The sequence below is a fragment of the Papio anubis genome, chromosome X (genome assembly GCF_008728515.1).
Source record: "Papio anubis isolate 15944 chromosome X, Panubis1.0, whole genome shotgun sequence".
NCBI classification, from domain to species: Eukaryota; Metazoa; Chordata; class Mammalia; order Primates; family Cercopithecidae; genus Papio; species Papio anubis.
The window spans coordinates 44530723-44602811 of NC_044996.1; the positions used below are offsets into that span (position 1 = coordinate 44530723).

A 72089-nucleotide genomic window follows, 5' to 3' on the forward strand; every position below is an offset into this window, starting at 1 on the left:
AAATTAAAAATAGGATTTGTATGTGTAGAGATGTGGATTAAAGGTGAGGGAATATCATGAGCAGCACAAAATATTTGAAGAAAGAACAAGAGGTCTGTATTAGCTAAGGTTCAGGATGTACAAAAACGAAGTTGAAGATGTACATTAAGATCATATTGTGGAGGATCTTGAATGCCAAGCTGAGGGGGTCTGAATTGCATCCCATAGGCAAAAGAAAGCCATTGAAGGAACTGATATCTGAAGTGACACAATGAAAGTTGTGTTTTAGAATGATGAATATGACATCTGTGAAGAGAGTGGTCTCAGGATTCAGAAGCTAAGAGATCATATAGCAAAGTATTGCAGTGGTCGAGGTGAGAGATGAGTAGTGGATAGGTTATGAAGAGGAAGAAATGGATCTCAGAACTACTATGGAGTGGAACTTATTAGATGTGGGCTGCAAAGGAGGAGACAAAAGGCAACAGTCAGGTTTTCAGCCGGGATGAATGAGAAGACTGAAGACTGTTATTCGCCTTTAAACTTAGATAACTTCATCCAGCACTTTAAACTGTTAGGCCACACTACTGCCCATGAGCCAGATAACGTCTAAGAGAAAAAATATTTTGTGATTGTTATGTAGACAAAGATTTGAAACAATTATCTAGATAATTTTAATGAAAAAACCCTGCCATTTAGGGAAAAGAGTTCCATCATCTAAACCACTTAACACTCCTTATTATGATTATGTAGACAGAGGTGTGTAAACTTATGACAAATATGGAACAGCAAAATATGTTATTTGCTGATAGATGTCAAGATTCATCATTCCTCATTAATTAGTAATATATTAAATATTATTAAAATAAAGTGTTTAAGCTTTATGAGGTCATGAACTTATCCTGTGTTGTTCATTGCCATAACGCATGCACCTAGAACTGGGCTTACCACACAGTAAGCAACCAATAATATATGTTGAATATATGTATAACCAAACTAGGAAAATTTTACTCTAATCTCATTTCTAATGCCATTTATAGTCACATTGCTCTAATGGGCAGGCTCTGTGAATCCAATAGAGAACCTACATAACAATGAAATTATAAAATTAGACATCAACAGGAAAGAAGATAAATCATTGTTTCTGTTCTGCTATTTTGCTTTTATTTTTATGGGTACATAGTAGGTGTATATATTTATGGGGTACATGGATATTTTGACACAGGTATTTATTTATTTATTTTTTGGAGTTTGTTTGCCATCCATTTATCTTCTTTTTTTTTATTATTATGCTTTAAGTTCTAGAGTACATGTGCACAACGTGCAGGTTTGTTACATATGTATACATGTTGGTGTGCTGCACCCATTAACCCATCATTTACATTAGGTATATCTCCTAATGCTATCCCTCACCCCCCCACCCCACAAAACACAGATATTTAATATGTAATAATTATATCATGGAAAATGGGATATCCATTCCCTCAAACATTTATTGTTTGTGTTAAAAACACTCTATACTATTTTAGTTTTTTAAATGTAAAATTAAATTATTTTGATTATAGTTACCCTTTTGTGCTATAAAATACTGGGTACTATTCATTCTTTCAAACTATTTTTTGTGCCCATTAATTATCCCCACCTCTCCCCAACCCCCACTATCCTTCCCAGTCTCTGGTAACCATCCTTCTATTCTCTATGTGTTCAATTGTTTTGAGTTTTAGATCCCACAGATAAGTGCGAACATGTAAAATTTGACTTTTTGTGCCTGGCTTATTTCACTTAACATAATGACCTTCAGTTCCATCCATGTTGTTGTAAATGACAGCACTGCATTTTTTATGGCTGAATAGTACTCAATTGTATATAAGTACCACATAGTCTTTATTCATTCATCTATTCACAGACACTTATGTTGCTTCCAAATCTTGGTTATTGTGAACAGCACTGCAACTATTTTTGAGCGTTGGAATCATTGACTAGCCCACTGCTGTTAGGTGAAAATGAGCACTCCATTCCCAAGGAAAAACCGAAACTAAAAGCAACAGAATTACTATCAGATCTGAATAGGACCAGCCACATAATTTGCAGGGGCCAGTGCAAAACAAATGTGTGGGGCTTCTTGTTTTTAAAAAAATGCCTTTAAAGGTACTAAAATATAAAGCTTTTTTCCCTTTCTTCTGCAGCCGATGATGCTCCTGTCTCAACATTTAATAGTATTTTTATGTGTTGTTTAATGCTATGTTAAATAATAAAATAATAAAATTTTGAGTCATTAGCATGAATTTTCACATTAATCTTTATATTGTGCAATGTCAGTTTCAGATGCAAATATAAGGGCATTGAAATCATGTGGAATCACTGAAATGATATAATTCATATTTTATAGCCCAAACATGCACATGCATTTTGTTCTTACTGGAACAGTAGAAACACTGCACAAAATTAACTCAACTGTTTTTCTTTCACTTATTGTTACACTCATATTCTACCAATACTATCTTCAGCTTACTGATGAATATGAAAGGATTGAGAGGGAAAGGAAAAATCGTCTCTTCTACCTTTCCATTTTCTTATTTGTATTGTTTTCATCTTAAGTAGTTGGTTGATATGGGGAAGTAACACAAATAAGAAATAATATCATAAGGTTCCCTGATAGTTCATACTTTTTAGAATGCTGTTGCCTTCTTTTCCTGTTAGAGCTAAGTTCTCATAGAAATGGAAACTGTGAGCTCTCTAACAGGAACTTTCTTACTCATTTTAAGTCTCACTTAACTACCACACTGAGTGGGTCAGCAGGAATTATGTGCTGTGGGGCATCCATGAACACTATATGCAAATAAGGTGGAATCGTGGTGGACATGCATATTGCATGTATTTCCTCTGCTCACATGCATCTTCCATTGTCCTATCTGACTACACTTACAAAACACAATTTTAACGATAAAATTGTTAAGAATGTCAAGATGGTGACAGCAGAACACTAAATCCAGCATGCAAGGTGCTCTTCTGAATGTGGAGTCCTATGTGACTCTACAGGTCATATGCCCATGAAGCTGTCCATGGGCCTTATCCTTTCCATCTCAAATCCTACATTGTTCTCCCAAACAGGAAAAAAAAAAAAAAAAAAGAAAGAAAAAAGACAAAGTATGTTAACAATGTGGGAGGTCACATCAGAGTGAGGAGGAAGCAAACTTTCCTGATCTGGCCATCAACAATGAAAACTCAAAAAAGAATCTTAAAGTCACTTGGTTAGAAAAAGAGAATGATTAAAAGTATTTTCTGGCTGGGCGCGGTGGCTCACACCTATAATCCCAGCACTTTGGGAGGCCAAGGCGAGTGGATCACCTGAAGTCAGGAGTTCAAGACTAGCCTGGCCAACATGGTGAAACCCCGTCTCTACTAAAAATACAAGAATTAGCTGGGCGTGGAGGCGGGTGCCTCTAATCCCAGCTACTTGGGTGGCAGAGGCGGGAGAATGATTTAAGCCCAGGAGGCAGAGGTTGCAGTGAGCTAGTGAGCTGAGGTCATGCCACAGCACTCCAGCCTGGGTGACTGAGACTCTGTCTCAAAACCAACCAACCAACCAAACAAACAAAATTCTTCTGCCTGTTGGAGCTTCTGTGAACGTCCTTATTCACATATATACAAACATCATCATTAGATGTTTACATCCTCCGGTATAGGTCCTCCACACTCATACAATCACAACGGTCACAATCTCTAACAACTCCTACATGTGCACATTTCTAGCCCCATACAGCAAGATGTCTACCATCACAGCTAGAAAATAAAGATAGAGAGAGTGTGAAAGAAAGGAAGTAAGGAAGGTAGAAAGAAGGAAAAGGATGAGAGAAATGAAGGAAGACAGGCTGGAAAGCAGTGGGTAAATAGACAAGCAGGTGAAAGAAGTATGAAGACTGAATGATAGATAAGAGAAAAGATAAGGACAGACAGGAGGGTGGGCAGAATGAGTTAGACCATGACAAATGGAAGCACTTGCGGCTGTTCTGTATTGACAGAAAATGAAGTTGAGTGATTACAAACTCCGACTTAATTACAGATAAAGACCAATTTTCTCAAAATATGGAACCCACTCTCTTTCTCATATATACATAGCTAGTTGAGAGATTATGAAAGATTTGACTCCAATAACAGAATCAAACAATAACCTACTTCACTCTGCTACAGAGTAGAGCACATCCAGCTCCTGTCTCTGATAGGGTTTATTGAACTTCTTAAAAGAAAATTTAGTTTCTGACCACATTAGTTATGTTTAGGTAATGCTAGTTTGCTGTTTCTTACTTTATTAAGGTTCCTGAAATGCCCATTCTTTTTAGCTGCATCTATGCAACTTTAACTTCGTTTCAACTAAGCATCTATGCAGTTTAAACTTCATTTTAACTAGGCATCTATGCATACAGGGTCACAGCAACAATATTTTAAGTTTCTCCTCTTACGAGGTGTATGAGGTCTCCAAGGAAACAACACAGGGCAATTGTACCAGCTGCTGTTTGGGTTCTTGAAAGCTACTGGAAGTGAATTTTCTTAAAATTGAGACCTTATTAAACTTTATGGTACATTTTCCTCCAAGGACATCAGCAGAAGCAGCATTTTAAAGCAAGACTGTTATTACTTGATAGTAGGTCAACAGCATTGCACATTTATTTGGTTCAATTTTAGTGCTCCCTCTCCACCTACCCACCTATTTTGTTTCCTTTCTGAAGTAGTTTTGTACTTCCTGTTTATGTACAGTGGGGCATGATTACTAAATTTTAAATAAGAACGTGTCCAGGAATTTATCCATTTCTTTTAGATTTTCTAGTTTATTTGCGTAGAGGTGTTTATAGTATTCTCTTACGGTAGTTTGTATTTCTGTGGGATCAATGGTGATATCCCCTTTATCATTTTCTATTGTGTCTGTTTGATTATTCTCTCTTTTCTTCTTTATTAGTCTGGCTAGTGGTCTATTTTGTTAATTTAAAAAAAAACACACAAAAAACAAAAAACAAAAAAACAGCTCCTGGATCCATTGATTTTTTTTGAAGGGCTTTATGTGTCTCTATCTCTTTCAGTTCTGCTCCAATCTTATTTTTTGTCTTCTGCTAGCTTCTGAATTTGTTTACTCTTGATTCTCTAGTTGTTTTAATTGTGATCTTAGGGTGTTGATTTTAGATGTTTCCTGTCTTCTGATGTGGGCATTTAGTGCTATAAATTTCCCTCTAAACACTGCATTAGCTGTGTCCCAGAAATTCTGGTATGTTGTCTCTTTGTCCTCATGGTTTTCAAAAAACTTCATTGTTTCTGCCTTAATTTTGTTATTACCCAGTAGTCATTCAGGAGCTGATTGTTCAGTTTCCATATAGTTGTGTGCTTTTGAGTGAGTTTTTTAATCCTGAGTTCTAATTTGACTGCACTGTGGTCTGAGAGGCTGTTTGTTATGATTTCCATTCTTTTGCATTTGCTGAGGAGTGTTTTACTTCTAATTTTGTGTTCAGTTTTAGAATAAGTACAATGTGGTGCTGAGAAGAATGTATATTTTGTTGATTTGGAGTGGAGAGTTCTGTAGATGTCTATTAGGTCTGCTTGGTCCAGGGCTGAGTTCAAGTCCTGAATATCCTTGTTAATTTTCTTTCTCATTGATCTAATATTGACAGTGGTGTGTTAAAAGTTCCCACTATCTATCTGTCAAAGGTCTAATATCCAGACTCTACAAGGAACTTAAACAAACTTAGAAGAAAAAAAAACCAAACAACTTCATGAAAAAGTGGGCGAAGGATATGAACAGACACTTCTCAAAAAAAGTCATTTATGAGGCCAAGAAAAATGAAAAAAAGCTTATCATCAGTGGTCATTATAGAAATGCAAATGAAAACCACAATGAGATACCATCTCACACCATCACAATAGCAATCATTAAAAACTCTGGAAACAACAGATGCTGGTGAGGATGCAAAGAAATAGGAAAGCTTTTACACTGTTGGTGGGAGTGTAAATTAGCTCAACCATTGTAGAAGACAGTGTGGTGATTCCTCAATGATCTAGAACCAGAAATACCATTTGACCCAGTGATCCCATTACTGGGTACATATCCAAAGGATTATAAATCATTCTTCTATAAAGACACATGTACACGTATGTTTATTGCAGCACTATTTACAAAAGGAATGACTTGGAACCAACCCAAATGCCCATAAATGATAGACTAGATAAAGAAAATGTGGCACATATACACAATGGAATACTATGCAGCCATAAAAAAGAATGAGTTCATGTCCTTTGCAGGGACATGGATGAAGCTGGAAACCCTCATCCTCAGCAGACTAATACAGGAACAGAAAACCAAACACCACATGTTCTCACTCATAAATGGGAGCTGAACCATGAGAATACAATGACACAGGGAGGGGAACATCACACCCCAGGGCCTGTCAGGGTTGGAGGGTTAGGGAAGGGAGAGCATTAGGAAAAATACCTAATGCATGTGGAGCTTAAAACCTAGATGATGGGTTCAAATAACCATGGCACAGGTATACCTATGTAACAAACCTGCATGCTCAGCACATGTATCCCATAACTTAAAGTAAAATAAAATAAATTAAATAAATTTTAAAAATAGAAAAAATAAGAATGAAAGTTTGTACTGCTGCAGAAACTTTCATGGAACAGTTCAAAATGTTTTTCAGAAAAAACTTGCTGATGTCCCAATATTCAAAAGAAATTGTGCAGATTGTTTTTCTTTTGCACACTTTACATTGCTTCTATAAGCAATAAGGAATACCAATATGAATAAATGGAAAATAATAAGAATAGTAGGAAAGAACTGTAGGCTGTATTTCTTATTTATTTATTTATTTATTTATTTATTTATTTATTTTTGAGATGGAGTTTCGCTCTTGTTGCCCAGGCTGGAGTGCAATGGAGCGATCTCGGCTCACTGCAACCTCCACCTCCCAGGTTCAAGAGATTCTCCTGCCTAAGCTGCCCTAGTAGCTGGGATTACAGGCATGTGCCACCACGCCTGGCTAATTTTGTATTTTTAGTAGAGATGGGGTTTCTTCATGTTGGTCAGGCTGGTCTCGAACTCCTGACCTCAGGTAATCCACTCGCCTCGGCCTCCCAAAGTGCTGGGATTACAGGCGTGAGCCACTGCGCCCAGTTTGTAGGCTGCATTTCTAATTCCAGTGGAGAAGGAAAAGACTGTGGCAAAAGAGATTGCCTCTTCTGAAAAAAATTTATACTTTTTCCCAGTTTCATTGAAGTATAAATGTATAAAGATTGTATGTATTTATGGTGTACAATGTGATGATTTGATGTACGTATGCAATATAAAATGATTACTTCAATCAACTTAATTAACACATCCATCACCTCAAATACTTTTTTTGTCATGAGAACACTTTAAATCTACTCTTTCAGAAAATTTCAAGTATATAATATAGTATTATCGACTATAATAAGAAACTGCCTCTTGAAACATCTTAATAATACTAATATTTTGCTCTATATAAGCTCCTTTCATTAACTGCCTTTGCAATTCATTAATTAACTAAACCTTATAAATTCCTATAAGGTAGAGTAAGTGTTAAAGAATTTTCATATGATAAACTAGACACAGACAGAGCAAACTATTTGCCTGCTAGCATATACCCAACCAATGCCAGAACCAACTAGGGAGCTCAGGGCCCTAATAAAAACATGGCACAAGAAGGGAGCCAGAGCAAAATGACTGCATAGAAACCTCCAGTAATTGTCTCCCAACAGAAACACCAAAATTGAACAACTATCAATGCAAGAAAGCACCTTCATAAGAACCAAAAATCAGGTGAGAAAACACAGTACCTGCTTTGAACATTATATCAAGGAAAGAGGCACTGAAGAGGGTAGGAAAGACGGTCTTCCATTGCCTACATTACCCTCCTCAATCCCCAGCACCACATAGTATGGAAAGAGAATCTGTGTGCTTGAGGGAGGGAATACGAAGTGATAGTATGATGTTGCATTGGAACTGAGTGCTTCCCTATCTATCACAGTGAAATGTAACACAGAATTCTGCCAGTACCCACGAAGAGAGCATTTAAACTAGCTCCAGCCATAGGGGAATTCTCCATCCCAGAAGCAGGAACCTGAGTTCCAGCTAGCTCCACTACCAGCTGATTAAAATGCCCGGAGGTCCTGAATAAATTTGAAAGGTAGTCAAGCCACAAGGACTGTCATTCTTGGGCAAGTCTGGGTGCTGTGCTAGGTTTAGAACTAGTGGAACTGGAGTGCATGCAACCCAGTGAAATATCAGTTGTGGCAGCTGAGGGAGTGCTTGTGTCACCCATCCCCCAGCTCCAGGCAGTAAAGCTTGGAGAGAGACTCCTTCTGATTGCAGAAAGGAGAGGGAAGAAAACTTTCTCTTGCAACTCAGCCACATTAAAATAAAGCACCAAGCAGATTTCTGAAGCCCCCAGTTTCAGACCCCAGCTCCTGGATGGCATTTCTAAATCCACCCTAGGCCAGTAGGAAAACAGCAGTGGTAAAGAGAAAGATCTCGTCCTGGCAGGATTCATCACCTGCTGACTAAAGAGCCCTTGAGCCTTGAATAAACATGAGCAGTAGCCAGGCAGTAGTAATCACAGGCCTTGGGTGAAACCAAGCACTGTGCTGGCTTCGGGTGTGACACAGTGCAGTGCCAGAGGTAGTGGCCATGGGATTATTTGCAACATTCTTCCCCCAACTTCAGGCAGTCCGGGATGGAATGAAGGACTTCTTCTGTTTGGGGAAAAGTGAGGAAAGAACAAGAGAACCAACCTGGTAATCTAGGGAATTCTCCTGGATCCTACCCAAGCCTACCAAAGTGATCCAAGAGTTGCAGTGTTACTGGGCTTTGGGCACTTCCTAGTGCAGACATGGCTGGATTGACCAAAGGTTTGGATCACAACACTCTTTTGTTTATCTTTGAATACCTGAAACCCTTTGAATACCTCAAAAGCCTTCTCAAGAAGGATGGGTATAAACAGGCACAGACTCTGAAGATGAGAATAAATAACATTTCCAGGCTTTGACAAACATCCAAAGCATCAAAGACACCGAGGAAAAACATAATCTCACCAAATGAACTAAATAAATCACCAGTAATCAATCCCAGAGTGACACAGATATGTGAATTTTCAGAGAGAGAATTCAAAATTCTCTGCTGTGATGAAAAAGCTCAACAAAACTTCAAGAAAACACACAGAAAATTCAGAATTCTATCAGATAAGTTTAACAAAAAGATGAAAATAATTTTTAAAATCAGCAGAAATTATTGAGCTGATTCAATTGACAAGCAGAAAAGTGCATCAGAGTCTGTCAACAGCAGAATTAATCAAGCAGAAGAAAGAATTGGAGTGCTTGAAGACTAGCTATATGAAATTATGCAGTCAGAGGAGAAAAAAAAAACAATAAAAAAGAATTAAACATGCCTATGAAATCTAGAAAACAGTCTCAAAAGGGCAAATCTAGTTGTTGGCCTTAAAGAGAAGATAGAGAAAGAGATGGCGTAGAAAGTTTATTCAAAGGAATAAGAACTGAGAATTTTCATACTTAGAAAAAGATATCAACATTCATGTACAAGAAGGTCATAGAGTACCAAGAAGATTTAACCCAAATAATCCCACCTCAAGACATTTAATAATCAAACTCTCAAAGATCAAGGATAAAGAAAAGGTCCTAAAAGCAGCAAGAGAAAAGAAACAAATTACGTATAAAGGAACTTCAATATGTCGGGCAGCAGATTTTTAAGTGGAAAGCTTACAGGTCAAAAGACAGTGACATAACATATTCAAGGTCCTGTAGTAAAAAAAACAAAAAAACAAAAACAACAACCTTCATCCTAGAATATAACATCCAGCAAAAATAGTCTCCAAATAAAGATTAAGACTTTCCTAGACAAAAGAAAAGCGGAGGGGTTTCATCAACATTAGACCTGTTCCACAAGAAATGCTAAAGGGAACTCTTCAATCTGAAAGAAAAGGACATTAATGAACAATAAGAAATCAACTGAAAGTACAGAATGCACTGGTAACAGTAAGTACAGACAAATACAGAATGTTTAACAATAATTGTGGTGTGTAAAGATAAAAGGTTTTTATAAAAATAACAAAAAGTTAAAAAGCAGGATGAGAGCTAAAACGTAGTTTTTATTAGTTAAAGTGTAGAGACTTTTTTAGCTTTCTTTATGCTTGTTTGTTGTTGTTTTTGTAACCAGAGTTTAATTCTTATCAGTTCAAAATACTTCATTATAAGAGGTTATTTGCAAGCCTCATGGTAACTTCAAATCAAAAATCCTAAAGCACAGAAACAAAAAAAATATAAAGGAAGAAAGTAAAGCATATTACTATAGTAAAGTATTTTTACACAAAGGAAGGAAGGAGGGAAGGAAGGAAGGAACGGAAGGAAGGAAGGAAGGAAGGAAGGAAGGAAGGAAGGAAGGAAGGACAATCCACCAGAAAACAAATTAAAAAATGGAAGTAGGAAGTCCTTACCTATCATAACAACAGTGAATATAAATGAACTAAACTTTCCCATCAAAAGACATAGAGTGGCTGAATAACCTTTTTAAAAGAATCCAACTATATGTTGCTACAAGAAACTCATTTCATCTATAAAAACACACATAATGAAAATAAAGGGATGGAAAAAGATAGTCCATGCAAATGGAAACCAAAAAAGAGCAGGAATAGTCATACTTAGATCAGATAAAACATATTTGAAGACAGAAACTGTAAAAAGAGACAATGAAAGTCATTATATAATGGTAAAGAGTCAATTCAGCAAGAAGAAATAACAATTGTAAATATATATGCACTCAACATTGGAGTACACAGATATATAAAGCAAATATGATTATACATAGAGAGAGAGATAGACTCCAATACAGTAATAGCCTGGACAGAAAATCAACAAAGAAACATCAGATTTAATCAATACTATAGAACAAATTGACCCAATAGGTATTTACAGAACATTTTATGTAACACCTGCATTTTTCTCTTCAGTACAAAAATCATTCTCAAAAATGGACCATGTTGTGAGATATCCATATTGTGATATATCCAATCTGAAAGAAAAGGACATTAATGAACAGTAAGAAATCGACTGAAAGTACAGAATGCACTGGTAACAGTAAGTACAGACAAATACAGAATGTCTAACAATAATTGTGGTGTGTGAAGATAAAAAGGTTTTTATAAAAATAACAAAAAGTTAAAAAGCAGGATATCTCACAGTATCCATATTGTGAGATAATTTCCCAGAAGAGTTGTCTGAATTCATACTCCCACTACCACTATCTGAGTTCCAATTGTTTCTGATATTTGCTGTCTTTCTCATTTTAGCAATTCTGGATCAATATGTGGTAGTATCTCATTGTGGTTTTAATTTACATTTCAATAATGACTAATGAGGTTGAGCATCTTTTGTATATTTATTGACTTTTAAAATACCTTCTTCTTCTTTTTAGAAATGCCTATTTAAATCTTTTATCCATTTTTCAATTGAGTATGCCATATTTTAAAAATTGATTTGTGGATGTTCTTCATATATTCTTGTATAAAATTTACATTCGCGGGGTACATGAGCAGGTTTGTTATGTGAGTATATTGCATAATCCTGGGAATTGAGCTTCTGTTGAATCCAATCACCTGAATACTTAACCTAGTACCCAATAGGTAGTTTTTCAATCCTATCCCCCTTTCCTCACCCACCATGTTTTGGATTCCCCTGTATCATTTCCATCTTAATGTTCATAGGTACTATTGTTAGCTCCCACTTATAAATGAGAACATGCAATATTTGATTTTCTGTTTCTGCATTAATTCACTTAGGATAATGGCCTTCAGCTGTATCCATGTTTCTGCAAAGGATATTATTGCATTTTTTATGACTGTGGTATTCTTTACTTACTTACCTATCCACTTTCAGATACATGAATTGCAAGTAACTCATATTCTATAGCTTGCCTTTACAATGACAGTAACTTATTAAATACAAATAGTGCCTATTTTAAAAGACACCACAAATAGCTCATGTATTCTTAGCCAGCCTCTTCAGATAGGTGGGGACAGGAAATTCTGCCCATTTTACAAATAGGGACATCAATGAATCTCGTTAAGACATTGAAGCCTAGAAAGGAATCTCATTACCTTGATTTTGTTAGTGTTCCATAAATACCAGATACTCTTTGGATTCCTCTCTCCTCAGACCTCTCCCACCATACAATTTGACTGCATATTAATACTTGGACTCCTCTCAGAGGAAGAGCAATCTTGATGTCAACTGTAAAGAAAATCAGTTTCTGGCTCTCTACTCCATTCGCTGTTTCCAGAGATATTATACAATTGTTAAACTGGTCACCAATTAAATCTATTTATAATAAGATTAAACTACAGTACTGGTGGAAAGATGCCACGCACATTATAAGTGCAGTAACTCCTATTTAATAACAGAAAATTTACACTGAAATTTTAAGGTTAGCTGAGGTTAGCTAAGGCAAAAGACTAAGGTACTCAAAAGACCTATTTCTGGGAAAAAAAATGCTTTCAGATGCTCACTCAATATTCATTTAAGGTAGAAATGAAGAAAGGTTTTCTTTGTCTCCAGGAGGACACATTTACCAACTTCATAATGAAGAATAAGATTTATAACTTCGATTGAATTTTTGTCAGAGTAGGAAAAAGTGTATACCATCACAAAAAAGTGAATCTGATATCCTGATGTCTGTGCCTTTAGCCTACAGTAAGCTAGTAAAAGTCACAATTGTGTTAGAAGACAATAGTTACAATGGAGTGATTTCACAGATCTAAATAAACTTTCTTCTCCCTCACCCAGTTGTTTCCTTGTCATCTGGTTGAAAACACACTCAAAACTTTATTTTGTACTTCAAGGTTTTGATATCCATTAAAATTAAATTTGAAGATGTGGAGCCATAGAATAAGAAATGCTCTCAAATTCTTTTAACTACTTTCCTGAGAAAAGATTTAGATGAAGGGAAATGTGTGTGTGTGTGTGTGTGTGTGTGTGTGTGTGTGTGTGTGTGTGTGTGAAAGAGAAAATAATATATTTATTCTGGAGGCTATAAGGATATTGCAGCTTAAACTGAAGGAAGGGATTTCATTAGATATTTTTTCCTACACATAATTTGTTCTAGGACTATCTCCCTGCTGGATGAGCTGTAGTCCAAATTCAATTCGACACTCTTTTCCCACCTTGAGTTTATTCCCCACTAAGTGTCATTACTCTCAAGAACGTTGGTTAACAAAAAACTATATGCTAAATGTAGTCCTTAATTTAATGTGCTTAGAAAATTGACAAGCCACATGTAGAATAAAGAAATAGATTCTCATTTCTCACTTTATACAAAAATCAGCTCAAGATGGATAAAAAACTTAAATCTAAGACCTGAAGCCATAAAAATTGTAGAAGATGACATCAAAAAAACTCTTCTAGACATTGGCTTAGGCAAAGAATTCATGACTAAGAACCCAAAAGCAAATACGACAAGAATAAAAATAAATAAATGGGACCTAAGCAAACTAGAAAGCTTCTGCACAGCAAAAGAAATAATTAGCAGAGTAAACAGACAACCCACAGAGTGGGAGAAACTATTCACAAACTGTGCATCCAACAATAGGCTAATATACCAAATCTACAAGGAACTCAAATTAGCAAGGAAGAAAAACCAAGTAATCCCATCAAAAAGCAGGCAAAACACATGAATAGACAATCCTTATACAAACAGCCAACACACATGAAAAATGCTCAACATCACTAACTATCAGGCAAATGCGAATTAAAATCACAATGAGATACCACCTTATTCCTCCAAGAAAGGTCATAATTAAAAACTCAAAAAACAATAGATGTTGGCATGGATGTGGTGAAAATGGAACACTTTTATACTGCTGGTGGGAATGTAAATTAGTACAACCACTATGGAAAACAGTATGGAGGTTCCTTCAATAATGAAAAGTAGAGCTCCAATTCAATCCAGCAATCTCACCACTGGATATCTACCCTAAGGAAAAGAAGTCATTATATGAAAAAGACACATGCACGTGCGTGTTTATAGAAGCACAATTAACAATTGAAAAAATATAGAAACAACCTAAGTGTCCATCAACCAATGAGTGGATAAAGCATATGTGGTATATATATATGCCATGGAATACTACTCAGCCATAAAAAGGAATGAAATAATGTCTTTTGCAGCAACTTGGATGGAGTTGTTAGCCATTATTCTAAGTGAAGTAACTCTGGAATGGAAAACCAAGTATTGTATGTTCTCACTTACAAGTGGGAACTAAATTATGTAAAGGCAAAGGCATAAGAAAGACATAATTGATTTGGGGGACTTTGTGGGGAAGGTTGGGAGTGGGGTAAGGAGTGAAAGACTACATATTGGATACAGTATACACTGCTTGGGTGATGGGTGCATTAAAATCTCAGAAATCACTACTAAAGAATTATTTATGTAACAAAAAACCACCTGTACCCCAAAAACTATTGAAATAAAAAATTTTTTAAAATGTGTTTGGGCTAAATGTGTTACCTTTGAGAGTAATAAAAATTTTGTTTTACTTTTTCTCCAGTTGAAGCTGTAGTGCTGATAATGACTTAGCTCAACAATGTCCTCACTGGTGGAGCTTCCCTTGACTTTCAGTATTTAACGTAATATTTTCTTTGTTTTCAAATAAAATGTTGCACGTATAAAAAAATTTTAAAACAAATAAGAATAGGCCAGATGCAGTGCCTCGGGAGGCTTTGGGAGGCTGAGGCAGGAGGATTGCTTGAGCCCAGGAGTTTGAGACCAGCCTGGGCAACATAATGAGACCCGGTCTCTACAAAAAAATTTAAAAACTACTCTTGCATGGTGGCACATGCCGGTAGTCCCAGCTACTCGAGAGGCTGAGGTGGGAGCATTGCTTGAGCCCACAAGGTGAAGGCTGTGTTGAGCCATGATTGTGCCACTGCACTCCAGCCTGGGTGACAGAGAGAGACCCTGTCTTCAAAAAAAAAAAAAAAGGAATAATTGTTAATTAGTATATCCAATATTTTATTTTATTATTTTAATTCCATTTTTTAAATGTTTTGTTTTGCACTTTTTTGCGTACATAGGAGGTGTACATCGTTATGGGGAATATGGGGTATTTTGATACAGGCATACAAAGTGTCATAATCACATAAGGGCAAATGGACTATTCATCATCTCAAGCATTTTTCCTTTGTCTTACAAACAATCCATTTATACTTTTTAGTTATTTTTAAATGTAAAATTAAATTGCTGTTGACTACAGCCACCCTGTTTTGCTATTAAATGCTAATCTCATTTATTATTTCTTATTATTTGTTTTACACATTTACCATCCTCACTTCTCCCCCACTCCACTATTCCCAGTCTCTGGTAACCATCCTTCTACTTTATCTCCAGGAATTCAATTGTTTTAATTTTTAGTTCCCACAAATAAAACAGAACATATGAAGTTTGTCTTTCTGGGTCTGGTGTTTTCCCTTGACATAATGATCTCCAGTTCTAACCACATTGTTGTGAATGACAGGATCTCATTCTTTACTATGGCTGAAGAGTATTTCATTGTGTAAGTACCACAGTTTCTTTGTCCATTCATCTGCTGATGAACACTTATGTGAATAATGCTGCAATAAACATGGGAGAGAATCAATGGCAGATTGGATAAAGAAAATGTGGTACATGTACATCATGGAATACTATGCAGCCATAAAAAAGAATGAAATCATGTCTTTTGCAGGAACATGAATGGAGCTGGAGGTTATTATCCTTAGCAAACTTGCAGAAACAGAAAAAAAATAGCACATGTTCTCACTTATAAGGGGGAGCTAATGATAAGAATTTATGAGCACAAAGAAGGAAACAACAGACACTAGGGTCTACTTTCTGGGGGAGAGTGGGAGGCAGGAGAGGAGAGGAAAAGATAACTATTGGGTAGTGGGCTTAATGCCTGGGTGATAAAATAATATGTACAACAAACCCCTGTGACATGTGTTTACCTATGTAACAAACCTTCACATATGCCCTCAAACCTAAAATAAAAGTTTAAAAATGAAATAAACATGGGAGTTGAGATATCGCTATGATATACTAATTTTCCTTCTTTTGGGTGGATACCTAGCGGTGGGATTTCTGTATCATTGGTAACTCTATTTCCAGTTTTTTGAGGAACCTCTAAACTTTTCTCCATAGTGGTTGTATTAATTTACGCTCCCACCAACAGTGCATAAGTGTTCTGTTTTCTTCACATTATCGCCATTATTTGTTATTGCCTATCTTTTGGATAAAAGTCATTTTACCCCGGGCACGGTGTCTCATGCCTGTAATCCCAGAACTTTGGGAGGCCAAGGCGGGTGGATCACTTGAGGTCTGGAGTTCAAGACCAACCTGGGCAACATGGTGAAACCCCGTCCCTAACAAAAATATAAAATATTAGTTGAGTGGGGTGGCGCACACCTGTAATTCCAGCTACTCAGGAGGCTGAGGCAAGAGAATTGCTTGAACCTGGGAGGCAAAAGTTGCATTGAGCCGAGATCATACCCCTGCACTCCAGCCTGGGCAACAGAGTGAAACTCCATCTCAAAAACAAAACAAAACAAGCCATTTTAACTGGGGTAAGAAGATATCTCATTGTCATTTTTATTTGCATTTCTCTGATGATCTGTGATGTTGAGCATCTTTTATATACATAGTTGGCTTTGTATATCTTCTTTTGAGAAATATCTATTCAGACTTTTTGTCCATTTTATTGTTAAATCGTATAATAAGATTTTTTTCCTATAGAGATATTTGAGCTCCTTAAGTATTCTGATTATTAATCCATTGTCAGATGAGTAGTTTGCAAATATTTTCTCCCATTCTGTGGGTTGTCTCTTCAGTTGGTTGATTTTTTCCTTTGTTGTGCAGAAGCTTTCTTACTTCACGTGATTCCATTTGTCTATTTTTGCTCTGTTTGCCTGGGCCTGTGGGGTATCAGTCAAAAAATCTTTGCCCAGTGCAATGTCCTGGAGAGTTTCTCCAATTATTTCTTTTAGCAGATTCATAGTTTGTGGTTACAGATTTAAGTCATTAATCCATTTTAATTTGATTTTTGTATATGGTAAAAGACAAGGATCTAGTTTCATTCCTCTGCACATGGATATCTAGTTTTCCCAGCATCATTTATTGAAGAGTCTGTTATTTCCCTAATGCATGTTCTTGGCACCTTTGCTGTAAATGAGTTCACTGTAGATGTATCAATTGTTCCTAGGTTCTCTATTCTGTTTCATTGGTCTATGTGTCTCTTTTTATGCCAATTCTATGCTGCTTTGTTTACTATAGCCCTGTAGTGTAATTTAAAGTCAGGTAGTGTGATTCCTCCATATTCGTTCTTTTTTGCTCAATATAGCTATGGCTATTTTGGGTTTTTGGAGGTTCCATACAAATTTTAGGATTCTTTTATCTGTTTCTATGAACAATATCATTGCATTTTGATAGAGGAGGGGTGCATTAAATCTATAAACTGCTTTGGGTATTACATATATTTTAACAATATTGATTCTTCCAATTCATGAACATGGAGTATCTTTCTATTTTGGGGAGGGGTATCCTATTCAATTTCTTGCATTAATATTTTACAGATTCCATTGTAGAGGTATTTTACTTCTTTGGTTAAGTTTATTCCTATGCATATTATTTTATATGTACCTACTGTATATGGATTATTTTCTTAATTTCCTTTTCAGATTGTTCACTGTTGGCATATAGAAGTACAACTGATTTATGTATGTTGATTTTGTATCCTGGAACTATAATGAATTTATTTATCAGTTCTAATAGTTTTTTTTGTGTATTCTTTAGGTTTTTCTTGATATAAGATTATATCATCTGCAAACAGGGATAATTTGACTTTTTGCATTCTAATTTGGATGCCTGTTATTTATTTGTCCTGTCCAAATGCTCTAGCTAGCAATTCCAGTACTATGTTGAATAACAGTGGTGCAAGAGGGCATCTTTGTCATGTTCCAGATATTAGAGGGAAGGTTTTCAGTCTTTTTCCCAGTCAGGGTCATACCAGCTGTGTGTCTGTCACATATGGCTTTTATTATCTTGAGGTATGTTTCTTTTGTACCCTGAGTTTTGAAGGTTTCTATCATGAAGAGATATTGGATTTTATCAAACGCTTTTCCAGCATCAATTTGAAATAATCATATGGTTTTTGTCCTTCATTCTGTTATGATGTATCACATTGATTGATTTGCATATGCTGAATCATCCTTGCATCCGTGGGATGAAACCCACTTGGTCATGACAAATGAATATTTTAATGTGGTGTTGAATTTGGATTACTAGCACTTTGTTGAGAATTTTTCCTGAATGTTTATCAAATACTGGCCTATATTTGTCCTTTTTTGATGCAACTTTGTCTGGTTTTGGTGTCAGGGTAATACTGATCTCATCGAATGGGTTTGAAAGTTTCAAGAAATTTCTCAATTTCTTTCTTAATCTCTTTATTGACCCAATGCAAGAGCAAATTATTTAGTTTCCCTGTGTTTTTATAGTTTCCAAAATTCCTCCTGTTGTTGATTTCTAGTTTTATTTCATTGTGGTCAGAGATGGCTGATATTATTTCAATTTTTGAATGTTTTAATATTTCTTTTGTGGCCTAACCTATGATCTATCTTTGAGAATAATTCATGTGCTGAGGAGAAAAATGTATCCTCTGGAGCTGTTGGATAAAATGTTCTATAAATATCTATTAGGTCCACTTGGTCTATAGTACAGATTAAGTTTGATGTTTTTTCATTGATTTTCTGTCTGAAAGCATTTATGTCATTGCATTTTGATAGAGGAGGGGTGCATTTAATCCATACATTACTTTGGGTAGTACAAAATTTTACCAATATTGATTCTTCCAATTCATGAACATGGAATATCTTTCCATTTTTTTGGTGTGTCCTATTCAATTTCTTGCATTAATGTTTTATAGGTTCCATTGTAGAGGTATTTTACTTTTTTGGTTAAGTTTATTCCTAGGTATGTTATTTTATATGTACCTACTGTACATGTATATGTATATGTACTGTACATGTAAAGTCCAATGCTGAAAGTGTGGTGCTGAGGTCTCTAGCTGTTATTGTATTGAAGTCTCTCTCTTTAGCTCTAATAATACTAGCTTTATATATTTTGGTGCTCTAGTGTTGTGTACATGTATATTTACAATTGTTATTTCCTCATGCCAAGTTGATGGATTTATAATTATATTATTTGTCTCGTCTTTTAATGTTTGTATTGAAATCTACTTTTTCTGATGTAAATATAGCTACTATCTTGCTCTTTCCTGTTTTTTGTTTATATGGTGTATTTGTTCATTTTCATGCTGCTGATAAACACATACCAGAAAGTAGGAACAAAAAGAGGTTTAATTTGACTTAGTTTCACATGGCTGGGGAGACCTTAGAATCATGGCAGGAGGCAAAAGAAACTGCTTACATGGTGGTGGCAAGAGAAAAATGAGGAAGAAACAAAAGTGGAAACCACTGACAAACCCATCAGATCTTGTGAGACTTATTCACTATCACGAGAATATCATGGGAAAGACTGGACCCCATGATTCAATTACCTCCCCCTTGGTCCCTCCCACAACACGTGGGAATTCTGGGAGGTAAAATTCAAGATGATATTTGGGTGCGGACAGAGAGACAAACCATATCATTCCATCCCTGGCCCCTCCAAATTTCATGTCTTCGTATTTTAAAACAATCATGCCTTCCCAACAGTTCCCCAAAGTCATAATTCATTTCAGTATTAACCCAGAAGTCCACAGTCCAAAGTCTCATCTGAGACAAGGCAAGTCCCTTCTGCCTATGAGCCTGTAAAATCAAAAGCAAGCTAGTTGCTTCCTAGATACAATGGGGGGTACAGGTATTGGGCAAATACAGCTTTTCCAAATGGGAGACATTAGCCAAAACAAAGGGGCTACAGGGCCCATGCAAGTCAGAAATCCAGCGGGGCAGTAAAATTTCAAAGCTGCAAAATGATCTCCTTTGACTCCAGGTCTCAAATACAGGTCACGCTAATGCAAGAGGTGGGTTCCCATGGTCTTGGGCAGCGCCGCCCCTGTGACTTTGCAGGGTACAGCCTCCCTCCTAGCTGCTTTCATGGACTGACATTGAGTGTCTGTGGCTTTTCCACATGCATGGTGCAAGCTGTCAGTGGATCTACCATCCTGGGGTCTGGGGGAAAGTGGCCCTCTTCTCACAGCTCCACTAGGCAGTGCCCCGGTAGGGACTCTGTGTGGGGACACCAACCCCACATTTCCATGAGGCTTGCAAATTATGTATTATAAGACATTATTTTAAACTGTGACAATGTAACATTAATTACATAAACAAACAAGCAAAAAGAAAACTAAAAACCTCTGTGTTTTGACTTTATTGCCCCACTTTTAAACATTTTGTTGTTTCTATTTATATCATATTGTACTATCTCTGTCTTAAAAGTTGTTGCAGTTATCATATTTGTTTGATATCATCTTTTCATATTTCTACCTAAGATATAAGTTGTTTACACACCACAATTAGTGTTGTACCATTCTGTGTGTTTCTGTACTTACTATTACCAGTGAATTTTGTACCTTCAGATAATTTCTTTCTTTTTAAAGAAAAATTTATTTTATTTTGGGTTCCAGGATTCATGTGCAGAACATGAAGGTTTGTTACATAGGCAAATGTGTGCCATGGAGGTTTGCTGCACCTATCAACCCATCACCTAGGTATTAAGCATTCGCTATTTGTCCTAATTCTCTTCCTTCCCCGACCCCGACAACAGGGCCCGATTTGTGTTGTTCCCCTCCCAGTGTCCTTGTGTTCTTATTGCTCTGCTCCCACTTATGAGTGAGAACATGTGATGTTTGGTTTTCTGCAGATGATTTCTTATTGCTTATTAACATCGTTTTATTTCAGACTGAAGAACTTCCTTCAGCATTTCTTGTAGGACAGATCTGGTGTTGAAGAAATTCCTCAGCTTTTGTTTGACTGGAAAAATCTATTTCTCATTCATGTTTGAAGGACATTTTTGCCAAATATACTAGTCTAGGATATAATTTTTTTTTCCTTCAGCACTTTAAATATGTCATACCATTCTCTCCTGGCCTGTAAGCCTTCCACTGAGAAGTTTCCTGTCAGTCATATTGGAGCTCCATTGTATGTTATTTGTTTGTTTTTCTCTCTTGCCCATTTTAGGATATTTTATTTATCCTTGGACTTTGAGAGTATGATTATTCAATGTATTGAGGTAGTTTTCTTTGGGTAAAATCTGCTTTATGATCTATAACTTTCTTGTATTTGAATGTTGATGTCTTACTTTAGGTTTGGAGAGTTCTCTGGTATCATCCCTCTGAGTAAACTTTCTACTCCTCTCTCTCTTTCCACCTCCTCTTTTAGGCCAATAACACTTAAATTTGCCCTTTGGAGGCTATTTTCTAGATCTTGTAGTGTGCTTCTTTCTTTATTTTTTATTTTATTTATTTTTTAATGTTTCCATAAGTTATTGGAGTACAGTTGGTATTTGGTTACGTAAGTTCTTTAGTGGTGATTTACAAGATTTTGGTGCATCCATCACCCGAGCAGTATACACTGCACCATATGTGTAGTCTTTTATCCCTCACCCCCCTCACGCTCTTTCCCCCAAGTCCCCAAAGTCTATTGTATCATTCTTATGCCTTTGTGTCCTCATAGCTTAGCTCCCACATATCAGTGAGGGCGTATGATGTTTGATTTTCCATTCCTGGGTTCCTTCACTTAGAATAATAGTTTCCAATCTCATCCTGGTTGCCACAAATGTTGTTAATTCATTCCTTTTATGGCTGAGTAGTATTCCATCATATATGTATACCATAATTTCTTTATCCACTCATTGATTGATCTTTATTCTTTCTTATTCTTCTTTTCTTTTGTCTCTCTTGACTATGTATCTTCAAATACTCTATCTTAAAGCTCACTGATTCTTTCCTGTGATTGGCCCTTACCACTGGGACTGTACTAGGTCAATCCTGAAGTTGGCACACACTGAGTCTTACCCATGGCCTTTTGTAACCACTACCTGGCTACCACTTATGTCTGCTCAAGGCTCTAGTAATCTAAAATCAGGAGATGGTGAAGCCAGTCAGTCTTGTGAACTTCCCTTAATGGTGGTGAGGTCCCCTGGACCCTGGGCACATCCAGAGATGCTGTCTCAGAGTTGGAGCCTGGAGTCAGAAGTCTACCTGGTGCCCTATTCTACTGCAGCTAAGCTGGAACCAGAGATACAAGACAAAATTTTTCCCACCCTTCCCTCCCCTTTCCTCATGTAGAGGAGTCTCTCCCTATGTCCACGTCTATGGGGAATACTGCCAGGGTAACACTGATGTTCACTTAAGGCCCAAGGGCTCTTCAGTCAGCTTGTGGTGAATGCTATCAGGCTTTTTATTTACAAGGCAGTGGGCTCCCTCTGGTTCAGGGTAGGTCCATAAATGCTGTCTAAGAGCCAAGGCCTGGAATTGGGGACCCCCAAAGCCCACTTGATTCTCTACCCCATTGTGGCTGACTAGAACTTAAACTTCAAGACAAAATCCCTTTTATTTTTCACTCTCATTTTCTCAAGCAGAAGGAGTCTCTCTTTGTAGCCACAACAGCTGTGAATATGCTGGGTCACACCTAAAGCCAGCATGTCTCGAGTTTTACCCAAGGCCCACAGTGTGTACTGTCTAGTTACCATTGCTGACTATTCAGGACCCAAGGGCTCTTTACTCAGCAGGTGATGAATCCTGCCAGGACTGGCTCCTTTCCTTCAGGCAGTGGGTTCTCTTCTGGCCCAGGGTTTGAAATGTCATCTGGGAGCTATGGCCTAGAATAGAGGCCTCACAAGTCTGCCCACTGCCCTATTCTACTGTTGCAAGACAAATCCTCTTTAGTCTTCACTCTCCTCTCCTCAAACAGAAGGTAGGGGTTTCTTTTGGAGCTGTGAGCTGTGCTGCTTGGGTTTGGGGAAGGGGTGAGGCAAACACTCCTTTAGCCACCCCTGCTGGTATCCACTAGGTCATGTGCCCCCCAAGTCCACTAGCTCCAAGTCCAGTACAGAACTAGGACTTGCTTAGGAGTTGTAGTCCTTGTGACCTAGATTGCCTTTTTAGTTCATTTAGCACCCTAGAACACTTTAGCCCAGTGTGGCGGGACTTGCCAAAACCCAAGTTCCCATTGCTGGGAGGGGTGATTCCTCTCTGGCTAGGACTGGTCTAAATGCTCCCTCCATAGGCATTGGCTGAATTCTCCCCGGTGTTAGCAGAACTGAGTTCTAATCCAAGGCCCCACAACTGCTGCACTTTCTCTCCCTCAAGTGCACAGATTCTCACTCTGTCATGTAGCCAGTGCCAGGAGATGAGGGAGGAGTGGTGTCAGCCATTCAAGACTGTCTTTCCTAACCTCTTCTGTGCCCCTTCCAGTGATATGAAGTTAAAACCAAGAACTGTGATCACACACCTGATTTGTAGTTCTTAGGAAGGCGTTTTTTTTTTTTTTTAATTTTTTTTTTGCATAGATAGTTGTTAAATTTGGTGTTCCTGTGAGGAGGATGATTGGTGGAGAATTCTACTCAGTCATCTTGCTATGCCTCCTTCCTGTATATCAATTCTTCTATATAAAATAACTTAAAATTGTCCTAGGGTCCTTGATTAAAGTTACTATTATTTTGCAAATATGAAGAAATAAATTTCTAAGGTAATCTTGAGTCTGGTCAATCTGTTGTCCCAATTTTTGAACTGGTATAATCAGAATTTTACACTTATTGATTTCAAAATTTACAATATAATGTATTCATGTATTAGCTAATTAATTACCTGTGTCAGGGCATTGTACTGGGAGCTTAGGATATCAAAGACATCATCTTGAATATGGAAGCTGACTGTCTACCATGGGGAATGCTCATATAAAATATTGTTAAAATGTAAATCAAGAAACGTCATTGTTTTAGCAAAATATTATAACATCACAGAAGAAAAATTCACTATTTGGGATACAGCATGAGAGAGGACTTTTCAGAGAAAGCAACATTTGCGGTGGTTCTCGAAGGAAGAGCAGAATTTGCTCAGTCAGTACTGGGAGTGGGGATTCATTGCAAATATAGAGGCCAGCATTATTGAAAGCAGTGGCGGGTCCAGATACTTTATATAGGAGTAACTTGGGATGGTAATCTGGATGGCAGGAATGTTTAGGAGACTTCTCATAAAGTAAAAAAGAAAACAAAAAATTAAAAACAAAGCACCTTTTCATAGAAGACACATCACTCCTCCATAGCTTGGGTAGTTATTTATGATAGCTTTGGTGGGCTGATGGAGGTTACGGGAGTTCTAAAGCCCTCCAAAGCTCTACCTACATGAATGAGTATGTTCAGGAAATGACAAAGAATTGGCTCTGTTTGGCAGAAGCATTCAGATGGAGGTGAGATAGTAAAGATAGCCCTCCCTTTTCTAGTAGAGACGACAAGAAATGAAGCTTTCACCATAGCAAATCATAATCCCACCTTTTATTGAAGAACAATTCATAATTAAAAAATAAGAACCCACTTTCATTTTTACAACCAAGGCTATTCATTTGATTGGTTTTAGCAAGAGAATTTGCCTTCATTAAAGTCATTTGTTCCTATGATTAAGCACTAGCATCTTTCAAATTTACATCAATAGTTGAAGTCTATGTGTCTTGTATTTCATGGTATGGGTAAGAAGTTCCACAAATAATTTTATATATTGGTCATTGCAATCCAGGCATAACAATTAATTTTAGTTAACAAATGTTTATTTTTCACACTACAAGTATAACCTCGACCCCAAATCATAAATTTACTAATTGTTCCCCCCTATAGATTGTACTAACTGCTGTTCATGTCTATCACCTCACTGTCTCCAAACCAAATACATCTTAGTTTACCAAACTCAAAATAAGTACAAATTGTATAACTAGCAGCATTTTCCTCACTTCTCTATACACTACACAGAATATAAACCAAATGATAAGCATAAGCAATAATAGTAAGAATGACTATTAAGATCTTTGTTATCAAATATCAGTTTCTTTCATTAAACTGCAAATATTATAACAAACTATGTTATTCACTTCATTTTTCTTTTCTTCTCATGAAAGCAGCAGATATGCAGTGGGAGAGAATATTGAAAAAGTCTTGAGAAGTAGCTGAATTCGCATAAAGTGTGATATAGATGGTTATCAAGACTCATTATGAAGGAGACTCTGGGAAGATAGTTGGCATACCTCCCCAATTGGGAGCAATGGGCTAATGGTGAGCAGGCAAGTACCAAACATATGATACAAGGATGCAGGCCTAAGTCAAGGTGTGGTCAGCAGGCAAAAGCACACACATAAGCAGAGACATATTACTATGGCAGGTGAGGTAGAGAGAGGTCATGGATAAGAAGGAGAATTGAACAGGTAAGGAATTGACACTTAGGTGGAGATAGTTATAGAAGATCCTCAGATAGGAGTTAGTGAGTTAGACAAGAAGTAAAATTTACAAGAACTCAAGAACTGTAATGGGTATAGGCGTGAGTAATGATGGTCAGGCTGGGGATGGAGTCCAGTAAAGTATGAAGTTCATCAGTTATCTAAGTGAAGTGAAACATAGCAGAACAATTGAATGAGACCAGAGAGCTTGTAAGAAGATTGTGGTTTAAAAGAGAGCTGAATAGAACGAAGGCCTACCATTGTTGGCGAGTGGCAAATGTAACACAAAGGGAAATATTTAGAGGAACAATGACTTCTCTGTCTCTGGCATCTGACAGGTCACCAACAATAAATATTTACTAATAGCTGGCTCAACAAATATGTTGCTGAGAAAATGGCTAGGGAAGAAGTGAAGAGGAAAAAGTCATCTATATGCTAGTTATCCACAAAGAAGGTGATAAAAGGAGAGAAGTGGGTCTAAGCTAACACAGTTATAATTAGCGTATGAATAAATCTTGAGATATATGAAGTTTAAGGAAAACCCTCTGAGCCTCACATTTGTTGTCTGCAGAACATGGTGGGGAGGGTTTTGTATTAGTGATCAGTAGGGTTCCCATTTAGCTCTGATACTTATGGTTTACATTCTGTGGTGAAATTCTGAGTATGCCACAGACACACCTCCTTTTCACTTCCACTGACTTGAAAGCACCTCCAAAGATTTCAAAAGGCCTCCTTGTTGAAGCAGTAGAGAAGTCTGTGTTTTCAGGAAAGAGCCAGAATTCCACTCTGATAAGATAAAATGGAGAGGTAAGATGAATTGTGTTCCAAGATTTGATAGGGAATTGAGGTTGTTCTACATGATGAACTGGAATAAAGCGAGAGATGATGAAGAACCAGAGATGTTTTTAGGGATGTAGTAAGAATATGCCGTGGGATTGTTATGTTTAAAGACAGGACCACAGTAATGAGAGGTTTGAAATAGGACCAATAACAGGGAGAAGAGGAATGAGGGAGACATTTTATTGAATAATACAGTAAAACTCAAGAGTTAGGCAGGCAGAGAGAAAGAGTGAATTCAGGGCCACAGGAGGGATATGTTAATTTGAAATTAAACAACTGGCCTTTCATTCTTATCTTCTCTTCTGGTTCTTCAACCTTTAAGTATGAACAGATAAACACCTAATTTCTATTTTTCATTTCTCTGAGGCAATATGATATAATACAAACAGAGGAGCTTTAGAGTCGAACAAATGTGGTTTTGAATCCAGTTATGTACTAGCTGGATGACCTTGAATAAGTAACTTTAATGATCTGTATCTCACTTTTCCTTAGCTACCAAATGGATAATAGTACCTACATCATACGATTACTGTGAGGCTTAAATGAATTAATTCAAATAAAGGCCTTTTGTTCTCTCCTCCAACTTATGGCCAACCAACCCCAACAATTACTACCTCAACCTTAATGTTACTCCTGTGCCCAAAGTAGGAACCTAAAGGGTAAAAGGCTAGTGGGTCATAAAATCCTGTTAAATGTTATGTGGCCAGACTCTTGTAGTGGAATGCATACAGGTTTTAGAATAAGGCAGAGCTAAGTTCAAATCCCAATTATGTCACTTACATACCATTTTAACCTTGTATAAGTTACAGAACTTCTCTGAGCCCCCATTTCCTCACCTTTATTGTAACGTAGAAATGAGATAAATGTAAAGTGGCAGGTACATAGTAGGCGTCAATAAACTTTCATTCTCTATTTTTCATCACCAAATTTCTGGAGTATATTGTTAATACGGTACTATTAAAAGTCTCTGGATTGTTCCACCCTCAACTTGGCCTGTTAAGGTCACTGAAAAACTCAGTACCACATCAAGGACAATGTTTCTTTATTACATATACTTCTCTGCTGCTGTTGATAGCATGAGTCATTACACAATCCTAGACATACTCCCCAATCTGAGCCTCAGGAATATCAGTTTTCATTGTGTTTGCATCTCATATCTTTGGATTCTTCAGTAGTATCTGTTTCCATACTTCCAAATCAAAGCATTTTCCACTGGCCTTATGACTCCCATTTGGGCTTTTTTATTACTATGCAAATGAAGCCCTGTCTGTTCTTGGAGGAACTGTTAGGGATCCCCAAATCAGTGGGACTTATAGATATTTTCACTATAAAAGAAAGAGAAAAGTTAGTTATTCTAAAAGCTGTCAACAAGAGATATAGAGGTACCTCTTCCTTGACTGAATTAATAAATCAACCAAGCTAAAAGTGCTATCAAGAGAGATTAGCAGCTACATGCTGATTGCCTATAGCATTGACTTCTGCTGACATTCTAAAACCACCAAGTTGCACAGTTCTGGACATGGTAGGTTTACTGTACCAGGGTCAATACCATCTGTCTCCTGGATTCAATTATCGTCTCTGTGGATGACACACAAATCTCCTTGTCTGTGCTGCGCTTAATCCCTGGGTTCAGTCCTGTATAACTAAGGCAACCATATTTTCTGCAACAAAAATCAGGAGACACATGCATGGCCTGACAAAGGATTTTTTTTTTTCTGATCTGTGAATTATTCATATGAAGACTTACAAAAATTGAAAAATTCAATCACATTTAGTTGTACTTTTAATGAATTTACTTTACTGAAAGATATCTAGCAGATGTCTATCGGTGTTACCATCAGCATGAACATACATTTATCCTCTGCAGCTTCCTCCAGGCTAAATTTTCCTAGCATAAATAGGAAATTTGATCTTTTTTTACATCCTTGGTGAGGTCACTTAGGGTAGTGTTCAACTTATCTAACCTCTTGCTCCACACATCAATCATTTTTTAAATTACCACTTCTTTTAGAAAAAGAAATGTTTTTTCACTACTTTATTCTGCCTAACTCTGCTGCCACAGTTGTCATATGTAAGGCTGATTATTCATCAATCTATGTGTGTGCCAGAAACAACTGGTGAAGCTTATTAAAATACAGATTCCTGAGCCCCACCTCCACAGAGATCGATTTAATAGAGCTGGTTTAGGGCCCAGAAATTTGCAGTTTTAACAAGCTTCCAGTTGCTTCTGATGCAGGTGATCCAAGTACACTATCACACTTTGTGTTAATCTTTTCTGCGTGAATTGTCTACTTTGGTATTGAATGTTTAAATTCAATTGTTTTAGCAAAGACTTCTATTTGAGGTCATAAAAAGATGTTGAGGGAAAACTAATGTCTGTGATCCAACTTGAAGATAAAACATGTGTCTTGTAGATTTCATCATGATACTGAATGAATCAAAATACCTACTGACCTCATTCTGATAGCACTGTAATCTTATTGTGGGACAAAGTACCTGATGAGGATAAAATAGTGGCTTGAGGGCTGAATCTGCATATTGAGACTCATAGCATAACAATGGTAATGAAACAAACAAAACCTACAAAGTGAGCAGATGGAAGCTCATCGCAGCTTCTTTTCATTTTTATTTCAGTCTTATTTGAAAACTTTTTTATATTATTAATAAACTGCTTATATTCAACTAATATTAACTTTGAATACCTGTGAATGTCCATCTTAGCATGTAAACCTACAGAGAGGTTATAATTTCACTTTACATTGCACCGAGTTTAACTTCATATTCACTTTCTGATCTGTGGGATCTGTGGGATCCCTGGGATATGGGAGTGTCCCAGGCCAGAGGAGAATTGGATCTATTAACAGAGTAGGACTGGATGCTTGTGAGCATCAGTTTTAAATGGAATATGAAGTGGTCTAATGTTCTGCCTCAAGAGGATACACTGCCTACATACCAATTACGCATTCACAAGACCATGCTTTTAGAAATTCTTACCCTGTATTGTCTCCTGTAGCATAGGACCTATGCTGTTAAAATTCTTTTCCTCCCTAGCCTCGATGGCTCCTCATCTCCCTGCATACCACTGCTCAGTTGTCTCCATTGCTTACACTTCATCCTCATTCCCCTGTAATCATTGCTTACTGAGACAAGGTTTGTTTGGTCCTGTAGAGACATCATTGCAAAAGTAATACTTTACTATTACTGTACTTACAAATGTTCCAGGATGAAGTAAAAATTATATTGCACTTTCTTGGTTGGGATAAGCTATGTTTCCCAATTCATAGGCATTTTGAGGCCCTCTGTCACCTCCTTATCTTGTACAAAATTAACAATATGTCCAGTGAGATTGCCGTTCTGCTCTTGTGTTCCTTGGTTTGAGGAAGAGAATTACAGATGCATTCTTTTTTTTAACTTTTCTTTGTATAAATAGTAACATACTACACACAATGTTGTCTACATTGCTTACCTCACTTAATAATTTGTCTTGGAAACCTTTCTATATCAGTAATATAGAGCTGCCTCTTTTTTTTTAAACTGGTACCAAATATCCCATTGTATAAATGTACAGCAACTAATTTAATTAATTTTCTAATGAAGGTCATAAGTCTTTTTCAGTCTTTTTCTATTAAAACAGTGCTGCAGTGAACATCCTAGTACACACATCATCTATGCATGGGCCGCTAAAATACTAAATCACGGGATATGTGTATTTTTATATGGATGTATAAGGCCAATTTATCCTCCACTGAGTTTACATTCCATTGATATTTTAAAACTCTAAGAGCAAAGAGTTCGTTCTTTATGGACAATAGAATTCTTCCCTACTTTATATTATTTTTGCCATTTTAAATTAATTTTATTTAAAATTAACATATTCTCTCTTTAAAAATTAAAAAAATAAAGTAGGTTAAATCTTATTTTACATTATTCCCAAATCTTGTCTCTTGTCTAATAGTCATCCCCTCAAAGTAATCACTATGTTTTGTGATATATATATATATATATATATATAGTTATTGACTCTTTTGTATGCATTGAAAATGTATATGTAGCTATTGAAGATATACAGTAGTATTTTGTGATTTAAATTTTTTGCACAAATGGTATAGTATTATGTATATCATTTGTATCTATTTTTACTTAACAATACACTTTGGAATTCTATTTCGATTGATTTTTAAAAAGTATACTTCTGGTATATTTCTTGCTCAAGCTACATGTCCATTAAGGACTGTTGGAGGGCTCTGTTCATTGGAATCACTTAGGGATCCAGGCTGCTGGAGCAGACACCACTTTAAACATTGACAGTATCGATGACTGAAAGAAAGTTCTTCATAGTTTCTCACTTGTCACAGAAATAACAACTCATTGACCAAAACTAGACACATAGCCCCAACCAGCCATAAAGAACCACTGAGTGCAGTCCTACTGTGTGCCCAGGAGAGGAGAACTGGATAACAGTGAATAACAATAATGAATCTAAATGTGAGAAATAAAACTGAAGTGTCACAGGATATACATATTTCCCAGTTTAATAGACACTATCAAATTATATTCCCAAGTGACTATACCAATTGGCATTTCCACTATCAGTTTATGTATGTATGTATCTACTCATATTCTTCTCAACACTTCTTTTCATGGTTTTAAAAACTTTTTAGTCTGGTGAGAAAAAAATTGAAATAATACAATTTGTATTTTCTGATTGCTATTGGAGTTGAGTATCTTTTTTTTTTTGTATTGGCTATTTTTATTTCCTCTTCTGTAATTTGCATGATCACATCCTTAGCCATTTTTCAATTAAGTAGTTTGTTGTATTGTTATCAATTTGTAGAAGTTCTTTAAATATTTTGGATATAAATTCTTATCTAATATATATTGCATTTTTTCCCCAGATCGTCACTACATTTAATGTCGCCTCATTAAATTAAGTCCACTTATTTTTATTATTCTCCTTGGGCACAGAAAACAATTGCTTTTAATTTCTCACATAAAGTCCCCTGAAACATTTGAATGTGGTCATCAAGTCACCTCCTAACTCTTTCTTCTTTGGACTAAATAGCCTCAATGCCTTTACCTTATTCTCGTAAAACTGATCTTTCAATTTCTTTAATCACATTTCCTCTTTGTCTACACCTTATTAAAATATTGGCCTACTATAAATACCATGAACTTCTAAACTGTATAACTTGCCTGCTTTCTTTCTTTCTTCTCTTTCAAATTGGTAGCTAAAAACCTTGAAGCTAAATCTACTTTCCACCAATAGAAATGGCATATGTCTTTAGAGTTTGCATTATTTGAGTCCCAATTCTAGTCTTTTCATGTCCCCACACTTGTTTATGGGTTTTTTTTTTTTGGCCATCTATTTTTAATTTGCATTATATTTTATTTTATGTGTCATTCTAAGATGCCTAATTATGTTTCTGAGAAAAGGCACAGTATTATATTAACAAATGGGTAAGGAGGTTTGGGAGGAGTGGAGAGAGAGAGAGATCTAACAATTTTACAATATACAGGATCATCTCCTGGAACATTTTTACCTTAAATTTACCCCAATATTTGGTTGGATACTTTCCCTGCAATAGCTTTATGCTATAGATTGTGCTAAGCTTTTATTTTCTCCATGCTTGCCAGCCTTTTCCTTCTACACAGGTGTCTAATCATCAGTCCATTCTAAAAGTAACAATTTGTATTTTTCCCTTTTAAGTTTCATTATGTGTCTGTAGGGGCATTTCCCCCAATTGGTCAAGGTCTTTTTGAAGTGAGTTCTGCTTTTGAGAATATTTAATAGCCCCTGTGTAATTCAGCGTCATCTGCAAACTTCATGAGATTTTTCTTCAAACATACATCTCAGACAAAGTTGTATACTTAAAGACAATTGGCTTCTTGGTAGTTTGATTAGAACTTCATTGTTTTCTGATTACTGAGAATTTCTAGTGGCACAGCTATTTATTTCAGTCCTGGTTTGCAACATCAAGTAGTGTTTCTGCTAAGCAGAATCACCAGAATGGCAGTGTCACTTATAAGATAATGCACCCAGGCCTGCTGAGAACAACTGAGGACCCCAGAAAGCTTGCAGATGAATACTATGGCTGTCATCTCTCACTCTAGGTAGCTCCTGTGTCAAATCTCTTAGCAGTTACTGCGCCTTCTTTTCAAAAACTTGTTACAGCCATCATTATTGCTCCTTCTTGTCTATGTCCATCACCCACACCTTGTGCAGGTTAGTTGCCTCGGTTACTTTTATACTGAAATCACTATGTATTAGAATGTCATCTTGTTTAGTACTGTTCTAGTAAGAAAAACATTGAGGCCGGCAGATTCAGTTTTCCATAAGCAAGAGCATTCTTACAATTGGGGCTTATTCCAGCAATGGAACAGACCGTCTCTTGAAGTAGGTAGCTCCTGATTTCCAGAGGTAATTGGAAATCAGCAGAGGTTTGGAAAGCGCCTATTTTCCCTCTAAATTATACCTTCTGTCATCATTAAAACCAATTAATTAAATTTTTAATGAAGATATCTATTATGGGTTTTTTTCTGAATATACATGAATATTGTAAGAGAAAATTAAAACCTCCAATATTACCAAAAATTCCAGGGATCACCAGTGTTAACAACTTCATGTATGTTCTTCCAGATATTTAATTTGACCAAAAATTCCAGGGATCACCAGTGTTAACAATTTCATGTATGTTCTTCTAGATATTTAATTTGACTGTATAAGCATATTTGTTTTATTTTTTTATTTTCATATTTTTATTTTAAGTTCTAGGATATATGTGCAGAACGTGCAGGTTTGTTGCATAGGTATACGCATGTGAGATCATAGTATATATATGACTTTTTGCAAGTTGTTTTGTTCATTTAGAAGATTGCATATCTTTGCCTGTAAATTCAAAATATTTTATATTGTAACTTTGTATTAATTCTGTTAATTTACAGAGTATATGCCAAACTCAAAATCGTGGAGAATCAGAAAAAGTTGAGTTACAATGAAAACATACTATGCATAATATTTTTCAAAATTTTATTATGAAAATTTTCAGTCAAAAAAATTGAATGAAGTGCACAATGGATCTCTATATTCATGCTACCTTGATTCTGTAACTGTTAACAGTCTCTGCTTTATCACATATCAGTCCACCTTAATTTGTGATAACTTTCAAACTAAATTGCTGACATTAGTACAATTTACCCCTAAATACCATTAAATCATTTTTCAACAAAAATGACTTCCAGCAACAGCATATCTTTAACTTGAGCCCAGTGTTTACTTATGACTCTTTAATTAGATAAAATTACATACGTTAAAACGCATATATTTAATTATTTAACAATTTAACAAGCTTTTAATAAATGCATGCACTTATGCAACTGAGGCCACTATCAAGATAGACATCACACCCAAAAGTTCTTGCTGCATGGCACTTTGTTTATATTTTCTGTTTTTCATGCTGCCATGAGAAAGTAGACCCAATGCTATCATGCAGCATGCTTTTTTTAAGTTAAAAACATATTGTGATAATAATTTGTTGCAAATAAATATAGATCTCATTTATCTTTTCTTATAAACAAAAAAATATTTATGCTGAAAATTCAAATGATACCTTTTCTCTCAAGTGGTGACATCATGTAAACAATACTGATCTACAGTGCGATTCTGTGGTTTCATTTTACAATATCGTAAGCATCTTTTCATACCATTAGTACATACTGAGCTACTAATCTTTTCAACAGTTATAAAATTGTATCAGTCCATTTTCACATTGCTATGATGATACTACCTGACACTGGGTAATTCATAAACAAAAGAGGTTTAATTAACTCACAGATGCACATGGCTGGGGAGGCCTCAGGAAACTTACAATCCTGGCAGAAGCAAAGGGGAAGCAGACACCTTCTTCACAAAGTGTCAAGAGAGGCAGAGAATGGGCAGGCGAAACTGCCGCTTTTAAAACCATAAGATCTCATGAGAACTCGCTCACTATCATGAGATCAGCATGGGGGAACAACCCTCATGATCCAATCACCTCCCACCAGGTCTCCCCCTCAACATGTGGGGATTAAAATTTGAGATGAGATTTGGGTGGGGACACAAAGCCAAACCGTATCATTCTGCCCCTGGTCCCTCCCAAATCTCATGTCCTTTTCACATTTAAAAACCAGTCATGCCTTCCCAACAGTCCCCCAAAGTCTTAACTCATTCCAGCATTAACCCAAAAGTCTAAGTCCAAAGTCTCATCTGAGACAATGCAAGACCTTTCCACCCATGAGCCAGTAAAATCAAAAGCAAGTTAGTTACTTTCAAGATCCAATGGGGTTACAGGTATTGGATAAATGTGCCCATTCCAAGTGGGAGAAATTAGCTAAAACAAAGGAGCCACAGGCCCCATGCAAGTCTAACATCTGGCAGGGCAGTTATTAAATCTTAAAGCTCCAAAACCTCCTTTGACTCCACGTCTCACATCCAGGGCAAGCTGATGTAAGGGATGGGCACATACGACCTTGGGCAGCTCTGCCCCTGTGGTTCTGCAGGATGCAGCCCCCACAGCTGCTTTCACGGGCTGGTATTGAGTGCCTGCGGCTTTTCCAGGTGCAAGGTGCAAGCTGTCGGTGTATGCACCATTCTGGGATCTGGAGGACAGTGGCCCTTTTCTCACAGCTCCACTAGGCAGTGCCCCAGTGAAGACTCTGTGAGGGCTCCTACCCCACATTTCCCCTCTGCATTGCCCTAGTAGAGGTTCTCCATGAGGGCTATGCCCCTGCAACAGACTACTGCTTGGACATCTAGGCATTTCCATACATCCTCTGAAATTTAGGCAGAGGCTCCCAAACTCTTGTCTTCTGGGAACCTGCAGGCCCAACACCATGTGGGAGCTGCCAAGGCTTGGGGTTTGCACCCTCTGAAGCAACAGTTCAAGCTATACCTTGGCCCCTTTTAGCCACAGCTGGAATTGGACCAGCTGGGATGCAGGTCACCATGTCCCGAGGCTGCACAGAGCAGCAGGGCCCTGGGCTCAGTCCTTAAAACCATTTTTCCCTCCTAGGTCTCTGGGCCTCGGATGGGAGGGGCTGCCATGAAGATCTCTGACATGATCTGAAGATACTTTCCCCATTGTCTTGGGGAAAATTAGCATTCAGGTCCTCATTACTTATGCAAATTTCTGCAGCCAGCTTGAATTTCTCCCAAGAAAATGGGTTTTACTTCTCTACCACATGGTCAGGCTGCAAATTTTCCAAACCTTTATATCCTGCTTCCCGTTTAAACATAAGTTTCAAGCCACTCTTTGTGAATGCATATAATTTTATCTTTCAGGAAGACAGGTCATATCTTGAATGTTTTGCTACTTAGAAATATCTTCTGCCAGATACCGTAACTCAGCACTCTAAAGTTCAAAGTTCCACAGATCTCTAAGATAGGGCAAAATGCTACCAGTCTCTTTGCTAATCTCTAAAGTTCAAAGTTCCACAGATCTCTAAGATAGGGCAAAATGCTACCAGTCTCTTTGCTAATCTCTAAAGTTCAAAGTTCCACAGATCTCTAAGACGGGGCAAAATGCTACCAGTCTCTTTGCTAAAACGTAGCAAGAGTCACCTTTTCTCCAGTTCCCAACAAGTTCCTCATCTCCATCTGAGACCACCTCAGTCTGGACTTTATTGTCATATTGCTAATAACATTTCGGTCAAAACTATTCAACAAGTCTCCAGGAATTTCCAAAGTTATCCACATCTTCCTGCCTTCTTCTGAGCCCTCCAAACTGTTTCAACCTCTGCTCATTATCAAGTTCCAAAGTAGCTTCCACATTTTCAGGTTATCTTCATAGCAGTACCCCAAACTCCTGATACCAATTTTCTGTATCAGTCTGTTTTCACACTGCTATGAAGATACTACCTGAGACTGTGCAATTCATCAACAAAAGAGGTTTAATTAACTCACAATTCTGTATGGCTGGTGAGACCTCAGGAAACTTAGTCATGGTGGAAGCTGAAGGGGAAACAGGCACCTTCTTCACAAGGCAACAGGAGAGAGACAGCATGCAGGGGAAACTGCCACTTTTAAAACCATCACCTCTCATGAGAACTCCCTCACTGTCCTGAGAACAGCATGGGGAAAACCACTCCCCACAAAGCAGTCACTTCCCTGAGGTCCCTTCCTTAACATGTGGAGACTACAAATTGAGATGAAATTTGGGTAGGGACAAAGAGACAAACTATATCAAAAATATCCAATAATAGGTATCTAACATAATTGTTTTATGTTTTACTTTTTGGAACTTTTATTTTAAGTTCAGAGGTACATGTGTAGGATGTGCAGGTTTGTTACATAGGTAAAAGTGTGTAACGGGGATTTGTTATACAGATTATTTCATCACCCAGGTATTAAGCCTAGTATCCATTAGCTATTTTTCCTGATCCTCTTCCTCCTCTCACCTTCCACCCTCCAATAAAACCTAGTGTGTGCTGTTCCCTTCTATGTGTCCATGTGTTCTCATAATTTAGTTCCCACTTATAAGTGAGAACATGCAGTATTTGGTTTTCTGTTCTTGCATTAGTTTGCTAAGGAGAATGGCCTCAAGCTCCCTGCTCCCGTCCCTGCAAAGGAAATAATCTTGTTGTTTTTTATGGTTGTATAGTATTCCATGATGTACATGTATCACATTTTCTTTATCCAGTCTATCATTGATAGGCATTTAGGTTGAGTCCATGTCTTTTCTATTGTAAATAGTCCTGCAATGAATATATGCATGCATATGTCTTTATAATCAAATGATTTATATTCTTTGGGTATATACCCAGTAATCAGATTGCTGGGTCAAATGGTATTTCTAGGTCTTTGAGGAATCACCACACTGCTTTTCACAATGGTTAAACTAATTTACACTCCCATCAACAGTGTAAAAACATACCTTTTTCTCCACACTATCACCAGAATCTGTTATTTTTTGACTTTCTAATAATAGCCATTCTGACTGGTGTGAGATGGTATCTTTTTGTGATTTTGATTTGCATTTCTGTAATGATCGGTGATGTTGAGCTTTTTTTATATGAGTTTTGGCTACATGTATTTCTTCTTTTGAGACATGTCTATTCATGCCCTGTATCCACTTTTTAACTGGTTTATTTTCATTTTTCTTATAAATTTAAGCTTCTTATAGATGCTGTATATTAGACCTTTGTCAGATGCATAGTTTGCAAAATTTTTCTCCCATTCTGTAAATTATCTGTTTACTCTGTTGATAGTTTCTTTTGCTATGCAGAAGTTCTTTAGTTTAATTAGAACTCCTTTGTCAATTTTTGCTTTTATTGCAATTGCTTTTGGTGTCTTTGTCATGAAATCTTTACCCATGCCGATACAACATAATATTTATAACCACCCCTCATTGAGGAACGTTTGAACTTTTCAGTTTTTCAACACTGCAAACAAGTTTACAATAAAAAAACTATATAGATATTTATCTCTGCACTTGTTTTATTGTATCTTTAATAAAAACACTCAGAAATGGAATAACAGGATTTTAGGCAAAATACACTCCCATACACATTCCGCACACCCAAAAAGAAGTGTATGCGATTTCTACTATCTGATCTGAGTTTGTGTTTTACGGATTTCTACAATTGGCAAGATAAAGTTTATATTATAAGGCTAGGGAATAAAATTAGAGAATCGAGGATGAAAAAAAAAAAAACAAAACCCTGGGGCTTCTAAGTTAGGAATCCGAGCACAAAGCCCAGGTACAAAAGGAGCTGAGACAATTTTAACATAGTAATAATAGCTAACACCTGAAAACAATTTATCATCAGCCCCATACAGGAACAAAAGGAGGAATACAGATGTGTAATTATCCAGGTAATTCATAAAGCATAAAAATCTAGAGCAGTAGTTCTCAAACTTGAATTTGTATCAGGATCACTCACAGGGTGTGTTTAAAAACCCATTGTTGAGCCATACTCCAAGAGTCTGATTCAGTGGGTCTTTAACAGGATCCGATAATCTCCATTTCTAATAATTTCTCAGGTGGTGCTGATGCTGCTGGTAAAGGGACCACATTGAGAAGCCCTGATCTAGATGACATAGACTAGAAAGGTAACTCTCTTACGTTTCAGCTGATATGGGTCAAAATATTGTTACAACTTTTCTCTTAGCCCATGTGAACAAATCGCTGTAGATAAAGGTCTAGTGAAAACTAATTTCTTCCAACTTTTGTTTGAATCTTCCTTTTTTCTATGTGTTTCTGAAACCAAGCCAATTTTCCTTTCATCTCTGCTCCCTTAATGTTCTGTATCTCCCCATCTCCATTACAGGACTGATATTAGAAATTTAAACTTAAATGAAAAACATCTTCAATAACTGAATTTGTCAAGTGACTATATCTGAAAAGTAGGTACGGATCTTTGTCACATATGCCTGCATAGAGCCAGGCTAGAGAAAATGCACAGATTTAATATGTATAGTGGAAATCTGAATTAACTACCTTTCTCTAGATCTAATACATATTAATTCTGTTAATTTACAAGGCTACATGCCAAAGTCAAAATCATGCTGAATCAGAAAAAACAAATTACAAGTATAAATGCTTTTGTATGCACAACCACACTATTCCCCAGGGCTATTTAACTGCTATTTAACTTTTGAGACATCAAATGTACCAGCCCTAACCTTTCAGCCTTTTAGTAACAAAGCACATCCATATGCCACAAAATTTCTTGTAAACAATATATATATGCAAATTATATATGTATATGTGTATATATATATAAAATGCGAGTTTACATCCTGAATTCTGCTATTTCTTATTTTGTCACTACTAATATTTTAAATAAACATCACTTACAGGTTTAGAAGAGCAGCCAAAATTATGTCAGATCGTGCAACTCAAAAGACATAGTTTCCAACATTTACTGGACACCAGTATGTACTATTTCCTAGGTGCTAGGAGTACAAATAGTAATGAGACAAGGGTTCCTGCCTTTGAGGAATTTACAGTCTAGTGGGGGAAACAGATATAAAAAATAACTACAAGCCTATGAGAGAAGAGCTATCATAGAAGCATGCAGAAAATGCTGTGGAATTACAAAGAAATGAACCAGTGGTTTTCTTGGTAGGAATCAGGAAAGGTCTTCATAAAAATTGTGACATGTTAAATGGATCTTAAAGAAATTGCCTTGTCAAAAAGATAGGAAAGACCATTTTAGGCAAAGGGACTTGTGCACATGCAGAAGTTTGGAGTTATCAAAGAGTTTAGTGTGTTTAGGGGAGAGGAAGGAATTTGGTGGCTGGGTTCTCGGTGAGAGAGACAGAAGCAATGGAAGATGAAGCAAGCAATGTGAGTATGGACTATGTTATGAAGGACTTTGAAATCCATGCTAAAGAGTTGGGGCAATACAGTGAGTTGTGAAACTTGGAAAGAGACAGATGGTATTTATCTGTTAGAGCTAAAACATTTTATTCCACCTGTGTAAGTGCTTCATTCATTTATTCATTAATTCAACAAACATATAGTGTGAACCTACTCTGTGAAAAGCATTATACCAAATCAGCTTGAGAAATGAATCAAATACAACCAAGCAACATGCTCCTTAACTTGTGTCCTATTTAATTACTCTTATATGAAAACAGTTTGAGCAAGGACAGGGAGAGTGCTTTGGGCTGAATTATGTCCTCTTACCAAATTAACATATTGAAGTACAAAACCCTAGTGTTACTGTATTTGTAGGCAGTGCTTGTGTAAAGAAAGTAAGATAAAATGAGGTCATAAGGGTGGGATCCTAATTTGATAGGATTGGTGACCTTATAAGAAAAAGAAAAAAAATCTCCCTGTCTCAATATATGCATGTGTATAGAAGAAAGGCCATGTGGGCACACATCAAGCAAGCTGCCTGTAAGTCAGGAAGAGAGCCCTCACCAGAGTCTGATCAAAGTGGAACCTTGACCTCAGACTTCTAGCCTCCAGAAAAAAATTATGTTGTTTAAACTACCTAGTCTATGGTATGTGGCTATGGCAGCCTGAGCAGCCTAAGACAGAGAGGGAGTGTATTGCTAAGTAGATTTTGCCCAAGAGTAAAACAGGACTTCTCTAGGCCAAATGGCCACCAAGTGTAAGTATCAATTCTTCAGGATCCCTTAGCTTGAAGCTATCCAGTGATCAAGGACTCACTACATAATGAAGCAGCCCATTCTATAATGGATAACTTTGGTGGTTAGAAAAGTCTTATACTAACGTGTGTAAGACTTATTCAATGTATGTACATGTAAAGGCATGTATAAGACTTTTATAACTTTTATAATCACCAAAGTCTGCAAGATGTCTGCCTCTAATTGCCATTGGTCTTTTATTTTGCTTTGCAAAGTCACCCAGCACAGATTGGTAACTACTAGCTCTAAAAAACAGCAAGTGTTTCTTTAAAAAGCTGAGACCTTTTCCAATAACGTTACATTTCTAAATTGACCTGAGGTTGAAGATTTGTGCTTCTCCTAGGAGCCATCTTTGGAAAATGTAAACTGAATGAGAAGCCCAGAGAATTTACATTAAGTCACTCACCTGGTGTCTGCCAATGTGGGTCCCTACAACAGCTGCTGCTCCACCTTGGGTATGTCCTATCTGATTATAACTTATAAATTGTGGCTCCCTATCTGCTGAAGTTCCTCCAGCTCTGTAAGAATTCTCAGTGTTGACACAACATGCTGTAGCATGAATGCATTTTATTATTACAACAAAGTCCTTTCTTTGCACATAAAATACTGGGTGCTTATTTGGATTATAAAGGATGATCCAATGGAAATACTGTGAGTTACTGGTCAAAAAATCTGGCCTTTCTATTTATATTCAATTAGAAATCACTACATGACTTGGGGGAAACATCCTAACACCTTGGTGCCTCCATTTCTTCATCTCTAATATGAGAATATTATTTGCTTTTCAATTATAAATACGTGATGAAAATAGAATGAAAAAGTCTTAAGAAATAGTCTACACAGTTCTAAAACCTCTTTAGGAACTTCTATTTGTGGTGGGATATAGTAGACATTCTTTCCTCTATCCCTTCCACAAGTCCAACTTTATATATGAACATTATATGTAATACAAACAAAAGAGAGGAGAGGGCAGACTGACTTAAAACCTCAGGATCCAAAAGACAACATGGTGATGAGTTCCTTAGGTTTTCTTTTTGCTTCACGCTGAAAGAACCAGAAACCCCAACATGCCAATGTACCCAGACAAAAAGAAAACCCAGCAATATTCTGCTTCCTCTATCCAAAGGACCAGAAAAGGGGCAGCTTAGCCAGATGAAATACTTTTAGACTAATAAACAATATATTCCAGCCAAACACCATAGAAAACACTGTGGACACACACACACATGCACCCACAACCCCCAGCAAAGGCTATGCTAGCCAGAGTATAATAAGTTGCCCCAAACTCCCTGCTGGGGTGCTATCAGAGAAGGCCAGCTACAGAGAAATACTGAGCAGAGACTTCATCCCTGCTGGGAAGTAGTATGATTCTCACTACTGACACTTGCCACCTCAGTATCAGTGGAGACCATGTGGGGAACGTGGACTTCTACTTGGCATCTGGCAACAATAAGGCACCACTCCCTCCCTGCATTGGGATCCTGTCAGAAATGTCCTAGAGGAGTGTCAAGAATTTCTCCACCACAGAGTGGTAGTGAGAGCACAATGTTGTGGTGTCTGTGGAGGCCATATTGGGAGCAGTAGTGAGGAGGACCTAATCTTCCCATCCAGGGAGGTATCACCATAGGCCTAGTGGGGAAGAGAATCTCCCACCCTCACTCAGCAGTCATGAAGAGCGGCGCCCCCTACCCACCTTAGGTATTAGTGGAAGCTGAGTAGGGAAATTGGATTTCTACTTCCACCTGGAATTAATGAGGTAGCACTCTTGTTTTCTCTGCTGGAGCAGTATTAGAGGAGTCCAGCCAAAGCAGGTTTAAATAGGAACCAGAGTCTCATAACGTAATATCCCAAATCCAGATTTCAATCAAAAATCACTGACAACAAGAATCAAGAAGATATCTAACTGAATGGAAAAAAACAATGAATGGATGTCAACAGTGTGATAAGAGAGATATTAGAATAATGTAACAAGGTATTCATAAAAATATGCATCAAAATGTATTTATGGACATGCTTGAAACAAATGACAAAATAGCCTCAACACATTAAAAAAAAGATGTCAGCAAATAAACAGAAGATTTTTTTAAAAAAAGACAAATGGAATTCATTGAAGTTATAGAGTATAAGAGCAACACATAAAATTAGTCGTATTTTCATACACTAAAAATGAACAATCTGAAAAGAAAATTAATAAAATAATTCAACTTACAATAGCATCAAAATAATAAAATGCATAGAAATAAATTTAACCAAGAAGATACAAGGTTTGTACATAAAAATTACAATATATTGCTGAAGGAAATTAAGGATAACCTAAATAAATAAGTCATCCTGTGCTCACAGATTAGAAGATTTAATATTGTTAAGACAGTAATACTCCCCAAAGAAACCTACAAATTTAATGCAATACCTATAAATATCTCAACAACGTTTTTTATAGAAATGGAAAGGCTGACACCAAATTCATAATGGTATTTCCAGGGACCCAAATAACCAAACAACTTTGAGAAAAAGAAAATTGGAAAACTCATACTTTCCAATTTCAAAACTCATTACAAGCTATAGTAATCAAAACAATGTATTACTGGCATAAATATAGACATATATATTAATAGAATAGAGAGTATAGAAATAAACCCTCAAATTTATGGTTGATTGATCTTCAATAAGGGTGACAAGATCATTCGATGAAGAAAGAATTGTCTCTTCAATAAATTATGTTGAGACAAATTGATAGCCATATGCAAAAGGATGAAAATCAACTCTTACCTCACACTATATACAAAAATTTATTCATCATAGAAAAAAGACCTGAATATAAGAGCTAAAAACACAAAACCGTTAGAAGAAATCACAGGGGTAAATCTTGGGGCCTGGATCTGGCAATGGTTTCTTAGGAATGGCACTAAAAGCACAAGCAATTTAAAACACAGATAACTTAGACTTCATCAGAATTAACAAACATTTGCATATCAAATGATATAACCAAGAGAATAAAAAGATGCCCATACAATGGAAGAAAATATTTACAAATCATGTATTTGATAAGGATCTAGTATCCAGACTATATAAAAGACACTTACAACTCAACAACAGAATGACAAACAATCCAATATAAACATGTCAACGGACTTGAATAGACATTTCTCCAAAGAAGTTTACAAATGGCCCACAAGCACACGAGAGGCTTCTCAGAATCATTGGTTATTAAAGAAATGCAAAAAAAAAAGCACAGTGAGATACCACCTTACCCACACTAAGATGACAATAATAATAATAACATCAACAATAAAAAGAAGAAGAGGAAGAGAAGAAGGAGGGAGGGGAGGAGGAGGAGGAGGAGAAGACTAACAAGTGTTTGTGACTATGCAGGACATTGGACCCCTCATACATTGCTGGTAAAAATGTGAAAAGGTGCAACTACTATGAAAAACCATTTGGTGATTTCTCAAAAAGTTAAACATAAAAATACTATATGACTCAGCAGTTCCACTCCTAGATATATACTCAAAAGAACTAAAAACAAATGTTCAAACATTTGTAAACAAATTTATACAGCACCATTATGCACAATAACCAAAAGGTGTGAACGACACACATATTCATAAAGTGAAGAATGAATTAAAACAATGTCCATATCCATATAATGGCCTATTACTCAGCTATTAAGAAACTGAAGTACTGAGAGAGTGTAGCAAGATGGCACAATAGAAGGCTCCACTAATTGCAACCTCCCCCATAAGTACACTAATTTAACAACTATCTACCCAAAAAAAGCACCTCATATGAATCAAAAATCAGGTGAGCATTTACAGTACCTGCTTTTAAGTTCATATTGCTAAAAGAGGCACTAAAGAGGTAGGAAAACAGTCTTATATTGCCAATGTCACCCCTACCCCATTCTCCAGCAGCTGCAGCATGATGCAGAGATGTTACTGTGTGCTGGGTAGATGTAGAGAACAGCAATTGTGAGACACTGAACTCAGTGCTCCTCTATTATAGCCAAAAGTAAAATTAGACCAAACTCAGCTGACACCCAGCCACAAGGGAGCATTTACAATAGCCATAGCCGGAGGGGAATGGCCGAGCCCAGCAGTTGGAACTTGAGTTCTTACAAGCCTCGCCACCATGGGGTAAAGTGCTCTGGGGCCCAAAATAAACTTGAAAAGCAGTGTAGAGCACAGGGACTGAAGTTTTTAGGTGAATCCTAGGGCAGAACTGGGCCCAGAGACAGTGGACTAGAAAGTATGAGGCTTACTGAGACACCAGCTGAGACAGCTGAGGGAGTGTAGGCAACACCCTTCATATCACACCAAGCTTCACAGCTCGTGGCTTCAAAAGAGACCTCTTCATTCTGTTTGAAAAGAGAAAAGGAAAAAGTGGGGAGAACTTTGTGTTGCATCTTGGATACCAGCTCAACCACAACAGGACAGGGCATGGATTAGAGTTGTGAAGCCTCTTTCTTGGCCCTAGCTCCCGGTCGACCTTTCTAGACACACTCATGGACAGAAGGGAGCCCAGTGCCTTGGAGGAAAAGACCAAGTCCTGGCAGGATTCATCACCTGTTACTTAAAGAGCCCTTGGACCCCAAATAACCATCAGTGATACCCAGGTACTATGACAAGGGCCTTGGGCCAGATGCTATGTCAAGGACTGTGTCTTGTAGTTTGAGACTCAGATATGCTGGTTCAAGGTGAGACTCAGCACATTCCCAGCTGTGGTAGCTATGGGGCAAGAGTCCTGCTTGAGAAAAGTGAAAGGAAATGTAAAAGGGACTTTGTCTTGCGCCTTAGATGCCAGCTCTAAGGTCACAGGGAGATGGAGAACCCAGTGGGCTCTTGGATTCTCTAATTCCGGGACTTGACTCTTCGATCGTGTTCCTGAACCTGCCCTGAGCAAGACAGGAGCCAACCACCCTAAAGAGTAAAGTCTTAGGCCTGGCACTATTTGCCACAGCTGACTGAGGAGCCTTGGGCCTTAAAGAAACATCAGCAGTAGTCTGGCAGTACTTCTCGTGGGCCTGTGGGGGCAGTGCCCATGGGCAGAGGCTCCTCTGCCTTTGCAAAGGTGAGAAAAGAGTGGAGAGGACTGTGTCTCATGGTTTGAGTGCCAGCTCAGCTGCAGTACAATAGAACACCCAGTAGACTTCTATGGTATTTGACTGTAGACCCTGACTCTCAGACGGCACCTCTGGACCCACCCAGAGTTTGGGGGAACTCACCACCCTGAAAGGAATGACATACACTTGAGTGGCTTTACCACCTGCTGGTTGTAGAGCCTTAAAGCCTTGAGCGAACATAGGCAGGAGCCAGGCAGTGGTTAAGCAACTCTTGGGTGAGACCAGTGCTGTGCTGGCTTCAGGTCTGACTCAGTGCAGTCCTAGTGGTGGTGGCCACAGGGATGCTTATGTCACTCCACCACCAGGTGACTCAGAACAGTCACCTGGTGGTGAAGTGACTCAGAATAGAGGTGACTCAGAATAGAAAGAGAGACTTTTGTTTATTTGGGAGAAAGTATAGAAAGAAAAAAAGAGCCGCTACCTGGTAATCCAGATAATTCTCCTGGATATTGTCGAAGATCATTGAGATGTTACCTCTATGCGTCTGCAAGAACCACAGCATTACTGGGGTTGGGGTGTACCTTAAAGCAGATACAGCTTAGATCACATTACCCAAGTCCTTTTGAATATCTTGAAAGTCTTCCAAGAAGGATGAATACAAACAAGCACAGATTGAGAAGAATACAATAAATAAGTAACTATTCAATGCCCAGACACAGACAAACATTTTAAAGTATCACAACCATCCAGGAAAACATGAACTCACTAAATTAACTAAAAGAGCCAGCAGGGACCAGTCCTGGAGAAACACAGATATGTGAACTTTCAGACAGAATTTTAAACATCTGTGTTGAGGAAACTCAAAGAAATTCAAGAAAACACAGAGAAGGAATTCAGAATTCTAGCATACAAATTTAACAAGAAGATTGAAATAATTTTAAAAATTATTTAAAATTTTAAAAATTTTAAAAATCGAGCAGATATTCTGGAATGGAAATATGCAACTGGTATACTGAAAAATAAATCAGAGTCTTCTAATAGAAGAATTGATCAAGCAGAAAAAATTATTAGTGAGCTTTAAGACAGGCTATTTGACAGTACACAGTCATAGGAGATGAAAGAATAAAGAATAAAACACAATGAAGCATGCTTATAGAATCAAAAAAAATAGCCTCAGAAAAGCAAATCTAAGAGTTACTGGCCTTATAAAGGAGGTAGACAAAGAGATGTGGGTAGAAAGTTTATTCAAAGGGATAATAACAGAGAACTTCCCAAACCTAGAGAGATATATCAATATCCAAATAAAGGAAGGTTATAGAACACCAAGCAGATTTAATCCAAAGAAAATGTGTTATTCTGTTCTCATGCTGCTATGAAGAAATACCAGTAACGGGGTAATTTATAAAGAAAAGAGGTTTAGTGGGTTTCCGCAGCTAGGGCGGCGGGAGGAGTGGCAGTGGCCAGGCAGCCCAGTTTCGCGAAGGCTCTCAGCCCGCCTCAACCGGCAGGCACCCAGCACGTGCCTTCCGCGCCGCCAGGATGCCCAAGAAGGTCAGCTCCGCCAAAGGGGCCGCCAAGGAAGAGCCCAAGAGGAGATCGGTGCGGTTGTCAGCTAAACCTCCTGCAAAAGTGGAAGTGAAGCTGAAAAAGGCAGCAGGGAAGGATAAATCTTCAGACAAAAATATGCAAACAGAAGGGAAAGGGGGAGCAAAGGGAAAACAGGTCGAAGTGGCTAACCAAGAAACTAAAGAAGATTTACCTGCAGAAAATAGGGAAACGAAAACTGAGGAGAGTCCAGCCTCTGATGAAGCAGGAGAGAAAGAAGCCAAGTCTGATGAATACCATATACCATGTCTTACCAGTGGTCCCTGTCTCCCTTCTTGTACAATCCAGAGGAATATTTTTATCAACTATTTTGTAAATGCAAGTTTTTTAGTAACTCTACAAACATTTTTAAGAAGGAGGGAATCCTACCTCATCCCATTTTTTAAGTGTAAATGCTTTTTTTAAGAGGTAAAATCATTTGCTGGTTGTTTATTTTTTGGTACGACCAGAAAATAGTGTGGGATATTGAATTATGGGAGGCTTTGACTGTCTCGGGTGTCAGCTTAACATTCCATAGATGGGGGGTTAGTTTTTATATCCTATAATACAAAGCATATTAAATGGCAATATGGAGTCAGTCCTGCATTTAATGTCTTGAACATTTTAAATTACTTCTATTCCCATGTTGTTTTTTAGTAGAATTGTTTCCTAAAGAAAACCACTCCTTGATCATGGCACTCCCTGTCAGAATTGTGTGCACTCTGTAACATCTTTGGTTGTGGTAGTCCTGTTTTCCTAATAACTTTGTTACTGTGTTGTGAAAGATTACAGATTTGAATATGTAGTGTACCAGCTATTCAGTTGTGAACTGGTGGGCCATATGTAACAGCTGACCAACATGTGAAGATACTGGTACTTGATATCCTCTTAAGGAAAATTTGCTTCCAAATTTTAAGCTGGAAAGTCACTGGAATAACTTTAAAAAAGAATTACAATACATGGCTTTTTAGAATTCCGTTACGTATGTTAAGAATTGTGTACGAATTGAAATGTCTGTACTGATCCTCAACCAATAAAATCTCAATTATGAAAAAAAAGAAAAGAGGTTTAATCAGCTCACAGTTTCACATCACGGGGGAAATCTCAGGAAACTTACAATGATGGCAGAAGGTACCTCTTCACAGGGCAGCAGGGGAGAGAATGAGTGCCAAGCAAAGCCATCATATTGGGAGGGGCCAAGATGGCCAAATAGTAACAGCTCTGGTCTGCAGCTCCCAATGAGATCAACGGAGAAGGAGGGTGATTTCTGCATTTCCAACTAAGGTACCCAGTTTATCTCGTTTGGACTGGTTATGCAGTGGATCCAACCCACAGAGGGCAAGCAGAAGCAGGGTGGGGTATTGCTTCACTCAGGAAGTATAAGAAGCTGGGGGACCTCCCTCCTCCAGCCAAGGGAAGCCCTGAGGGACTGTGCTACCCAGCTGGGTTACTATGCTTTTCCCATAGTTTTTGAATCTGCAGATCAGAAGATTTCCTCATGTGCCTACACCACCAGGGTCCTGGGTTTCAAGCACAGAACTGGGCAGCTGTTTGGGCAGACACCAAGCTAGCTGCAGGAGTTTATTTCATACCCCAGTGGTGCCTGGAACCCCAGTGAGACAGAACCGTTCACTCTCCTGAAAAGGGGGCTGAAGCCAGGGAACCAAGTGGTATAGCTCAGTGGATCCCATCCCCACAGATCCCATCCCCAGCAAGCTAAGATCCACTGGCTTGAAATTCTTGCCACCAGCACAGCAGTCTGAATTCAACCTGGGACACTGGAGCTTGGTGAGGTGAGGGGCATCCACCATTACTGAGGCTTGAGTAGGTGGTTTTTCCCTGACAGTGCTAAGGAGGCTGGGAGGTGTGGACTGTGCAAATTCACCACAGCACAGCAAAGCAGCTGTGGCCAGACTGCTTCTCTGGATTTCTCCTCACTAAGCAGGGCATCTCTGAAGGAAAGGTAACAGCCCCAGTCAGGGGGCTCACAGACTAAACCCCCATCTCCCTGAAACAGAACACCTGGGGGCAGGTGTAGCTGTGGGAGCAGCTTTAGTGCATTTTATTGTTTCTGCCTGTCGGCTCTGAAGAGAGCAGCTGATCCTGTCCAGAGGGATTCTCCCAGCACAGTGCTCAAGGTCTGTTAAGGGCAGACTGACTCCTCAAGTGCATCCCCGGCCCCCGTGCCTTATACTTCATACAGGAGAGCTCTAGCTAGTATCAGGCTGGTGCCCCTCTGGGATGAAGCTTCCAGAGGAAGGAGCAGGCAGCAATCTTTGCTGTTCTACAGCCTCCACTGGTGACACCCAGGTGAACAGGGTTTGGAGTGACCCTCCAGCAAACTGCAGCAGACCTACAGAAGAGGGACCTGACTGTTAAAAGAAAAACTAACAAACAGAAAGCAAAAACATCAACATCAACATAAAGGACTTCCACACAAAACTCCCATCCAAAGGTCATCTGCCTCAAAGATCAAAGGTATGTAAATCTGCAAAGATGAGGAAAAACCAGTGCAAAAATGCTGAAAATTCCAAAAACCAGAATATTTCTTTTCCTCCAAATGATTGCAACTTCTCTCCAGCAAGGGCACAAAACTAGATGGAGAATGAGATTGATGAATTGACAGAAGTAGGCTTCAGAAGGTGGGTAATAATCTCCTCTGACCTTAAGAAGCAAGTTCTAACCCAATGTAAGGAAGCTAAGAACCTTGATAAAAGGTTACAGGAACTGCTAACTAGAATAACCAGCTTAGAGAGGAACATAAATGAACTGATGGAGCTGAAAAACAAAGCACGAGAACTTCATGAAGCATACACAAGTATTAACAGCTGAATTGATCAAGCAGAAGAAAGGATATCAGAGATTGAAGATCAGCTTACTGAAATAAGACAAGATTAGAGAAAAAAGAATGTAAAAGAATGAACAAAGCCACAAGAAATATGGAACTATGTGAAAAGACCAAACATATGATTGATTGGTGTACCTGAAAGTGACAGGGAGAATGGAACCAAGTTGGAAAACACACTTCAGTACATTACCCAGGAGAACTTCCTCAACCTAGCAAGTCAGGTCGACATTCAAATTCGGGAAGTACAGAGAACACCACTAAAATACTCCTAGATAAGAGCAACCCCAAGACACGTAATTGTCAGATTCTTCAAGGTTGAAATGAAGGAAAAAAAGTTCAGGGCAGCCATACAGAAAGGTCCGGTTACCTACAAAGGGAGGAAGCCCTTCAAACCAATAGCGGATCTCTCTGCAGAAACCCTACAAGCCAGAATAGAATGGGGGCCAATATGCAGCATTCTTAAAGGAAAAAATTTTCAACCCAGAATTTCATATCCAGCCAAACTAAGCTTCATAAGCAAAGGAGAAATAAAATCCTTTACAGACAAGCAAATGCTGATGGATTTTGTCACCAACAGGCCTGCCTTACAAGAACTCCTGAAGGAAGCACTAAATATGGAAAGGAAAAACCAGTACTAGCCACAGCAAAAACACACCAAAATATAAAGACCAATGACACTATGAAGAAACTGCATCAACTATGTGCAAAATAACCAGCTAGCATCATGATGATAGGATCAAATTGACACATAACAATATTAACCTTAAATGTAAATTGGCTAAATGTCCCAATTAGAAGACAGACGCTAGCAAATTGAGTAGAGTCAAGAACCATCTGTGTGCTATATTCGGGGCCCCATCTCATGTGCAAAGACACACATAGGATAAAGACAAATGGATGGAGAAGTATTTACCACACAATTGGAAAGCAACAATGGCAGGAATTGCAATCCTAGTCTCTGACAAAACAGGCTTTAAACCCAAAAAAAATAAAAAAAGACAAAGAAAGTCATGCATAATGAATGGTAAAGGAATCAATGCAACAAGAAGAGCTAACTATCCTAAATATATATGCACTCAATACGGGAGCACCCAGATTCATGAAACAAGTTCTTAGAGATGCACAAAGAGACATAGACTCCCACACAATAATAGTGGGAGACTTTAACACCCCACTGTCAATAATAGAAGATCAACAAGACAGAAATTTAACAAGTATATTCAGGACTTGAACGCAGCCCTGGACCAAGCAGACCTAATAGACAGCTACAGAATTCTCCAGCCCAAATCAACAAAATATACATTCTTCTCAGGATCACATAGCACATATTCTAAAATCGACCACATAATTGGAAGGAAAACACTCATTAGCAAATAGGAAAACACACACACACACACAGAAATCAAAACAAGCAGTCTCTCAGACCACAGTGCAATCTAAATAGAACTCAGGATTAAGAAACTCACTCAACACCACACAACTACATGGAAATTGAACAATGTGCTCCTGAAACACTTCAGGGTAGATAATGAAATTAAAGCAGAAATAAATAAGTTCTTTGAAACCAATGAGAACAAAGACATAATGTACCAGAATCTCTGGGACATAACTAAAGCAGTGTTTAGAGGGAAATTTATAGCACTAAATGTCCACATCAGAAAGAGGGAAAGATCTGAAAAGAACACCCAAACATCACAATTAAAAGAACTGGAGAAGCAAGAACAAACTCAAAAGAAGACAAGAAATAACTAAAATCACAGCAGAACTGAAGGACATCGAGACATGAAAAACCCTTCAAAACATCAATGAATCCAGAAGCTGGTTTCTTAAAAAGATGAAAAAAATAGACCACTAGCTAAACTAATAAAGAAGAAAAGAGAGAAGAATCAAATAGACACAATAAAAAATGATAAATGGGATATCACCACTGATCTTGCAGAAATACAAACTATCATCAGAGAATACTTAAATACCTCTATGCAAATAAGCTAGAAAATCTAGAAGAAATGGACAAATTCCTGGACACACACACCCTCCCAAGACTAAACCAGGAAAAAGCCAAACCTTAAATCGACCAATCATAAGTTCTGAAATTAAGGCAGTAATTCACAGTCTGTCAACCAAAAAAAAAAAAAAAAAGTCCAGGACCAGACAGATTCACAGCTGAATTCTACCAGAGGTTCAAAGAGGAGCTGGTACCATTCCTTCTGAAACAACTCCAATTGAAAAGGAGGGACTCCTCCCTAACTCATTTATGAGGCCAACATCATCCTGATAACAAAACCTGGCAGAGAAACAACAAAAAAGGAAAATTTCAAGCCAATATCCCTGATGAACATCAATATGAAAATCCTGAATAAAATACTGGTAAATTGAATGCAGCAACACATCAAAAAGCTTATCCACCGTGATCAAGTTGCCTTTATCCCTGGGATGCAAGGCTGGTTCAACATATGTGAATTAATAAACATAATCCATCACAGAAACAGAACCAATGACAAAAAACACATGATCATCTCAACAGATGCAGAAAAGGCCTTCGATAAAATTCACCATTGCTTAATTCAAAAACTCTCAATAATCTAGGTATTGATGGAACATATCTCAAAATAATAAGAGCTATTTATGACAAACCCATAAGTCAATATCATACTGAATGGTCAAAAGTTGAAAGCATTCCCTTTGAAAACTGGCACAAGACAAGTTTGCCCTCTCTTACCACTCCTATTCAACATAGTATTGGAAGTTCTGGCCAGGGCAATCAGGCCAGAGAAAGAAATAAAGGGTATTCAAATAAAAAGAGAGGAAGTCAAATTGTCCCTGTTGGCAGATGACATGATTTTATATTTAGAAAACCCTGTCGTCTCAGCCCCAAAACTCCTTAAGCTAATAAGCAACTTCAACAAAGTTTCAGGATACAAAATCAATGTGCAAAAATGACAAGCAATTCTATATACAAACAATAGACAAGCAGAGAGCCAAATCATGAGTGAACTCCCATTCACAATTGTTACAAAGAGAATAAAATACCTGAAAATACAACTTACAAGGGAGGTGAAAACCCTCTTCAAGGGGAAATATAAGCCACTGCTCAAAGAAATAGGAGAGGACACAAACAAATGGAAAAAAATTCCATGCTCATGGGTAGGAGGAATCAGTATTGTGAAAGTGGCCACACTGTCCAAAGTAATTTATAGATTCAATGCTGTTTTCATTAAACTACCATTGACTTTCTTCACAGAATTAGAAAAAACTACTTTAAATATCATGTGGAACCAACAAAGAGAAAAAAGAGCTCCTATAGCCAAGACAATCCTAAACAAAAAGAACAAAGCTGAAGACATCACACTATCTGACTTGAAGCTATACTACAAGGCTACAGTAATGAAAACAGCATGGTACTGGTACCAAAACAGATATATAGACCAATGAAACAGAAGACAGACCTCAGAAGTAACACCATACATCTATAACCATCCGGTCTTCAACAAACCTGACAAAAACAAGCAATTGGGAAAGTATTCCTTATTTAATAAATGGTGCTGGGAAAACTGGCTAGCCATATGCAGAAAATGGAAACTGGACTCCTTCCTTAAACCTTATACAAAAATTAACTCGAGATGGATCAAAGACTTAGATGTAAAACCCCAAACCAAAAAAAAAAAAAAAAAAAAAAAAAAAAAAAAAAAAAAACCACTAGAAGAAAACCTAGGCAATACCATTCAGGACATAGGCATGGGCAAACACTTAATGACTAAAACACCAAAAAATATTGCAACAAAAGGCAAAATTGACAAGTGGGATCTAAGTAAACTAAAGAGCTTCCACACTGCAAAAGAAACTATCATCAGAGTGAATAGGCAACCTACAGAATGGGAGAAAAATTTTGCAAAATAGAGGAGGAATTAATACTTCCAGACTCATACTACAAGGCTAGTATTACCCTGACAAAGAAAAAAACAAAAACAAAACAAAAAAACAAAGACACGTCAAAAAAAGAAAAACTACAGGCCAATATCTCCAATCAATACTGATGCAAAAAAAAAAATCATTTATCATGACCAAGAAGTGCAATTTATTCCTGGGATACAAGGATGGTTCAAAATATACAAATCAATCAATGTGATACATCATATGAACAGAATGAAGGACAAAAAGCATGTAATCATTTCAACTGATACTGAAAAAGCATTTGATAAAATTTAACATCCTTTCATGATAAAAAGTATCAAATGACTGGGTACACAAGGAATGTACTTCAACTTATTAAAGTCACATATGACAGATCCACAGCAAGTATCATACTGAATGGATAAAATCTGAAAGTCTTTTCTATAAGATTTGTAACATGACAAAAATACCCACATTCACCACTGTTATTCAACATAGTACTGGAATTTCTAGCTAGAGCAATCAGACAAGAGAAAGAAACAAAGCGCATCCAAATTGGAAAGGAAGAAGTCAAATTAGCCTTGTTTGCAGATGACATGGTCTTATATTTTCAGAAACCTGAAGACTCCATCCAAAAATTATTAAGACTGATAAATTCAGTAAAGTTGTAGGATACAAAATCAACATACACAAATCAGTAGCATTTCTGTATGAGAACAGTGAGCAATCTGAAAAAGAAATTAAGAAAATAATGCCATTTACAGTAGCTACATATAAAATAAAATACCTAAGAATAAACTTAACTAAAGGAGTGAAATATTTCCATGGCAGAATCTATAAAACATTGATGCAAAAAATGGAAGAGGATGCAAAAATAGAAAAATATCCCATGCTCATCAATTGGAAGACTTAATATTGTTAAAATGTTCATACTACCCAAAGTAATCTGCAGATTCAATGCAATCTCTGTCAAAATGCAAATGACATTCTTCTCAGAAATAGAAAACACAATCCTAAAATTTACATGGAACTTCCAAAGAACAAGAATAGCCAAAGCCATCCTAAGCAAAAAAGAATAAAACTGGAAGAATTGCATTGCCTGACTTCAAATCATACTACAGAGATATAGTAACCAAAACCGCATGGTACTGACATAAAAACAAACACATAGACTAATGCAACACAATAGAGAATCCAGGAACAAATCCACACAGCTACAGTGAACTCATTTTTGGCAAAGGTACCAAGAACATAAACTGGGGAAAAGACAGTCTCTTCAACACATGGTGCCAGGAAACTGAATATCCATATGCAGAAGAATGAAATAAGACTCCATCTCTCATCATACAAAAAAAGCAAATCAAAATGGATTAAAAACATAGATCTAAGACCACAAACTATGATACTACAAGAAAACTTTAGGGAAACTCAGCAGGACATTGATTTGGGCAAAAATTTATTGAGCAATATGCCACAAGCACAGGCAACCAAAGCAAAAATTGAAAAATGGGATCATTTCAAGTTAAAAAGCTTCTGCACAGCAAAGGAAACTATCGACAAAGTGAAGGGACAACCCACAGAATGGGAGGAAAATGTTTGCAAAATACTAATCTGGCAGGGAATCAATAACTAGAGAATATATAAGGAGTTTAAACAACTGTATAGGGAAAAAATCTAAATATTTGATTTCAAAAATGGGCAAATAATTTGAATAGGCATTTCTCAAAAGACTTGCAAGTGGCAAACAGGCATATGAAAAGATGCTCAGGCCGAGCGCAGTGGCTCAAGCCTGTAATCCCAGCACTTTGGGAGGCCGAGATGGGCGGATCAAGAGGTCAGGAGATCGAGACCATCCTGGCTAACACGGTGAAACCCCGTCTCTACTAAAAAAATACAAAAAACTAGCCGGGCGAGGTGGCGGGCGCCTGTAGTCCCAGCTATTCGGGAGGCTGAGGCAGGAGAATGGCGTAAACCCGGGAGGCGGAGCTTGCAGTGAGCTGAGATCCGGCCACTGCACTCCAGCCCGGGCGACCAGACTCCGTCTCAAAAAAAAAAAAAAAAAAAAAGAAAAGAAAAGATGCTCAACATCACTGATTCTCAGAGAAGTGCAAATCAAAATTACAAAGAGGTATTATCTCACCACAGTTATCATGGCTTTTATCCAAAAGGCCATTAATAACAAATGCTGGCAAGAATGTGGAGAAAAAGGAACCCTCATACACTCTTGGTTGAAATGTAAATTTGTACATCCACTGTGGAGAACAGGTTGGAGGTTCCTCAAAAAACTAAACATAGAGCTACCCTATGACCCAGCAAACCCAATTCTGGGTACATACCCAAAAGAAAGGAAATCAGTATATCAAAGAGATATCTGCACTCCTATGTTTGTTGCAGCACTGTTCACAATAGCCAAAATTTGGAAGCAACCTAAATGTCCATCAACAGATGAATGGACAAAGAAAATGTGGTACTTACACACAATGCAGTACTATTTAGCCATAAAAACAATGAGATCTTGTCATTTGCAACAACATGAATGAAATTGGAGGTCATTATGTTAAGTGAAATAAGCCAGGCACAGAAAGACAAACATCACATGTTCTCACTTATATTTGGCATCTAAAAATCAAAACAATTGAACTCATGGAGACAGAGAGTAGAAGGAAGACTACCAGAGGCTGGGAAGGGTAAGGGCCGTCAGGGGTTGCAAAGGGAGGTGAGGATGGTTAATTGTTATAAAATATATATATAAAGAACAATAAGACCTACTATTTGGTAGCACAACAAGGTGAATATAGTCAATGCTAATTTATTTGTACATTCTAAAATAACAAGAATTGTATAATTGGAGTGTAAGACAAAGGATAAATGCTTGATGGTATGGATACCCCATTTTTCATGATGTGAATGTTACTCATTACCTGCCCCTTTTAGCCATGGCTGGAGCAGCTGGGACACAGGGCACCAAGATCCAATGCTGCACACAGTAGGAGGGCACTGGACTTGGCCCAGGAAACCGTTTTTCTCTCCTAGGCATCCAGGCCTGTGATGAGAGGGGCTGCTATGAAGGTCTCTGACATGCCCTGGAGACATTTTCCCTGTTGTCTTGGTGATTAACATTTGGCAAACATCACATATTCTCACTTATTTTTGGCATCTAAAAATCAAAACAATTGCACTCATGGACATAGAGATTAAAGGAAGATTACCAGAGGCTGGGAAGGGTAAGGGTAGTGATGGGTTAGAAGGGGAGGCAGGGATGGTTAATCGTTACACAAATAAGACCTACTATTTAGTAGTGCAACAAGGCAAATATAGTCAATACAAATTTATCTGAACATTCTAAAATAACGAAAATTATATAATTGGATTGTTTGTAAGGCAAAGGGTAAATGCTTGATGGTATGGATACCCCATTTTTCATGATGTCAGTATTACTCACTCATTACCTGCCTATAAAAGGGGCCAGTGTACAGCTCAGGCTGTTGCTTCAGAGGGTGCAAGCCCCTAGCCTTGGCAGCTTCCATGTGGTGTTGGGCCTGCATGTGTGCAGAAGTCAAGAATTGAGGTTTGGGAACCTTGGCCTAGATTTCAGAAGATGTATGAAAATTCCTGGCTGTCCAGGCAGAAGTTTGCTGCAGGGGCAGAACCCTCATGGAGAACCTCTGCTAGGGCAGTGCCAAAGGAAAATGTGGGGTTGGAGCCCCAACACAGTGTCTCCATTGGGTCACTGTCTAGTAGAACTGTGAGAAGAGGGCCACCATCCTCCAGACCCCAGAATGGTAGATTCACTAACAGCTTGCACCATGCACCTGGAAATCTACAGACATTCAAGGCCAGCCCATGACAGAAGCCAGGAAGGGGGCTGTAACCTGAAAAGCCATAGGAGTGGTACTGCCAAAGGCCATAGGGGCCACCTCTTGCATCAGCGTGACCTGGATGTGAGACATGGAGTCAAAGGCGATCATTTTGGAGCTTTAAGATTTGCCTACACTTCTGGATTTTGGGTTTGCTTGTGGCCTGTAGCTCCTTTGTTTTTGTCAAGTTCTCCCATTTCGAATGGGTGTGTTTACCCAATGACTCTACCCCCATTGTGTCTAGGAAGCAACTAACTTGCTTTTGATTTTATACGCTCATAGGTGGAAGGGACTTGCCTTGTCTCAGATAAGATTTGGGACTTGGACTTTTGAGTTAATGCTGGAATGAGTTAAGACTTTGGGGGACTGTTGGAAGGGCATGACTGTGTTTGGAAATGCGATGACATGAGATTTGCATGTGTGGCCAGGTGCAGAATGATATGGTTTGGCTGTGTACCCACCTAAATCTCATTTTTTATTGTTGTACCCATAATCCCAACATGTTGTGGAGGAAGGTCCCGGTGGGAGGTAATTGAATAATGGGGGCAGTCCCCTCCATGCTGTTCTTGTGATAGTGAGTGAGTTCTCATGAGAGCTACTAGTTTTATAAGGGGCTTTTGCCTCTTTTGCTCGGTATTTCTCCTTGCTGCTGCCATTTGAAGAAGGATGTGTTTGCTTCCCCTTCCACCATGATTGTAAGTTTCCTGAAGCCTCTCCAGCCAAGCTGAACTGTGAGTCAATCAAACCTCTTTCCTTTATAAATTACCCAGGCAGTCTTGGGTATGTCTTTATTAGAAACATGAGAATGGATGAATACAAATGACATCAATTAGAAAAGGGATTGTGCTATCCAAGAAAACTGGGATCAAATGTAAAGATATAGGCAGGTAGAAAGTAAAATAATGAGAAAGAGATATTATATAAAAATTAATCAAAGAAAATCAGGAGTGAATGTTTCAGAAAAAGTAAACTTCAAAGCAAAGAAAATTACCAGAAGCAGAAAGGGACATTATATAATAAATAAAGTATCAATCCACCAAAAATACAGCAATTCTTAATGCATCTGCAGCAGACACCATAGCTGAAAAATATCTGAAATAAAGACTGACAGAAACAAAGGAAACAGTTAATTTCACAATTATTGTTGGAAATTTAAACATTTATCTCTGCCAAATTGATAGAATGACTAGACAGAAAATCAGAAAACATAGAGAATTCAAAAACATCATCAAGCAAAAGATCTAATCAACATTTAAGAAACACTCCACCCAACACCTGAACACATACTCTTCAACTGCTCGCAGAACATATACTAAAGCAGAACACATCCTAGGCCTTAAAAATCTCCTCGACAAATTTTAAAAACTGAGGTCATACAAAGTATCTTCACTGACACAATGGAATCACACTGCAAATCAATAACAGAAAGATGACAGGAAAATATCCAAATACTTATAAATTACTCAACACACTTTTAAATAACCCATGGGTCAAAAAGTAAGTTTTGACTCAAGTAAAACAGAAAAAAATTATTGAATAATCTGTCATGTGATTAGAGGAAAAAAAAAAACAAAAGTACATAAGAAAATGAAAATGATATATCAAATTTTGTGAGCTACAGCTTAAGTAGTGCTGAAATAAATATTATAGTACTAAGTAATAACATTAGAAAAAAAGGAAAAATCTCAAATCAATAATTTAAGCTCTCATCTGAAGAAACGTGGAAGAGAAGAGACAATAAACCCAAAGGAAGCAGAAGCATGCATAATAAAGACAAAAGCAGGGATCAATGAAATTGACAACCAAATGTCACTTAAACAAAGATCTGGTTCTTTGAAAAAGTTAAATAAATTTGACAAATCACTGACAAGACCAAGAAAAGAAAGAAAGAAAGAAGATACAATTACAATATAGGAATAAAACAAAGGATATCACTACAGACCCTGCAAATGTCAAAAGGAAAATAGAATGCTACAAACAACTCTACACATATAAATTTAACAACTTCAATGAGACCAATTTATTTAAAAAAACACAAATTTCCAGCACTCACTGGAAATACAGTCATCTCTCCCTATATATGAGGCACTGGTTCCAGGATTCCTTGTATATACCAAAATCCATACATGCTCAAACCTTGTGAAATATGCATATAGAAAAAGCTGTCCCTTTGTGTGTGAGGTTTTGTATCCCATGAATACTGCATTTTCAATCTGCGTTTGCTTGAAAAAAATTCCCATATAAGTGCACCTATGCAGTTCAAGCTAGTGTTTTTTAAGGGTCAACAGTAGATAATTTTAACAGCCCTATATCTAGGGAAATTAAATTCTTTATTTAAAATTCCCCATCCAAGTTTCCAGGCCCATGTGATTTCACTAGAGAATTCTATTAAACTTTTAAAGAAGAATTATTGACAATTTTATATAATCTATTCCAGAAAATATAAAAGGAGGAGAGAATTAATTTTATGAAGCTAGTATTATCTTAATATCAAAATGAGAAAAAAGTCAATGCAAAATGAGAAAATTACAAGTCAATATTTCTTATGAATATAGACCAATTGTTGAAGATATCTTTTCTCTGTCAAATTGGAAAAAAATTGCAAAATGTTAGTAGTAAAACTCAGCAATACATAAAATGAATATACACTATGATCAAATGGAGTTTATCACAGGGATCTAAGTTTAGTTCAATATTTGAAAATCAATCAGTGTAATCCATCTTATTACCAGTCTAAAACAGAAAAATCTCATGATTATATCAATCAATCAGTGCAGAAAAACCATTAGACCAAATTTAACACTCATTCATGATTAAAACAATAACTCTCAGAAAAAAAAATAGAAATTTTCTCCACTTCATAAAGAGCATCCATATTAAAAGTAAAGCTAAACATACTTAACTGTGAAAGACTGAATGCTTTCTATTTAAGTTGGGAACAAAGCATGAACACCACTCTTATTTGACATATTACTGAATATTCTAGTCAGAGCAATAAGGAAAGAAAATGAAATTTAAAAGTACAGATTGGAAATGAAGAAATGAAACCACCTTTATTTGTGCATCTCTTGATGATTTCAGTAGAAAATTCTAAGAAATCTATAAAAATCTCCTAGAACAAATAAATGAGTTCAGCATGGGCAAAGTACATAAAATAAACACATAAAAATAAATCATATTTCTATATTCTCAGAATGGATACCTATGTGGCCATTGAAATTTCAAATACAGTACAATTAATAATGATTCAAAAATAAATTACTTAAGTGTAAGTGTAAAATACCTGTACAGTATTAACAACTAACAAAATAAATTTTAAAAGATCTAAATAAATGTGGAGAAATGCTGTGTTATTGAATTGGAAGACTCAGAAAAATAAAAGTATCTATTTTTCCCAAATGGATGTGTATAATACATTTCTATCAATTCTCAGCAAGATTGTTTTCAATTATAGACAAGACTGTTCTAAATATATATATGGTGTCTTAGTCCTTTCGGAATGCTATAACGAAATACTTTAGACTAGTTAATTTATAAATAACAGAGATTTACTTCTCACAGTTCTGGAGGTGGGGAGTCTAAGTTCAAGGCTCCAGTACATTCAGTGTCTGGTGAGGCCTTGTTCTCTGCTTTAAAAATGGTGCCTTCTTGCTGTGTCCCCACATGCTGGAGGGGCGAATAAGATCCTTTGGGCCTCTTTTATTAGGGCACTAATCCCATTCATGAGGGCTCTGCCCTCATTACCTAATCACCTCCCAAAGACTTTACTTGCCTATTAATACCTTGGGGGTTAGGTTTTAACATATGAATCACACATTCAGACCATAGCATGTGAAAAAGCAAAGACACTGGAAGAGATAAAACTATTTTGAAAAACAAGAATAAAGTGGAAAAATCACTCTATCTGATTTCAAGGCTTATATAGTCATGTTACCCGGTGTAATGCCTATTTGACATAGCTGAATTTCTACCCTGCCCTAACTCTGCTTGTCTTTAAGAAACAGAATGCCAGTGATAAAAAGTTCCCTTTGTAACTAGACCAGCTGAGACTGGTTAGAACCAATATAGCCAACTGAATTTCTTCAAAAAGACATCAGGCTTCAGGATAATCTCATTTCAATGCTAAATGACACTCCCAGTAGCGCCATGACAGTTGACAATTTCTATGACAATGATTGGAATAAGCCATAAAAGAACAAAATGGAAAGCAGCCTTCTCCTTCTGGGAAATTCACTGCCCACTTCCAGAAAAGACATGAATATTCCTCCTCTTGCTTTTAATGTCCAACCCCATCATCAAAGAAACCCTCTTTTTTAAACCCCTAAGCCCCACACTAGTGGAGAAGTTGATTTGTTAGTCATGCTCCCGCTTCTCAATTCCATGGCCTTCAAATAAAGCCTGTACTACTTGACACTCACTTTTGGCTTCATGTATTGACTCTGTGACACTGAACAGGAAAAGATCCCGTCTTTGGGCACTGGCTTTGTTGGTAACAGTTATACTAATCAAGGCTATATGGTATTGGTTTAGGGAAAGACACAAAGATCAATAGAATAGAATACAGAACCCAGAAGTAAACCCACACATATATACCCAACTGACTTTTGACAAAGATGCAAAAGGGAAAAAAGCAATTCAATAAAGGAAAGACATCTTCAACAAACAGCGTTAGAGAAAATAGACATTCATAGCAAAAATTGACCTAAGTGTCACACATTGTACAAATGGTATCTCAAAATAGATTACAGAATTAAATGTGAACTGTAAAATCTAAAAATTTTAAGAAAAACCTTCAGGGCCTAGATCTAGGCAAAGAGTTATTAAATACCAAAAGTACAATACAATACACAAAAGCAAAAATTGATAAATTCGACCTCATCCAATTAAGAAGCTTTTGCTCTATGAAAGAGCCTAGTAAGATTTTTAGAGGATTAAAAGACAAGACATAGACTTGGAGGAAATATTTGTAAGCCAGAAACATGACAAATTACTTGTTTTCAGAACACAATAATTATTAAGACTCAGCAGTAGGGGGAAAATCCGATTAGAAAATAGACAAAGGACATGAATAGACATTTCACCAAAGACTACATACAGATAGAAAATAAGCACATTAAAAGATAATAGTCAAAATCAGTTAGCCATTATGGAAATCCAAATGAAAACCACAATGAGGTATCAGTGGTTCTACAAGAATGGCTAAAATAAAACAAAAAAAAAATAATAATGATAGCACCAAATGCTAGTAAGGATGCAGAGAAGTGGATCACCCATACATTGCTGGTGAGAATGTGAAATGATAAAGCTACTTTGAAAAACAATTTGACAGTTTCTTTAAAACCTAGACATGCAATTACCATACAACCCAGCAATTGCATTTTTGGACGTTTATCCTGGAGAAGTGAAAACTTACATTCCCACAAAACCTGTCATGAATGTTCATAGCAGCTTTACTTGTAATAGCTAAAAGCTGGAAACAACCTAGATGTCCTTCAAAGGGTGCATAGTTAAACAAACTGTAGTACACCAACACCATGGAATTCTAGCCATAAATAGAAAGAAATTAACAGTTGATACATGTAACAACTTGGATGAATCTTTATAGAATTATGCTAAATCAAAAAAGAAATTATGAAAGGTTACATACTACAAGAATTCATTTACATTATTGAAACAACAAGGTTGAAATGGAAAACAGATTAGTGGTTTCAAATGTTTAAGGGAAGGGAGCAGGCAGAAGAAATGTGGGTGTGATTATTAAAAGGAAATATGATGCATCCTTATGGTGATAGAACTATCATGCACCTTTACTGTACTGATATTCATATCCTGGTTGTGGTATTGTACTATACTTCAGAAGATACTGCCATTGAGGTAAACTGGGGAGAAGGCACAGGCATACCTCAGAGATACTGCAGGTTCAGTTCCAGACCACCACAATGAAGCAAGTCACACTTTTTTTTTTTTATTTCCCAGTGCATATAAAAGTTACATTTATGCTAACTGTAGTCTACTAAATATGCAATCGCATAATGTCTACAGAACAATTTAACACCTTAATTAAATATACCTTATGCTAAAAAGGCTAATGATCATCTGAACCTTCAGTGAGTTGTAATCATTTTGCTGATGAACGGTCTTACTTTGATGTTGATGGATGCTGACTGATCAAGGTAGTAGTTGTTGCTGAAGGTGGGTTTATGTGGCTGTAGTTATTTCTATTTCTTTCTTTCTTTCTTTTTTATTTTTTAGAGATGAGCTCCCCCTATATTGTCCAGGTTGAGACTACAGGCTGCACCTATGCACCTGGGCACCCAGCTGTAATTTCTTAAAATAACAGAAAAATGAAGTTTGCCACATTGGTGTACTCTTCCTTACACGAAAGATTTTTATGTAGCATGCAATGGTGTTTGATTGCATTTTATCCACAATAGAACTTCTTTCAAAATTAGAGCCCATCCTCTCAAACCCTGCCACTGCTTTATCAACTAAGTTTATATGATATTCTAAATCATTCATTGTCAGCCAGTTGTGGTGGCTCACACTTGTAATCTTAGCACTTTGGGAAGCTGAGGTGGGCAGATCACCTGAGCTCAGGAGTTCGAGACCAGCCTGGCCAAAATGGTGAAACCTTGTCTCTACTAAAAATACAAAAATTAACCAGGCGTGGTGGTATGTGCCTGTAGTCCCAGCTACCTGGGAGACTGAGGCAAGAGAATCGCTTGAATCTGGAAGGCGGAGGTTGCAGTGAGCTAAGATCATACCACTGCATTCCAACCTGGGTAACACAGTGAGATCCTGTCTAAATAAATAAATAAATAAATAATTGTTATTTCAACAACGTTCACAGCATCTTCACCAGGAGTAGAATCCATCTCAAATAATCACTTTATTTGTTCAACTGCAAGAAGCAATTCCTCATCCATTAAATTTTTAACATGAGATTGTAACAATTCAGTCACATTTTCAGGGCCTACTTCTAATTCTATTCCTCTTGATATTTCCACATCTGCAGTTAGTTTCTCTACCAAAGTCTTGAACTCCTCAGAGTCATTCATGATGGTTGGAATCGACTTATTCCAAACCCCTGTTGATGTTGATATTTTTAGTTCTTCCCATCAATCACCAATATTCTTAATGGCACTGGAAAGGTCCATCTTTTTCAGAAAGTTTTCAATTTACTTTGCCCAGATCCATGACAGGAATCACTATCTATAGGAGCTACAGCTTTATGAAATGTATCTCTTAAATAATAAGGTTTGAAAGTCAAAATTACTCCTTGATCCATGGGCTGCAGAATGGATATTGTGTTAGCAGGCATGAAAACAACGTTAATCTCCTTGTATGTCTCCATCAGAGCTCTTGGGTGAGTAGGCGTATTGTTAATGAAGAGTAATATTTTGAAATGAATCTTTTTTTCTAAGCCATAGGTCTCACAAGTGGACTTAAAATATTCAGTAAACCATGCTGTAAACAGATGTGCTGTCATCCAGGCTTTGTTGTTTCACTGATAGAGCACAGGCAGAATAGGTTTAGCATAATTCTTAAGGACTCTAGGATATTTGGAATTTTAAATGAGCATTGGTTTCAACTCAAAACCACAGGCTGCATTAGCCCCTAACAAGAAAGTCAGTTTGTTTTTTGAAGCTTTGAAGCAAGGTATTGATTTCTCCTCTCTAGCTATAACAGTCCTAGATGGTATCGACTTCCAATAGAAGCCTGTTTCCTCAACACTGAAAATCTGTCGTTTAAGTGTAGCCATCTTCATAAGTTACTTTAGCTAGATCTTCTGAATAACTTGCTACAACTTTTACATTTAACACTTGCTACTTCACCTTGCACTTCAATGTAGTGGAGACGACTTCTTTCCTCAAAACTCATGAACCAACCTCTGCGAGCTTCAAACTGTTCTTCTGTAGCTTCTTCACCTCTCTTAAACTTCATACAACTGAAGAGAGTTAGGCCCTTGCTCTGGATTTGGCTTTGGCCTAAGGGGATGCTGCAGATGGCTTGATCCTCTCTTTAGACCACTAAAACTTTCTCCCTCTCAGCAGTAACGCTGTTTTGCTTTCTTATCATTTGTGTGTTCACAGGAACAGTACTTTTAATTTCCTTTGAGAACTTTTTCTTTGCATTCACCACTTGGCTAAGTGGTGCAAGAGGCCTAGCTTTCAGTTTATCTCAGCTTTCAACACGCTTTCCTCATTAAGCTCAATCATTTCTATCTTTTGATTTAAACTGAGAGACAGATGACTCTTACTTTCACTTGAATGTTTAGAGGACATTGTAGGGTTATCCATTAGCCTAATTTCAATACTGTTGTATCTCAGAAAATAGGGAGGCCCAAGAAGAGGGAGAGAGATGGAGAAGGACTGAATAGTGAGGCAGTCAGAACATACACATTTATGCATTAAGTTTGCCATCTTATATGGGTATGGTTTGTGGTGCTCCAGTACAATTACCATAGTTTGACAGCAAATGTCACTGATCACAGATCACCATAACAGATATAATAATAATGAAAAAATCTAAAATATTGTGAGAATTACCAAAATGTGACATCGAGACATGAAGTGAGCACATGCTGTTGGAAAAATGGCACTGGATGCAGGGTTGCCACAAAACTTCAGTTTGTAAAAAGTGCAATATCTGTGAAGCATAATAAAACAAGATATGCCTGTACCTGACATACTTCTGTATTTTTATAACTGCATGTGAATCTACAATTATCTCAAAATTAAAAATTTAATTTAAAAAAGATAGGCTATACAAACACTGCAAATTAAAATATTTTTTGATATTTTACAATATTTTAAAAAGAGCTCTTTTCTTTCCTCCATAATTTTCTGACTGTTTAAAAAACCACTAAAGAAATATGAAAGATTATTCTAGAGCCACAATTTTAAACTTTCCAATCAAAACACAGGAAGAACCAATCAACCAAGTAATATATATATTTAGATCCTAGCATGTGACATATATTGCAAAGGGTTATAGAAAACTCTAAGGCACAGGCTCTGATTTTGAGCAGTTTACAATCTAGGCATGCACATAAGAAATGATGCAATTTACATGAAACCATATTTCATCAATTCTGTTATGTACATTTTTCTCATGTTAACTTTTCTGAAATCAGAATGACATTTTGGAGTCAATAAAATGCAATAGACAAAAGGCAAGATGTGACATGTCACAAAGGAGTAGGATAGGAAAAGTGTCCTCATAATAGTTCAGAGGATAATTCATTGTAATTTGAAGTGGCGAGGGAAGACTATATAGAGGAGGTGAGAATGATTCAGGCCTAATGTGTGGGTAATATTACAATAGACAAATGATATGCAGGTGAGTGGTTTAAATGAAAAAGCAAAGAGAATGGAGCTAATTATAAGATATAGCATAAGAAAAGACCGGTACTCGGGGACATGCAGATCACATTTTAGGTAACAGGGCATGAATCATTTTGGCTTTGGTAGAGCGTACATTGAAAAGAAAAACAGCAACCTCTGCTTCTGATAATTGTGTAGTTCCTACTGATGGCTCCCAGTTGAGAAATATTTAAAAATCATCTTGAAAGTAGCAAAATTGGAATTACTTATCAAAATCAAACAGAAAGAAATATCTCAAAGAGATAAGCCTAGTATTGAAAGCTACTTTTGCCCTGAATTCTTTTGACAGTCGTAAAGAAATAGCTGTGAAATTGAGTAGTGGTTTTGCCAGTATTACAGGGTGAGAGGGACAGAAGTCAAAGCCCAATATCTCATCAATATGGAGGTTCTGATGAACCCCAATAAGCTTGGACTCAACAGGGCTACATTATCAGTGTAAAGGGGAACTGGGCTTTCCCTTCCACAGACTTGCAATCAAGTTTATGAGTGGTCCAGGGAATGTCATGCCATGAACATAGGTTAACATGGTCCCAAATTGTTAAGCCCCACTGGTGCCTAGCAGAAGCATCTCTGGTGAGGGTACCTTCTACCTCAACTTTGAATTAATCCTGTTAATAAGTATTAAGATGCAATTGTTAGCCTACACTGAAAGACAACCAGGCATACATAAAAACAATATATTATTAGAATGAACCAGCAGAAAAACAGCCGAAACAGGCCTACAAAACTTCAGATTTTGTACTTATCAGCCACAGACTATAAAATATATTTTACTATGTTTAAAGAAATAAAGGACAAGCATGAATATTTCTCCATGGAGTATGAGAATATGAAAGAGACATAGCAGATATAAGAAAGAACAAAATATAACTTCAGAACTGAAACAATATCAAACTAGAAGCTCTTTGGCAGATATAATGGCAGATTACACACAGCAGAAGAGAGATTGATGAACTTAAAATAAGTCAAAACACAGTATTAGAATACAGCACATAGAGTAAAATAATGGAATATACAGAATAGAGTGTAAGAGAGAGACAAAAAAGAAAATTTGACAGATGTTTAATTGGAATAGAGAAGAGAAAAACATGGGGCAAAGGCATTATGTGAGCAGATAAGGACTGACAATTTTTAGACTAATTAAAAACCCCAATCTATAATATTTGAATTCCTAGAAATATAAAGCAAGATAAATATAAACAAAGTCACACCTAGAAACATTGTAGTAAAATTGCAGTAAACAGATAGAAAGAAAATTTTAAAACACCTGATTTTAGAATGACAGTTACCAACAAAGGCGTGAAGAGACTGATAACTGACTCTCAAAAGCAACAACAACAACAAAAACAGAAGACAATGGAATGATAACTTCAATTAGCTTAAAGGTAACCACCAGGCCTGCCCTACAAGAGACCCTGAAGGAAGCACTAAACATGGAAAGGAACAACCGTTACCAGCCATTGCAAAACACATGCCAAAATGTAAAGACCATCGATGGTAGGAAGAAACTGCATCAACTAACGAGCAAAATAACCAGCTAATATCACAATGACAGGCCCAAGTTCACACATAACAATATGTTCTTTGAAACTAATGAGAACAAAGATAATAACTTGTCACCTGGTGGTGACAAAATCTCTAAGCATTTGCTTGTCTGTAAAGGATTTTATTTGTCCTTCACTTATGAAACTTAATTTGGCTGGATATGAAATTCTGGGTTGAAAATTCTTTTCTTTAAGACTGTTGAATATTGGCCCTCACTCTATTCTGGCTTGGAGAGTTTCTGCTGAGAGATCTGCTGTTAGTCTGATGGGCTTTTCTTTGTGGGTAACCCGACCTTTCTCTCTGGCTGCCCTTAACATTTTTTCCTTCATTTCAACTTTGGTGAATCTGGCAATTACGTGTCTTGGAGTTGCTCTTCTCGAGGAATATCTTTGTGGCATTCTCTGTATTTCCTGAATTTGAATGTAGGCCTGCCTTGCTAGGTTGGGGAAGTTCTCCTGGATAATATCCTGAAGAGTGTTTTCCAACTTGATTCCATTCTCCCCATCATAATATCATACTAGAATCTCTGGGACACATTTAAAGCAGGGTGTAGAGGGAAATTTATAGCACGAAATGCCCACAAGCGAAAGCAGGAAAGATCTAAAATTGACACCCTAATATCACAATTAAAAAAACTAGAGAAGCAAGAGCAAACACATTCGAAAGCTAGCAGAAGGCAAGAAATAACGAAGATCAGAGCAGAACTGAAGGAGATAGAGACACAAAAAACCCTCCAAAAAATCAATGAATCCAGGAGTTGGTTTTTTGAAAAGATCAACAAAATTGATAGACTGCTAGCAAGACTAATAAAGAAGAAAAGAGAGAAGAATCAAATAGACGCAATAAAAAATGATAAAGGGGATATCACCACTGACCCCTCAGAAATACAAACTACCACCAGAGAATACTATAAACACCTCTACGCAAATAAACTAGAAAACCTAGAAGAAATGGATAATTACCTGGACACTTACACTCTCCCAAGACTAAACCAGGAAGAAGTTGAATCCCTGAATAAACCAACAGCAGGCTCTGAAATTGAGGCAATAACTAATAGCCTACCAACCAAAAAAATCCAGGACCAAATGGATTCACAGCAGAATTCTATCAGAGGTACAAGGAGGAGCTGGCACCATTCCTTCTGAAACTATTCCAATCAATAGAAAAAGAGGGAATCCTCCCTAACTCATTTTATGAGGCCAACATCATCCTGATACCAAAACCTGGCAGAGACACAACAAAAAAAGAGAATTTTAGACCAATATCCTTGATGAACATCGATGCAAAAATCCTCAATAAAATACTGGCAAACCTTATCCAACAGCACATCAAAAAGCTTATCCACCATGATCAAGTGGGCTTCATCCCTGGGATGCAAGGCTGGTTCAACATACGCAAATCAATAAACGTAATCCAGCATATAAACAGAACCAAAGACAAGAACCACATGATTATCTCAATAGACGCAGAAAAGGCCTTTGACAAAATTCAACAGCCCTTCATGCTAAAAGCTCTCAATAAGTTCGGTATTGCTGGAACGTATCTCAAAATCATAAGAGCTATTTATGACAAACCCACAGCCAATATCATACTGAATGGGTAAAAACTGGAAGCATTCCCTTTGAAAACTGGCACAAGACAGGGATGCCCTCTCTCACCACTCCTATTCAACATAGTGTTGGAAGTTCTGGCTAGGGCAATCAGGCAAGAGAAAGAAATATGGGGTATTCATTTAGAAGAGAAGAAGTCAAATTGTCCCTGTTTGCAGATGCCATGATTGTTTATTTAGAAAACCCCATTGTCTCAGCCCAAAATCTCCTTAAGCTGATACACAACTTCAGCAAAGTCTCAGGATACAAAATTAATGTGCAAAAATCACAAGCATTCTTATACACCAGTAACAAACAGAGAGCCAAATCATGAATGAACTTCCATTCACAATAGCTTCAAAGAGAATAAAATACCTAGGAATCCAACTTACAACAGATGTAAAGGACCTCTTCAAGGAGAACTACAAACCACTGCTGAGTGAAATAAAAGAGGACACAAACAAATGGAAGAACATACCATGCTCATGGATAGGAAGAATCAATATTGTGAAAATGGCCATTCTGCCCAAGGTAATTTATAGATTCAATGCCATCCCCATTAAGCTACCAATGACTTTCTTCACAGAATTGGAAAAAACTGCTTTAAAGTTCATATGGAACCAAAAAAAGAGTCAGCATTGCCAAGACAATCCTAAGCCAAAAGAATAAAGCTGGATTCATCACGCTACCTGACTTCAAACTATTCTACAAGGCTACAGTAACCAAAACAGCATGGTACTGGTACCAAAACAGAGATATAGACCAATGGAACAGAACAGAGTCCTCAGAAATAATACCACACATCTACAGCCATCTGATCTTTGACAAACCTGACAAAAACAAGAAATGGGGAAAGGATTCCCTATTGAATAAATGGTGCTGGGAAAATTGGCTAGCCATAAGTAGAAAGCTGAAACTGGATCCTTTCCTCACTCCTTATACGAAAATTAATTCAAGGTGGATTAGAGACTTAAATGTTAGACCTAAAATCATAAAAACCCTAGAAGAAAACCCAGGTAATACCATTCAGGACATAGGCATGGGCAAGGACTTCATGTCTAAAACACCAAAATCAATGGCAACAAAAGCCAAAATTGACAAATGGGATCTAATTAAACTAAAGAGCTTCTGCACAGCAAAAGAAACTACCATCAGAGTGAACAGGCAACCTACAGAATGGGAGAAAATTTTTGCAATCTACTTATCTGACAAAGGGCTAATATCCAGAACCTACAAAGAACTCGAACAAATTTACAAGAAAAAAACAAATAACCCCATCAAAAAGTGGTCAAAGGACATGAACAGACATTTCTCAAAAGAAGATATTCATACAGCCGACAGACACATGAAAAAATGCTCGTCATCACTGGCCATCAGAGAAACGCAAATCAAAACCACAATGAGATACCATCTCACACCAGTTAGAATGGCGATCATTAAAAAGTCAGGAAACAACAGGTGCTGGAGCGGATGTGGAGAAATAGGAACACTTTTACACTGTTGGTGGGATTTTAAACTAGTTCAACCATTATGGAAAACAGTATGGTGATTCCTCAAGGATCTAGAACTAGAAGTACCATATGAACCAGCCATCCCATTACTGGGTATACAGTCAAAGGATTATAAATCATGCTGCTATAAAGACACATGCACATGTGTGTTTATTGAGGCACTATTCACCATAGCAAAGACTTGGAATCAACCCAAATGTCCATCAGTGACAGACTGGATTAAGACTGGCACATATACACCATGGAATACTATGCAGCCATTAAAAAAGATGAATTCGTGTCCTTTGTAGGGACATGGATGCAGCTGGAAACCATCATTCTTAGCAAACTATCGCAAGAACAGAAAACCAA

At 37.3% G+C, this 72089-nt stretch overlaps 1 pseudogene across 1 annotated transcript; it reads left to right on the top strand.

The window, feature by feature from the left end:
- Positions 1 to 46487: 46487 nt before the first annotated feature.
- LOC100997696 lies at positions 46488 to 48169 on the top strand (annotated as a pseudogene). The gene has a single exon (XR_642102.3). The product of XR_642102.3 is annotated as a non-histone chromosomal protein HMG-14 pseudogene (transcript).
- The last annotated feature ends 23920 nt before the right edge of the window (positions 48170 to 72089 follow it).